The 55,031-nt window shown below is 34.5% G+C and overlaps 3 protein-coding genes across 3 annotated transcripts in view; 2 read left to right on the top strand and 1 right to left on the bottom strand.

Moving 5' to 3' along the window:
• Positions 1-1,101: 1,101 nt before the first annotated feature.
• LOC118262798 (gustatory receptor for sugar taste 64e-like) lies at positions 1,102-15,022 on the bottom strand. Its single transcript, XM_035574408.2, has 11 exons — positions 14,866-15,022; positions 12,529-12,685; positions 11,744-11,865; positions 9,931-10,110; positions 9,198-9,346; positions 8,760-8,882; positions 8,279-8,433; positions 7,856-7,909; positions 7,210-7,372; positions 5,920-6,009; positions 1,102-1,182 (listed from the first exon to the last, which is right to left on the bottom strand). The coding sequence occupies exons 1-11, from the start codon at positions 15,020-15,022 to the stop codon at positions 1,102-1,104; spliced, it is 1,431 nt and encodes a 476-aa protein (XP_035430301.2).
• Positions 15,023-24,276: 9,254 nt separating this feature from the next.
• Positions 24,277-29,702, top strand: LOC118262799 (gustatory receptor for sugar taste 64f-like). Its single transcript, XM_035574409.2, has 10 exons — positions 24,277-24,419; positions 25,160-25,278; positions 25,597-25,782; positions 26,519-26,679; positions 27,054-27,182; positions 27,537-27,685; positions 27,912-27,959; positions 28,449-28,611; positions 28,895-28,981; positions 29,464-29,702. The coding sequence occupies exons 1-10, from the start codon at positions 24,277-24,279 to the stop codon at positions 29,593-29,595; spliced, it is 1,317 nt and encodes a 438-aa protein (XP_035430302.2). The 3' UTR covers positions 29,596-29,702.
• Positions 29,703-45,072: 15,370 nt separating this feature from the next.
• LOC118262217 (gustatory receptor for sugar taste 64f-like) overlaps positions 45,073-55,031 on the top strand; it is a 19,293-nt gene continuing 9,334 nt past the window's right edge. The window contains exons 1-10 of the mRNA XM_050697357.1: positions 45,073-45,155; positions 45,655-45,773; positions 46,193-46,369; positions 47,177-47,334; positions 48,046-48,168; positions 48,814-48,971; positions 49,652-49,708; positions 50,302-50,557; positions 51,109-51,201; positions 55,030-55,031. The exon at positions 55,030-55,031 is cut by the window's right edge and continues 425 nt beyond it. Coding sequence (XP_050553314.1) covers positions 45,073-45,155; positions 45,655-45,773; positions 46,193-46,369; positions 47,177-47,334; positions 48,046-48,168; positions 48,814-48,971; positions 49,652-49,708; positions 50,302-50,557; positions 51,109-51,201; positions 55,030-55,031 — 1,226 coding nt within the window. The remainder of the gene's footprint in view (positions 45,156-45,654; positions 45,774-46,192; positions 46,370-47,176; positions 47,335-48,045; positions 48,169-48,813; positions 48,972-49,651; positions 49,709-50,301; positions 50,558-51,108; positions 51,202-55,029) is intronic.

Genomic DNA, 55,031 nt, shown 5'->3' with positions numbered 1-55,031 from the left:
AAGTGTATAAATAAATGAATAAAACCACTTTTATAAAGACTAAATCTTATAATATATATTTTATCTGCTACCAGTCATTTTAATGCAGTACTGAGGCTATTTCATTATATCTTAAGTCCCCAACAAGACTAAATAATAATAAGAAGCCAAAAATCAATCCTTTAGTTCAATCAATGGACTGCCCAACTATATTCATTTTGGATTATCCCATATCAGGGACCAATCCCAAATTAATATTTCTTTAATAAATCCGCTCTATTGTATTAGTATGTAAGTTAAAAAGTAAATCTTTGAAAAGAATTGATTCAATAATATAATTCGAATAAGTCCTCTACATTTTATAAAATATGGATTTATCAAGGCTTGAACCCAAGTGTTTATTTTTAGTTATAAGGCGCATCAACAATAATTGCTTACACTCAAACATAATATACAACAATCAATTATTTTAAGTTCGTCAATTATTTTTTATAATTATTATTTTGACTGTTATCAGTTCCATACAACATGTATCAGTTTCATCTCTATAGTATCATTTGCAGCCACATTTAATTTATTGCCTATTAGTAAATAGGTTATCGAGTATGGCTGTACACCTTTTGCTACAATATTTACTACGACACTTGCTACGAAACTGCTACGCTCTTGCTACAACTTTTGCTACGAAATTTGCTACGTCACTTACAACAGTAAGGTAGGTACCGTACTCTTATTTGCAACGCGGACCGTGTTTTTGTCACCAATTCCCTAGTTTTGCTAATTACATAACTATTGAAAGCAGTTTAAGGTCGTTATTTGAATGAATTCGTAGAGAGTGCATTGTTTCACACGCCTCACTTGTCAGCAACAGATAAACAAATACAAAATTATTTGGTTACGCAAATTTAGTACAGGAACTGTTTTGGTATAAGTTCGTTTTATTGTGATAATTACACATATATCAACTTCTATTATATAGAAATAAATCATAGTAGTACTTTTAATAAAAAAAGAACTACTTTTAAAAGAACATTTTCATGAAAGAATGAGAACAGCAGTAATTAATTTATTCAACACTTTAATAAATAATTTCAGCATGATTGAAGAAAGGCGCCATAAATATTAACCGGGATCCGGCGACGAAGGAGTAACTCCTGTAAACTGCATCAATACCAGCTCGTAGGTGACTATTGTGCCGGCAATCTGGAAACAAAAATATATTTTTTATCATCGTTATCACATCCACGACTTGATATAGACTTCTCCACCGGCACACTACTCATCTCAATCTACCACTAAGTGCCAACTGGAACCAGAGAAAACTGAAAAAATAGTCATATTAACATAAATAAACCTTTTTTTGAGGGGGCGGAATCATCCAATGACTTCTCCCGCCTAGGGTGAGGCGAGAGGGAGTGTCAGACTCTTACTGACTAAAAACCACCCCGTTCCTACTTCTGCTTTGAACCGGCGCCCCGAGCATAAATAAACTTACAGTATTATTTACAAACAGTACTTTTTAGAGCAGTCCTTTCCCTAATCGCACTAACTTCCTAATCAACAAACGAGCAGTCAATATGGCATCAAAATAATAATTAAGATTAAACATACGTATACAAGGAAGTTGATTTAATACATAATTTAATCTGAAGTTGGGATCCGTCGTAATTATTATATCCTCGGCCTTCCTGTCTTGCAAACAAAGGATTCTCTCATAATAGTGAAACCGCACTGTTATAAGTGAATTGTGTTCATAAAGTCGAGTTTGGATAGAATTTCCTTAACGATGGTTCGACGTTTTCGTCTTAAGGACGTTCAAATTAGCACTTTGAAAGATTTTGTATTGAGTATTACTATAAGGGACATTCGATTATTGTCTACACATAACGTTAGTCAAAAAAATACACTTAATTTGAAATTAACAAATAGATTGAGTGCGTGACGTCATTCGTTGAGCACACCGGTGAGTATCATCATCATAATGAGCTCTAATTCGGCTTGAAATTAGTTGAGCATTCTCGAACAGGTTGCCAAAGTAAGTCGTATAATTTTATTAACTTTTATGAGAGTAGGGAGGCCTTTGCTCTGCAGTGGGACAATCATGGCTGAAATCTAATCGAATTATGAGACAAGGTATTAATATTATATTATATTACATAATATATTAATATTGTTTAGCAATTTTTACTTTTTTTTAATTTTTTTAAATTTGCTAGTTTACATCTACTCTGTTTATATTTATTCGTATAAATCAGTACAGACGCTGGACCACAAACAGCTTCTCAACGAAGTCAAGGTTGGCTGGCAGTTGACGCAGCGAAGCATCGCAAATCCGATGTTATTATTTAATTACCAACTCCCGCTGAGAATTGAAGACGGTAAGTCTTAGTACGCGTCCAAGTTACAAGGAAAGCGGTTACTTGTGAAGATTTCTTGTTTGTTTAATAATAGCACCAAGTAGATATTACAACATACTATGATAGTATAATAAACATACCGGTAAACTATGGCAACTTTACCGGGCCCTTGGCAACTTTACCATACTATAGGTATTCGGTATAAACTCATTTATCTTAAAATCTACCCACTAGAATTCTGTTTTGTAATAGAAGTATTTTTTAGACATTAAAAGGAAATATTTACTATATTTTGCGTAGACGTAAGACTGCTATTATGCCAGTAATGGCCGTCACAATGTATGCGTGAAAATGAGCTAAAAGTTAGTTGTTCCTAAATTGTGCTTACAGAGCCTTAACTATTTGTCACAGGTGAGTGAAATTTTGATCTTGTATGTATATTATAGTTGGGATTACTGTTGTAATGTCAGCAATTGCTTTTTCTTTAATTTATTGATAAATAATCGCTTCGGTAATGTTGACACAGGTTAGGTAAAGTTGCCACGGCCTGCTTTGTGGCAACTTTACCTACAGTTAGGGTTGGCAATAAATGTTTTTTTCTTGTTTGTGTGTATGTAACCATTTTCGAATACCTAAATTTCACAGCATAATAGTGAATATCCTGGATGATAAGATATAATGTATTTAATAATACCTTTTGTTTTACAGCCAAAATGGCTCCCATGAAACAAAACCGCAGAAAACTCGGAGCTAGACACTATAAAAATTATACGGAAGTGATGTTATAATTAGCTATGGAGATAGTGAAGTCATAAAATTAAAAAGTCAAGGATTAAACATTATTTTGTAGCCTTTTTTACAATTTTAAACATAAATACTTAAAATTTTAGAACTTAATTTAGTTTAAAAGGGAATAATATTTATGTTAGAAATTTGTGCGTTTTTTTACTTTAGGTTTAAGATTTATTAATTTTTTTTTAAATATACATGTCATAAAAATGTTCCTCCTTTTTTGACAACCCCGAGCGTAACAAATTATTTGTATGTAAATTACGATGAAACCCGTGGCAACTTTCCCTAATGTCTGTGTAGCCGTTATCTTTATAGATTCCCTCATATTGTTTGCATTATAATACGAAGAGGTCCTAGATGAAGCCCTCTGTACCTCAACAACTCTTTAATATGCAATACACGATGAATACGGCGCGTAGGTAAAGTTGCCAAAAATTTGGTATCTTTACCCATGTTGTTTTTTCTTTACTACGGCTAAAATAAGTGTTTGTATTTAATGACGATTACGGTAAAGTGAGCCAGATAGACTACAATTCTAAATATATAGTTTTGGTTTCTATGCGTCTTATGGTTAAAAATATATTTCGTGTTTTGTTCTAAAATATGGTAAAGTTGCCATGTTTTACGGTACTTATAATTTTTTTTATAAGGCATGTCGATAATGATGAATAGATACATACATACATACATACATATTAAATAGACTGTTGCAAGTGCGACTGCTTGACGATGGGTCCCCGGTTCGATTTCCGGGTCGAGCAAAGTATTACTAGTTTTTTTTTCGTGTTTTGAAAATTTCTCAGTAGTAGCACGGAGTCTGGAATTGTACCCAGTATATGACAATAGGTTCACCCCCTATTACATGGGACTTGTACATATATTATTAATTCTATTCAATAGAAAAGGTAAAAAGTGTGTGTACATTGTATAGCGGTATTAAGCGTCGTTACCTTATGCGCACATCTGTCTACCCCTTCGGGGATAAAAGGCGTGATGTTGTTGTGTATGATTACGTAAACATGTGTAATTAGAATAATGAAATAACGTAACAATTAATTACAGTTTGGATAGATATCATCATCGTTTATCACACATATTATTATCCTTATTAGTACATGTGTATGTGTGTTTGTTTGTCTATCTTTCCCGTCATAACAGAGCGTTAACATGGAATGATTTTCGTGTCCCGTCATAACACTTAATATAATAAATGCGAAAGTTTGTGTGTCTACATGTTTTTGTGTATGTTTGTAACGCAATCACCTAATCATCTCAATAGGCTGAAGGGATCGGAATGAAAATTGGAACAGGGGCAGCTTATGGTGTTTTAGTCAGTAAGAGTCTGACAGTCTCTTTCGTCCTCCCCAGGCGAGAGGACTCCATGAGGATTTCCCACCTTGGGGTCAAAAAAAAGAGCGGCAAATAGTGATAGTGTATAACAACATTATAGACTACTTTCCCAATAGAAGCTAGTATCATAATAATGTTCATTGTTCATGCTCGCTATCATAGCTCACCGCACGTAGCTTGGCGTTTGGACGCCTCAAAGAGTAACTATGGAGCGCTGACTTGCCCCTACAATTTCAATAGATATTGTTCTCTAAGAAGTAACTTGTTGAATTTCCAATTGAAAACTGTTTTACGAATATAATAACTAAGATCGCGTTTTGTTAGTGATATCTCAATATAACATAAGATAATACTAGTTAGGTTATGGGTCTCATATGTATAAAGGGATGAACTTTATTTTTGATGATGGGGGAAACGTTTTGATGACGCCTAGCTTTTTGGGGATAAACCACCCCGGTGACAACCCTTAGCACCTGTAAGGAGCACCGAGTCCCCTTAGTAGTCATGCTCCGAAGCCCCCACAGGTTAAGAAGTAAGCCTACTGCCAAAAAACTTACACAATTCAGTACTTCATACTATTACAAAGATTTTCTACACACCTATATACGAAAAGGGGATTTCACAACCCACAACCGTTTTAAAGAAATAAAAGACATGACGTCATAATTACATAACTTGTAAAACACGGGCAAATAAACCCTCAGGATGACGATTTTGAAAAGTGACGTAATATCTGGAAATAAGTTAAGGCTTTCTTTGTCAACTTACGCACAGAAGTTGACCAACGTAAAACCGTTTTATCGTTCGTGATTATTATGTAAGACTTCTTAAAATGATTTTGCTTGGAAACAAACAAAAATATGGCACCTATTTTTAAATACATAATTAGGGTGTTTCTTTTTCCGTCGAACGATTACCAACGTATTTGTTTGTTTACCTCTTTGTTTTCACCTTTGTGTCGAATGTCGAATTAAGTACGGTATTAAGTCGGTTGTTTTTAACGCCATAAAATCTAGTAGAATGTTGGCAATAAATTGTAGGATACAATTGTTTCTTGCTATTTGTATATCAGTTACCCAGAGGTTTAAGACACATGCTTCTGATGCATTTGAAACCTACCAATGACAAGTACCAATATATGACTATTTCCGAGTTATACGTACTTTCTAAGAATATTTAGACACCACTAGATGGTTAAGGATAAAATCGTGAGGAAATCTGGACTTACAATTTCTAATTATGAATTTGAAATCGTAAACCCGCAAGCGCTTGAGCAAGCGTGGTGATTAATGGTCAAACTTTAGCAGTGTGAGAAGAGGCCTTTGATCATTAACAGCCGATAGACGCTTATCAACTGTAATTGAGGATAACTTAAGGTTAGTATTTATATGTATATAACTGCATATTTATGATCTTGGTTTTAAAACAAAGCATATCTCACCGTTAATATTAATCCCCGTTTCACGTGGAAGAACTGAAGACCACTCAAAGCCACCGTGTCTCCGTGTATCTGGTCCAGAAACCTTTCCACCTGCAATTAATATATTTTTTTAAATAATCTCTTTCATTCCAAGATCTCAAATGAGACTGCGAAGTTCAAAGACTAGGGTCTTTAGGTGCAATCCTTGAAAATTAATATTACTTCGTAAGACAATGGATTAAAAAGCTAACTGCCTCAATAACGTGGTTGCTGTTTTTACCTGGACCCCTTTACTGCATAATAAGTATCTTCTTAGTGCGCTACATAAATGCCATCACAAACTATAGATAATAAATAATATTTCTATGAAATATATCCACGAAATATATTCTAATTTATAAATATATCGCTCACCTAGTAATATATTGGCACATCTGCAAAAAATGCGAAATTGACTTTATATGGTTTACGTGTTTAAAAGTGTTAATTAATCTATTTATTTCCATATTCATCGAGAGAGGTTGTAAGTATCATAATAACATTATTGTAGGTTCCCCCCTCATGCACGTAAAACAACGGTTCATTGGTCAGTAAACTAAAAACTAAACAAGTCAGGAAAAATATGAAAACTGTAAATGTACCAATATATTACTAGGTGTGCGATATTTTGAGAATATAGTACGTACAGACGGAGCTCTAGGTATACTAAATGCTATGTATACTATAAAATAGCTCGATATATTAATATACATATAGTATAGCTATATCCAAGACGGCCTTAAACATTAACAAACACTAGTAATTTCGTCTAACATGTTACCTTGAACAATTTTCTAGTTCCCCGAAAGTTCAGTAAGTACATGTTTGTTTACGAAACTTCCCGTGGCGAGGTGGGGTCGGTAAAAATAATCCAGTTACAACAACTTACGAAATTTTCGGTTTGTTGTCCTTTATTTGTGTTTGGTATTTAGTTATATAAGTTACTCCTGTTTTGTCGTTGAGAAATCTTTCTTACTTCTTTTTTAAGTAGGTAAACGGTATTTTTGACGGTGAAAAGTTGTTTTGGTAGTGTTGAAAGTTCTCTATAATAGGTAGTAAGTCTGACGTAATTCAGAATGTATTTATAACTTTTACAAGTGGCTTTTCACAATAAGATTTTTAAACAAAAGGCCCCCGCCTTTTAGTTACTCAGTCACCGCATCAACGGTGCAATCAACACCCCATACTGTACCACTAACATCGAGCAAAGTTTTGTCAAAAATCCAATTGATCTACAAAACTTTTTTCAAACAATATAGCTCCTGTTCTCACCTCCACACAGTAATTAGCAGAAGACACATCATACAGCGCATGCGCCGGCTCTATGCTGGCAGCATGCACTTTAGAAGCAGTCAAAGACACTGCCAGCGATCTCACGACGAGAAACAGGAACGAATAGACGAAGTATATTGAATGCTCGTAGCCGCCGAAGAATCTGCAAATGTTAAGTTTTATAGCCAGATATTGATGAAAGGAAAGGATTTTGAAGAGCTGGCTAATTAGCTGCCAATTTTTGTTTAAAAAAAGAACGTTGCCCCACACTATAATGTCCTCCTGTATCGTAGGATCGTATTTACAAACATACAAATTTACATACAAATCAAACCCAAACCCGAAACAACAATTTCTGGATACTACACTTGTTGGATACGCGTGGCAGCTCATTGCTCAGCCGACTTATTTTTAGATTAAGATCGATTTTTACCATTGACATTAGTTCTATAGAGTTTCTGTCAAAAATGGAGATCGATCCAAAGATTTTAGATTAATCTAAAATCATCTCCTGATCTTAAGATCAGATATTGAAATTGGCTGTAGGTTGCAGTTATTTATAAAATTAAACTGTACATCTGTAGTTAGTATTGTGGTTTTCAAATAAATTGGAATGCAATAATATATAGGTAAATAATTTACATACCGCCGATCATCAGGCAAGTCCGGTCTGCATTTTGGTGATGCTTTTATACCGCCGCTGTGATGAAAACAAAATAATAAAATTAGGAAACATCCACCAACGTAAAATTAAGACCTTAGGAAACATGTTTAACTTCTACTCTTAAGAATAAAATTGCTGCCTGCTATCTATGGCATAATAAATATGTCTTAATAACCACAACGCTTACAAAGGGCTTAGTACGAGTTTATTTTACATACGTTTAAAGTGATTGAAACGAAAGCGCGTCCGGCGCTCTGATTTGCCGGCTCGAATAAACTAACCAATAAAAGTGCAATCGCGTTTCGATTAGTTTAAACGTAAAGCAAACTTGTACTAATTAAGGGTTCCAAATATATCTATAGTATAATCAACTAGTGTATGACATTTGTAATATAAAATACTCACGCAAGTGTATGCAGGAGCTGTGAGCAGACGAAGAACAGGTTGCTAGCGAATGATATGAACACTACCCCCCCAATCATCTTGTCAACTTGTCGCACCAAGTGTACTGTTCTGTTGTAGTCCTCGCGCATCGTACGCCAAAATGAAGACGGTAAGTTCTGGATAAAATATATTATTGTAAGTTTTTTTAATTGCTTTGTGACTGTCTTAGTGTTAATGAACCATTAATGAGCATGAAGTTGAGCAATTTTAATTCGAATAATAAATTAAACTATATGATTTTTTACAACATTAATGTTTAGTAACTATAGTTATACAAGTGTATATTATACTTATACAAGTCCTTAATTCCAATTCCACTCGTCTGACTTTAATAAATTTTAGTTCAGAGATGACCTTGAAAACGATGAAAAGATTTTTAAACAATAAAAAAAATCTATACAAATTAGCACAAACAAAAAACTGCGGTTGTAGTATGAAATACCTTGTCTTTAGCGGCTATAATCCTCTGATTGACTTGCTCGAGCCTAGCTGTCAAGTACGTACTCATACAAATGACGAACACATCCGTAAAGTTCCAGTTGAAAGTACTTTGTATGTTGAAAAACTGAAATGAATAATAATTTTCTGTACTTCCTAACAGATCGAAATTATTAATAGATAGAACTATAAATTCAAAATAAAGAGACCCTTGACATATATATTATGATATAATAGCATATTTATAAATCGAAATTCCTGTTTTTTTTTCCTAAGTCAGAAAAATACTATGCTGAAAACTACATCAAAATCGGTTCAACCAAACGCAAGATAAACTCGCACAAATATACATACATGCTTATAAGTCAAACAAAGAATCTTCTTTATTTTTGCAGTGGGTTAAAAATTGAGCGTTGAGAACTTTATTTCAGTTTATACTTACATGAGCAAGAAATCCTACAAAATCATTGTATGGGATGTATAAAAACAGCCAGGCGAAACTACCCCTCATGAACGTTTCATACAAAGGCTTTTCCGGGTGACAATCTAGTGCTATAGACATTCCATGCAATTCTGAAAACCCGTGTTCCACTGAAAAATAAGATTTTCAATCAATTAACTGAAAATAATCATACGTAAATAAACTGAGAAAAGTTTTACCAATTTCGAGTAATGATAGCAGCGAGTAAAATTCGTGTGTGTTATTAAATTAAAGCATTAACTGCCAAAAGAAAACTGTTGAAGGCAAATTTTCCGCTAAGTATCGGTCAGTGACCGATGTGGTGGTTAGCTTGTTAATCTACCAGACGGACATTAAAATAAAAATTGGTCATCTACCCTATTATCATACTTTCGAATGGGCCGACTCGACCGAAGTGATACCACGGCCTCACATAAAAACCGACGTGAAATAACGCTTGCGTTGTATTTCGTTGTGTGAGTGAGGTTAGAGTGGCGGAGGAAGAGGCCCAATTCCCCTCTTTCCAATCCCCGATTCCCGAACAAAAACCCTTAAATTCCTAACCCCCCAAAAAGCTGGCAACGCACTTGTAATGCCTCTGGTGTTTTAAGTGTCTATGGGCGGCGGTGATTACTTACCATCAGGTGATACGTCTGCTCGATAACGCCCGTGCTTCATAAAAAAAAACGATTTAAAATAATTAAGTAATACTTACCAAAAGCCAATGACAATATTACTGCACAAGCGATGTTAAACTTTCTACTTAGTTTGGCGTCTGTGTTAGGGTCAGCAGCTTCTCCCTTAGCTATAATCATTGACAACTGCGGCCATTTTATTGCAATCCGGAAAAATAATATTGTCGTTGTAAAACCGAATCCGTAGAATAATAGTGTGGCTGGAAACATATAATGAAGTAGATATAATAGTATAGTAATGCTGTACTTAGTTTGTTTGCTAAACACATTCGTTTTTAGACCCTCTTTTTTTTCGTCGTCTAACGGTTTTTCCGCCTTGGGCGAGGCGAGAGGAAGTGTTAGACTCTTACTAACTAAAAACCACCCCGTTCCTACCACTCTGCTCTTCAAGCCAGAGCCCTGATAACTCGCTAGGCAGTCCGCAGCTTTGGATCAGGCATCAGCCCTACTGAACCCCATCTGTGGCTCTTTGAGGCGACCATTTAAACGAACGTACACATTAAATTATCTGAGCTTAAGAATATTAAAACTAGCAAGAAAAAACAATAAAATAACGACTTGTATTTGAAAAATAAACAAAATGAAACAACAGATCTTTTTATTCCAAATATTAGATGCGTGTATTATATACAGAGATCCATCATTACATTAAAGCTCTGTAATGTAAAATAGTTTATTTAACAAAAGGAACATTATGGCATGCAAAACAAACTTGAAATAGCTCGTCTTGAACTATTTCTTCGAATTTTAATTGTATTCTGCCGCAATACGGCAGGTCAAGAGGAAATTAAAAGCCAGAAGCAAGTTCTGAGATAGTAGCTATTATTATCTTTAGTCGGAGACAGTATTGAGTTCCAAGATTTTCAGGAAGAGCATGACTATTAATTGAATCTGAATATAAGTAAAGTACTTTTACGTTGTGTCAATTACAATGGAAACCTAGTATACAATGTGATAGGCGTGGGACTTCTAACCCGTTAAGGCTGAGTACTACATCTAATTTTATCGACAAAAAAATAATATGGGGGGTTGAACCCCTAATTGAAAATATAGGAAAATAGTGATTTTTTCGGTAAGAATAATTCACAAATTATTTTTTTTCTCACTAAAACATTATCAAACATATGAAAAAAGTAATGAATTAGTTAGCCAAGGTTATTAGCTACCGTTTGTCGTCTTTTTTTTTTTGTTTCTACGACGCATACAACCTTTGATATAAAAAAAAGTAAAAAAAATATGAAAATGGCCATAATTTTTAGGGATTTCGACCCCTTCGACCCAGGACTTTTGTCGTTAAAATTAGATGTAGTATTCAGCCTTAACGGGTTAGAAGTCTCGCCCCTATCACATTGTATATATATATATATATATATATATATATATATATATATATATATATATGCCCCACTAGGATTTTCTCCAGTCTCGTGGGTGTGTTAACAAACATACAATTTCTCATGCTCACGACGCCCAGATCCGAAACCACAATTTGTGGATCACATAAAGAGTAGCCCCGTGCGGGAATCGAACCCGCTACACGTTGCACGACCACCGGGCCAACCGCGCAGTCATGTATGGTTTAACTAGACTTCTCACGTACGATAACATAATTCCTATATTACCTGATTTCTTGGAGGTTAAGAATATTACTATGCTGTTGTATTACTCCCCTACACTTTCTAACAAACATTAATTCCTATGCATCGTAAGCTTTTTATTATCGTTCAGTCAGTAAGTCACTTTAGTAAATATTGTTTTCTATATTTTTCTTCTCGAATAAACAATCCATAAATAATGTAGATTATCAAATGTACATAAGTGTTGTTTACTAACTTGCAGTGTCCACAGTAGAAGCTGCCTCTTTGAACAAGCTGAGGAATAGTACGAAGGCCATTGTAAACTGGCCCATCAGAGATATCGCTGTGAAGGCGCAGCGCCATGATAGAAGCCTAAATCTGGAAGGGAATGGATGATTTTGTACCTAACTACTCCGCACTCAGAGACATTTAATGATTGCCTTAACTATTCCTTTTGATTTTATATCGATTTTGTACAGAAATCAATTGCTAAGGACTGGGTTAAAGGACTAGGGTTTTCACCGGGACTCCATGGTGGCGCAACCGATCGCCGCTACCAACAAAATGTATACAGAGATTACTATAGATGGTTATTCACCTCATTAGGTCCACTTGCCAATAAGAGAGACAGAGCACCCTACTTGTACGACAGCACATAATGTTACTGATCGTACATTCACGCTGGTCGCGTCACCAACAACCACTATAGAGGTATGTGGTGTCTCACTCACTCAGTCACCAGTCCAGCCGTTAGTGCTATCTCTTCGAGGTCAATTTTGATACTGTCGCAGTGTGTATTCTGGCGATTCTGGTGAATGCATTGTGTCTAGTTTGGCGGCTTACATACGGAAACCACTGTGGCGTAACTGGTCGCATCGCCAAGGTGTCCCGTTGAAATATAGTCCTAAGAAACTCTGAAATTGCTACAGACTTAACTACAGGCTCTCTTATATATTGGAGATAATTTCTCATGTAGAGAAAACTTAATGTCCAGCAGTAGACTATAACGACTTTCTTTTAATGACAATGTCCCAAACATACCTTAACTTAGCAGGATCATTTCCACGTATGCCTTGTACAGGATTCAAACCGAAAAACTGTCCTATGGTCAGGGTTGCCTTCATAGCGGATTGGAAGGTGGAACATGGTTTCTCCTTCTCTTGTATCACGGGCTCTTGGTAACGGATGTTTACTGGATCTGTGCAGAATACGGGATTTTATGTAGAAGAATTTATGTATGTGATTTTATCACATTAGTTTTATGATTAACGTCTTTTTGGTCAACTAACTTATTATTACTTGTTTTGAACGCAGAGACAGACGTTTGTTCTTTTATGTAATATGAAGATAAAAATGTTATTCTTGTCTTAACATACATATAAACTTAATCCTTTTGTCCACGTTGGTAAACAACAGCTTTGGGGTGTAAAGCTGTGTAGTGTAAATAGGAAGGTGTTTCCACTAAACAGTGCAGAGCTGAGCTGTACAGCTAGGTGAAGTTTAGCCAAGCGGAGAGGAGTGGAGTCGAGCGAATCCAAGTGGAGCTGAGTGGAGTTGAGTGGAACCGAGTGGAACCAAGCGGGGCCGAGCATAGCCGAGCAGACCCGAACGGAGCAAACAAAAACCATATATGTATAATTTAATGTAAATCTTCTCAACTCCTCTAACTGTTTCCACTGAATCAGAACGGGGACGAATTATGTATTTTGAGCAATGCGACTGGTAGGTTTTTTTTATATGACTGCTCAGTCTACACAACTCAGCTTCTATGTGAACGTAGCCTTAGAACTTAAGCCAAACATCCACATTTAAGTTATTTTTTTATCTTCCTCTAGTTATAAGCACTTTAGATCATTTATACCATATTTCCTTTTACACCTTTTTCCTTAACTATCAACAAAAATTTTTCATAACCCATAAATCAAGAAATAGACACCACAGCGTAAAATCAACCACACAGAAACACAAGTGCTTTAAAAAGAACTATAAAATGTTTCATTATGTGCTTGCTCAGATGAATTTAATGCCTTATTTCGGCCTAACTGTTTGCTTTTAGGCTTCCCTTTTAGGACTTAGGCTCTCGGGGAAAATATATCTTTGTACTTCTTAGTCCTAGATAACACGTTACTAGATATGAAACAACTAAAACTTTGTTAATTGGTTCACTAACTTTTGTTAGTTGGACATAGAGTTGCTGTTTTGGAGGAAGTTTTGAAATGGGTTCAGAAGCAGTAAGTATTTGTTTTGTGAGTCTGTTTCTTAAGTTTCATTTGAATGCTATTTTTATTCTATCAATATTTATAAAATGTTTTTTTAAACGTACGCCCCGCTATAGTCTTTAGTATTTTCTCATATGTTGCGGGAGCGTTTACAAACATACGAGTTCACATACATAATATGACACCCAGACCCAAACAGAGTCAATGTACATAATTTCTTCAAAATGTTTAAAAGAACCAATGTTATTAAAAACCAACCATTCTAATGGATTGACAAAAATATAGCAAATTCACTTGCCCAACGATTTTAATTAAGTTTAAAGGTAATCTTAAATTCTGATCCATAACAAAAAATTCTTAGTTCAAAATCGAAGCGCCTAAACGTTTATGGTAAGGCGTCATTATATCGTTTAATACTCCTGTTGTGATCATGAACTAAAAAGTTTTTATTGAGAAAATAAAGAAGCCTGTTCATCTCATTCTTACGACTGGAATATAAAATCAAACAAAATGCGGAAACTTTTGACAACTGACCTCATTTCTGATAATTTTTATTTATTTCCAGTTGACTTTTAATTGAAAAATAAATGTCACATCACACATCAACTGCCACTATTGGCCAAAGCCTCTTCTCGCATGGAGAAGGTTTGAGCATTAATCACCACACTTGCTCAATGCGATTTACTCACATAACTGTTCGCACTGATGAGGAACTAGTTTCAAGCCATGCTAGGGGCTCATATTCACGCGTCATGTGTCGCAGAATACTGCTCTTTAATATGAACTTCTAGCATGGCTTGAAACTAGTCGAGTTCCTCGTCAAACAGTTACGCGAGTAGGCCGATAACATAAAAATTAATTTAGTATGTCGCGCGAAAATTATAATAATATTACACTCTATCTTGTATTTGTAGTGTATTTTTTTTTAATATAATCCCTCTATGTAGTTCACTGTTTCGTTATTACTTACAAAAACTATCTAAACAATTTCAAAATCGAAAAGTACGATATTAACACGTTCTTGTTTAAATACCCAATATCTTATCATCAAATATGCAAGATAATAAAAGCTACAAACAGAACTACAACAGCACACCATATCAAATCAAAACAAATCACACACACGACAACACATTAATGAAACAAAAATAAAACTTACAACTCCAATCCTTTTTATATTTTTTAAACTTTTCCAACGAATATAAGTCCATGGTATATGTCGGTGCGATTTTCCTCCATGATTTGAACAAGCTATTTACTGTGTTTACACTTCCAACACTGATGTTACCGATAGCAGTACTCCATGCATTCCGCATTAGGGTTCTGTAAAAGTAATATAATCCTGATTATTGCAATCGCACTTGAATTATTAATCCTTATTATTGCAATGTGTACGCCAATGTGGAGTGGAGTTAATCCTTTATATGTGTACAGGATGATGTGATGAAACGAATTTAAATTTGAAAAATGTTTGAACTAATGATTTTTTAAATTAAACTTTCAAGTAATTGATGTTTGTCATATATGCAGCTACAATAATAATTATGACTAATAACTGTTTTTTTCAGAACTGGCTATATTATTAAGATTGATAGGAAAACAACCTAGGTGGTTATTATTAATGTAGGTACTGTTGTTTGCTGCTAATGTTAGTACTAATGTACTAATAAAATCAAACGATAGACAGTATTGATAAAAGCCGATTGGTAAAACAACTACATAATTCTAGCTTGTTTTTTTATTGATAAATAAATGAGGATGAAGCTATATATAATATGATGTACTAGCTTCTGCCTGCGATTTCACCCGCGTCCTGTAGGTCAAAAAGTATTCTATCACACAAGTTAGATCATACCCTGTCTGTATACATAATTTCATCAAAATCTGTCCAGTAATTTCATCGTGATTGACGAAGAAACATCCAAACAAACTTAAAATTTATTATGATATTAAGTATGATTTCAAAAATTATATGGAAATAATATTACTTCCAATAAGGTAATGATAATAAATAAGGATGGTAAGCAATCGCCGCCGCTCATGGACACTCGAAACACCAGAAGCGTTACAAGTGCGTTGCCGGCGTTTTGGGGGTTAGGAATTTAAGGGTTGTTGGGGAATCGAAGATTAGGAAGATTGGGAAGGGGAAGTAACTGGGCCTCTAGTAACCTTACACACACAACGCAAGCGTTGTTTCATGGCCATTCGATACACGATGCCGTCAAAATATTAACTTAACTTCACATTTCTATTTGACCTTGAAACGTCAAGTATTCTAAATTGTTTTCGGGCTTCTTGCCCTAACTTTCGAATTAAGGTTAGTACATAAAAGGTTTTGAGGGAAGTGTACCGTGTTCAGTTTCGCTTCTCTAAAGCCGTAAGTAACAAAAATATCAGAATCTCTTCTTGCGAGAATCTTTAAACAAAATTGAACTCTATTAGTTCGACTACTAATACTAAAACGAATCAGTTTTAATCAATTTTCTTTGGTATATATAAAGTTCTTTACGTCATAGTTTTTTCACTTCACGTCATTAAGAGATTTATGGTATTTGAAATGTGAATGACTTTGCTTTGAGAGGAGTCTATATAATAATTAATAAATTGATCATTTTGTTTGTATTGTAAACGAAATTAGACACGAAATACTGAAATAATAACCACTACTTTAGTAAAAAAAAAGTACTTTATTGACAAATGTGTAAAATATATTGGACTTTTAGCTTTATATTGAACTTCTTAATATTATTTCCTTAATAATTGGAAGTTCAATATAAACAGTGAATTTCGATAAAGAGTTCAATAACAATTTCGATATTTGACGGCTAAAATTAAAACAATTTCAGTTAGTCAAGTTTCTAGTCGTATATTGAGTAATACTATTGAGTAATTACCCTCTTTACCCGTAGTGAATTATTTACCTATTCGTGTAAAATGAACAATAGTCTATTTTTTAAAAGTCACTAATTTGATTTTTTTTTCTTCTGTACTTATTTTGATCTCTAATGAAGTACACTCAAGTTTAGACTCGTCCTGTACATCAAAGAAAAACACTTGATTTTACAACTTCCCAGCAACTGTATTGTTCATGTATTGTTTTTCTGTACAGCTATTGAATAAAAAGATGAAAGTACTGCCGTATCGTGGACGGAACAATTTACTTTGAAATTGAGAAAAACAAAATAATAAAGGTAAGTCAAATATATAAAGTTTTTTTTTACTTTTCAATAATTTTACTTTAGACCTCATATACCTTATTATTTGAAATATAACATACTAGTTTCTACCAGTGGTTTGCCCGCATTCCAGTGGGATAAAAAGTAACCTATCACCTAAGTTAACTCATATACTGTCTGTATGCCAAATTTGATCAAAATCAGTTCATTACTTTCAGTGTCATTGACGGACAAACAAACAAACTTTCACGTTTATAATATTAAGTGTGATTGCATAACTGTTAACATATTTTTAAAGACTCATAATAATTATTTGGAAGTGGAGAAATTAAGCATTATATCTGAAATCTCAACATTGTTCAAAATTAAATAAAAAATCACCTTTCTTAATTTTTTACTTTTTTTAATTAAATTATTTAATCTCTAAACTTTTCCGTCCTGTATACAAATGTAAAAATAATACAAAATAAATTAAATGCAACAAAAAAAAACTAAATTGGTTTATTAGTCACTGATCTGATATGTAGATTAACACAGGAGCTATTAAATCGTATATTGCAGCAGTATTTTGTTTTCAACAGTGCATTATTATTTATTTAAAACTATCGAGCATTAATGGTTTTTAAATGTTCAGCAAACATGAATGGACTAATTATGCCATTTTGTTTTTATTTCTTTTTAAAAATTGACAGCATTAATTGGTAAGAATTGCTAACATGCCATTTACCCGGAGCTGTGGACTACCTGGCGGGTTTACCGGGGCTCCGGCTAGAAGAGCAGGAGTAGGAACGGGGTGGCTTTTAGTCAGCAAGAGTCTGACACTCCTTCACACCTCGGATGATAAAAAAAAGCTCGTTCATATGATGACTGGCCAGAAATGTATGTTACATTGTACATGAATGTGTCTACCTATCCCTTGGGAAATAAAAAAGTGAGATTATGTTACGTTCCTATTTGACAGAGTAGACAAATAAATTACCAGGTCCCAATTTGTTACTAATAAACTAACACATCAAAAACGACACATCCCTTACCTGGGAATTGAACCAATTTCTGAACATTCAGACTTTCTACTACATAGCTTATGTTAAATCTAAATGTTCTATAAATCTAGATTATTAAAATAGGGCATTATTTAAAAAACATTATTCAAACCAAATTGTACCATAAAAAATATTTTTGAAGGAGATAAGTTATGAAAATTGAATAATTATATTGCTATTTCATGATTAAACTTCTTAGGTACGAAATTGAGTCATAAAACCTGTAATATGGACAGCACTCAACTTTTTAATAAGTTCTGCTATGTCAAGTCTGGCCATAGATTAAAAATACTTGAAGCTAGTTATTGACGTGTAATATTTAATACAAGAAAAGCCTTTGATTTGCGTTTTAAGGTTTAATATTTGTTTAAAGTTAGCCTTCGTTTTTTGAGTAGTTAGATTTTTTCTTCTTTTAATAAATTTTATGTGAATTATAAGCTTCGTAGTGGTATGTAGAAGGTAGAATTGGACAGTCCAATGTAATAGTCCATTTGTACTTATTATACTCTATGAGTAAACTAAGTAAGTTTATCACGTTAAACGTCATGGCAAAAACACAAACCACCGGAGCTGCGGACTATCTAGCGGGTTTCCCGGGGCTGCAGCTCGAAAAGCAGGAGTAGGGACGGGGTGGGTTTTAGTCAATAAGAGTCTGAGACTCCCTCTCGCCTTGCTCAAGGCGGAACAGGATATAGGACGATTTTACTCCCAAAACAAGGTGGAAGGCGGAAAAAGTTATAGGACGATTTTACGCCCTCTAAAAGAAATACTCTGTACTCTCTGAGAAATGTTCAAAAACCTGAAAATAACCCCATCGTTCTAACTATTATTAAAATTAACCTACCTTTAACACTAGCAGGCGATCGCACTAAAAGGTACATAGAAACTGACCTACGATCAATACTAGATAACTGTTTAAATCGACACGTGGTAAGCTTTATAATTTGTTTGAAAACAACACTAGTCAAATAGATAAACTGTTTTATGTGAAAAGGTCGTAACCGACTTTTGTTTTTTGTTTATTTTCTATGAACTATTGGTCAACAAACGCTTAGTAGCGAAGTAGTGAAAAACAAGTTTTATTTATGTTTAGAAACCCAATAGACACGTAGGTTTTTTAAACGTAGGCATAAATAATAAATAAATGCAGTATAAAATTTAATATGATTATATAAAATATATCATTATTTTTTACTTAATGACGTCAAAACGGCTGAAGAAATCGGGATGAAATGTAAAACAGCGGATAGATTATGGTCTGGAATAGCAGGCTTTTTATTTCACGGGAACACGGGCCAGCCGCGGGAGAAGTAATAAAATAAACTTTCTTAAGGTCACTACTGATTATATTTCCCGTTTAAGTAAAAGTACCCGTGTAATATTCCCCATCATTACAATGATGAAATTGACTTGATTTTAGAAAGTCGGGTAAGTTTAAACTATTTTGTACTATTATATATCGTCACGCCTTTTATTCCCAAAGGTGTATGCAGATCTGCACATAATGGCCCGTAATGCCACTGTATAATGTGTACCCACTTTTAACAGTTTATGTTGTAAGTCCCATGTAATAGTGGGTGAGTCTGATACCATATACCGGGCACATTTCCAAACTCCATGCTACTACTGTGAAATTTTCTAACAACCGAAAAAATCCCAGCAATACTTGGTCGCACATGCGACCACCCGGCGAATAATTTTCGTACTACTAAAGTTAAAATATATCTTACTTATACATACAAAAACATTTGTTTATTTTTACTCCATTTGCTCTTTTTGCTAAATATTTATTTCGAAAAAGATATTACAGGTCGCTATTTGCCTGAGTCTAGACACGATTCAGTCTGACGAAATATTTGTATATCTTTCGTAAATAACACAACAAAAAATGTACGAAAGAACTAAATATATTTTCACCCGGAATTCAAACCAGACTTCTACTTAATACAATTTGAGAAAAGTTCTTAAAAGCAATTTAGTTTAGTGCCAAAACCAACTGTGAAATACTTTTGTTGTTTAAATGAATGATGGTACTGATAAATAGTTGCCCTCGGTTGGCGAGATGCCCGCGTTGATATAATGTATTATTTTAGTTTAATAAGGTTTTTAAATAACGTGGCACTTACTCTCGCGGTTAAGTTATTTCGAATTGAATGGAATGTGAAGTTGACAGATAATAATCAGTTTGCCTGAATTAAGCAAATGCTTAAAAGTGCTTTAATTCAGTGCAATATTTATCTTACTTTTTATTAACATTATAAATGCGAAAGTTTGTGAGTTTATATGATTGTGTGTATGTTTATTACTTAAAACGGCTGAAGAATTCGGGATGAAGGAGGAAGGATTAGACGGGTTGATTATGGTTTGGAATAACACCTAGGATACTTTTTATCTCACGGAAACACGGGCACAGCCGCTGGCAGAAGTATTTTTTTATTATAATGGAGCATATCTTTAAGATTAAATTTAAATACCTAATTTACAAGCATAATTCTACAGTACAATAGCCAACACAACGAATAACTTTTTCTATCCAACCAATAAGATTCAAGTTATGCCGAGACACGAACGATGCCTCTAACATATTTTATCACCATAGCAAATATGTGTTAACCCTTATTTACGACACAAACTAGCATCCAAGTAAAATATAAGAGTCACACTTGACCCCAATCGTAACGGTCTTAATATATTTCATCGAAACATTATGAACAACTGGCTAGAATAGAATGTTATTGCTTTTAGCTTGAAATAAGACTTTCCAAGTTATTTATTTCCATAGATAGATTATTTGGTGTCAATAGCCTTTAAGTGTCCACTGTTGAACAAAGGCCTTTTCTCACAAAGAGAAGGTTTCACCACGCTTGCTCAATGCGGGTTGACGATTCCAAACTTATAATAAAAAAATTGTAAGCCCAGGTTTCCTCACGATGTTTTCCTTCACCGTTTGTCAGTGGTGTCTTAATAATCTTTGAAAGTTCATTTAACTCGGAAAAAGTGACATTGATACTCACCGTTGGTGGGTTTCCAACCCGCACCCTCGTACATGAGAGGCGGGCCACCACGACATACAGGCAATAAATAGTCTATCGCTCCGTAAGAAATAATTTACATCACTCATTCTCTTATTTTTTAATACCACATCAAGGCATAATTGTGGTATAATCTAGAGTAAGTGTGGGAGAGCCATGCTTCGGCAGAAATGGGTCGGCTCGACCGGAGTGATACCACGGCCTCACAGAAAACTGACGTGAAACAACGCTTGCGTTGTGTTTCGTTGTGTGAGTGAGGTTACCGGAGGCCCAATTGCCTTCCCAATCTTACCAATCCCCGATTCCCTAACAACCCTTAAATTCCTAACCCCCAAAAGGCCGGCAACGCACTCATAACGCCTCTGGTGTTTCAAGTGCCATGGGCGACGGAGATTGCTTACCATCAGGTGATACGTCTGCTCGTTTACCGAAGAGTTCCTAAAAAAATGTACAGAGACTGGAGAGTGACATAGGCTACATTTTCTATACGAGCAAAACCAAAGACGCAAAACTAGTATTCCTATAGTACGTCATCGTGAAACCATTACATCAATACTGTCTCGTTGAGTGTCAAACTATGACAGCGCCCTGACCTAAGCAAATAGGCGTGTTCTCGAGTAAACATGTTTAAACGTGTTAGTTGTCTATGTAAATAAATATGTAGATGTATTATGTGTGTACAGGTCATACACTATGGATTCAATCGTTTATTGTTAGCTGAAGGTTAAGGTCTGAAAAGTGGGTGTTGGCTGGCCTTACTCTTGGGTACATTTAAGTAAGTTCTTTTGTATTAAGATTTGTTTTTTAAATCTACGTTATAATTTTAGATCTCACTTATTGATATCGTATTATAAATTAACTGTTTTGTTAATTCTAATTATCGGCGTGATAGTAATAAAATAAGAATACGTATTCTAGTCTTTATTCCCAAAAGCTAAGTTACTTTAGGTCGCCTCCTATAATTAATTCATCGAGTGTCTTATGCATCATCGTCGGCGCACAAATCCATAAATTTGCCAAGGTCAAATACGCGACGAGAAATAGTATAAACCTTTATTAATAGTTACTCTAATTAATAACTAGATATGTTGACTCTAATTAATAACTAGAATGATCTAATTAATAACTATATGTTAAAAATTCAATTTACGTAAAGTTCAGTCATTTCTATACAATTCGTTACTCTATACAGTAAAAAAATCGAATTGAGAACCTCCTCCTATTTCATCATCATCATCATCATCATCGGCCGAGAGACGTCCACTGCAGAACAAAGACCTCCCCTTAGTCCTCCACGTAGAACGAGGAGGACCTCACCTATTTAAAGTCGGTTAAAAAAGTAAACTTCAGGTCGATGAACTTTCCCCATTTTCCTCAAGGCGAAAGATCCCAAAATTATTACATTCCATTCCGAAATTTGTCAAGAATGTTTTGCGTAGACACTATCTCGAGAACTTACCTAATAGTCAAAGTGCTAATTTTTCATCTTTACCCGATTCCTGATATTGAGAATTATGGCGCGGGTCTGTAGTAAAGCTTACTACAAACGAATGGAAACTAGTCTCCTTGGGTGTTATTTATGTATTTGATCTTAAATATACAAAATACAATTGAATAGTGGTACATAAGGTAAATTTATATATGGCATTCTCTACCAGTCAACCTGTTATGTGGATATTATATCTTAAAATAGTGTTATTTTGAGATATAATATCTTGATAGTGCTTGCAGTGCTGAGTAAGGGCTCAATAAACACACCCCTTATTTCTTGATTTTTTAAACGTTGCCACACACTATGTTTTTCTCCTGTGTCGTGGGTGCGTTTACAAACATACAAGTTCACATACACATTACACCCAGACCCGAATAACAATTTGTGGATGCGTCACAAAGCGTTGCGGTTTCAGCTTGCAACCGTGCAGTGAATTGTAAACATATAAACTAGTGAAAAGTGGGTGTTACATTTAACACATACACTTGGATGTAACTTTTTGAGGAAATAAAAAGCGTTGTGCTTATACAACGTGTAACAAAATACCCATATACATCAAGAAGCCCTGATGAATACAGGTTGAATAGAACCTCTAAGCAAAGTTTCAGCTTAAAATAAGTAAAAAAAAAAATTGGTACCAAATACTTGGTATCGCATAGTTCTTGATTTCAAGTCATATAAACGTGTCACAACACTACAGGGATCACTCGCTAATATTACGAAACATTTCTTCTGTCAATCCGATCGCCTAGTACCTGTCTACCTAATTTTGATTCGCGCGGTGGCACGATCGGAAAAATTCATAACTTGGTACCACGAAATTATGAGTTTAAAAAACCCTTCCCGTATCGTTTGTTATGTTGTCTAGAAGCCGTGCACTTGATATGTATACCCCCTTTTTGTTACACGTTGTATATAAGCAACAATCGTCACAATAGAGACGATTGTACTTGGTAAAGTACAATTTTATAATATCAATTTTCAATACCAAGTTCATCAAATCACTAACCGTACCTACAACACGAACAAAAAACTTTTTGAGCTCAATATTTCATAAAACGTCCCCCTCTCGTTCGCAAAACCCCTAAAATGATTTTACAAGGAAACTCGATTCTATTAGATTATACATTTTTATCGGCAGACCCTTTACTCGTTACAAATCATTGGATATTATCGAAGTTATGCTTCGGTGAAGGCTTCCAAGGTTCGATAGATACTGCTAAGTGAGTTGCCTACTTTACTTCACTTCTGAGTGATTTTGACAATTTTTGTTGAGTTCAATTATCAAGGGGTAAGGTTTAGTGTTAGAGTTTTCTCGTTCACTTAAGTTTTTCTAAAAGATTGTTCGGTCCAATGGCTATAGGGAGATAGTTATAATTTTTTCTTTATCTCAACTTTTCATCTCGAAGTATATTTAATTATGTTTGACCTATGAATTTAAACTGTGCCTAGAAGCAGTTAAAAACATAATACAGTTAATACTATTATCTTTAAATTAAATGGTAAATACACGAAACACATTTTAATCTAATATAAAATCCTGCATTAGTATTTAGTGGTATTTAATAAGCCAATTTCAAAAAGAATTGAAATGGGTTAAAATATGTAACATAAGTAGGTGGTCATATAAGTCCAGTTTCAATATTAGGGGCTATAAATAGAAAACCATAAATACGAATAGGTAGGACGTCCATATAAATATGCAATGTGAGCAATGAGCTACTAGTTTAAAATACGTTGTACATTATTTCACCAACCCATATACGATTCGTTTAGCATTTAACTGAAAACAGTTCCATTTATTCCAATCTAATTTCCAGATCAACCATGAAAGTCTACAGTTTGAGCTCAAGAAGTCCAGAGCAGCCCTGCCATTTCCACGGGTGCTTGCGTCATGCGCTGCGGGTCGCCAGGTGGCTGGGCTTCTTCCCAGTACAAGGTCTTGGAGAGATCAGACCCGAGGGAATTAGGTAAGCTGAGATTGTATTCTTTCTATTTTCTTTCTTCTTGTATTTTTTTTTTATAGACTTTGATGTAACGACAGAATAAAACTAATATTAAATATTAGCTTCTGCCAGCGGCTTCAACCGCATTCTCGTGGCATAAAAAGTCTCTCAAAAGATCTTGAGAGACTTTCTCTCTTTTCTCTTCTCTCACCAAAGTCAGTTCACACCCTGTCTGAATACCAAACATCAAAATTTGTTCTGTAGTTTGATGATCGTGATTGACAGACAAACATTCAAACGAACAAATTATCACATTTATAATATTGCCGTGATTAGTGAAGAGTGATTTTCTTTTTCTCATTTGACATTAATTGACTGTTATTTAATCTTAATTAATTTTAAGGCTAGTACGATTTCCGTACAAGAAGCATCAGGTTTAATTCCTGGCTGAGCTGAATAAGCTATTTAAGCTATCTAGTTTCTAAAATGTTTAGCACGTATTCATTACCTTACCTTATTCCTTTGGTCAGTTAATAGCAGTGGTGCAATATAATAGACACTGGTGATTACATACATACATACTCTCGCGCCTAATTCCATGGGGTAGGCAGAGACAATGGAACGCCAATTGCTACCAATCTCACATACCTCTTTCGCTTCATCAACAGTCATCAGTCTTTTCATGCATGCTCGTCAGTTAAGGGTACTTTTATTTTGGCCCTTCTTATTTCACTGATGATTAATTATTGAAATATCTCTTTCAGGTTTAAAATTAAGTCTTTTTACAGTATTTATGCAGTAGCTACATTACTGGGACAAGTGATGATGTCTTATTTCGCTTTACTACTGTTCTTTCAGACTGAAGTCACTTTGAGTTCTATATGTAAGTAGTATTTTTAATATCGAGCAACAAATAACAAACGCCTTTGGAGTTTTGTTTCTGAACATGAATTGTATAAGAATACAATTCCTTAAAAAGTGCATAGATAAAATATCAAATAAGCATAATAGGGATGATGACGAGGTATAAAAATTAAAAGTACATAATTTTTAAAGCAAAACCATTTGTTATTCAAAATTTCTAATAGAACAACGATCTATTTTCGTAGACTGTGAAAAAAGACCTACAAAAAACTGTTTCCCAACTTGAAAAACGACCACGTAACCACTTTTAATTATATAACTCCACAATATTTTCCAGCCAATATTGTTTTTTACGTAACGAGTCTTATTACGAATATTTTGTTGCTAAAATTGGCTCAACAATGGCCGTATCTGATGACGAAAGCTGTGGAAACCGAACGCGGCCTTACTGAGCTGACTTTGGATCATAAAGTCGCCGGTCGAAGCAGTGTACTTGCTTATTTGGTCATGGCTTTGGCTATGGGTAAGTAAGATGGTTTGTTTTGTAATAAGTGAGTGATATTAGTTATTATTATTATGGAGCGATTGACTACTGCCTGATGTCATGATGACCCGGAGGTTTACGACGCCCGCTTCCCATGCACGAGTGTGCGGGTTAGAAACCATTCAACGGCAAAAACCAACGTGACTATTCCGAGTTCTATGTACTTTCTAAGATTATTTAGACACCACTGACAAACGGTGAAGGAAAACATAGTGAAGGAAGCTGGGCTTATAATTTCTTATTATAAGTTTGAAATCTCCAACTCGCATTGAGCAAGCGTGGTGATTAATGCTCAAACCTTCTCCGTGCGGGAAGAGGCTTTTGCTCAATAGTGGTCACTCATAGGCTGTTCATGTTGATGATATAAGATGCATGGGTTCGATTCCCAAGTAAGACAAAAGCGCGTAGGGAATTTAACATTATACAATCTCGAGTAATTTACTTACGGATTGTTAATAATTCAGATGACATACATAACCTCAAGCCCGTCTCCCATGGGGGTAGGCAGAGACAATGGAACGCCAATTGCTACGAATCTTACACACCTCTTTCACTTCATCAACAGTCATCAATATTTTCATGCATGCATGAAAATATTGATGACACATCATCTAGTTATTTAAGAGATTGACGTGTAAAAGTGTTATTTTATAACCTATTTGTAAAATAAATATCATTTATCATTTATCATGCTAAGCAAATTCTTCATTTCCAGTGGAACACATCCTATGCACAAGTTTCAATATAAAGTTCGTGATGTACTGCCTCCAGGAGGCTGGAGTCACCACCAACGTCATGGAGAACTATGTGGTACATAGAATGCCATATATCTTCAACTATATACCGTATAGCTTCTTCAGTGCTATATTTTTTGAGGTATTATCAACTTAGTTACTACTTATATTTTATATACTAGCCCTCATTTTTATAAATTGTCTTGTTATTCTATAGTAATTGAAAACTCTTTGCAAAAGAAAGGTTTTGGGTGCAACTTATTATTGCACGGTTGGTGCGGTGGCTGGGCAACCGCAACGTGTAAAGGGTTCGGTTCTCGCACGGAGTAACATTTTGTATGTTCTACAGAGTGTTGTTCCGGATCTGGGTGTCATGTGTATGTGAACTTGTATGTTTGTAAACGTACCTACGACACAGTTGAAAACCCAAGTGTGGGGCAACGTCTTTTTTTAATAGTTGATGTATTTTTCTCTACTCAACATACACGTCAATTAATTATTTTCTGCCATTTCCAGTACTTGTGCCTTCAATCAACATTTCTATGGAGTTTCAACGACGTGATTATCACATGCTTCAGTATCTACATTACAGCGTATTTCAAAACCTTAAACGCAGTTATTGCTACTAACGTTAAAAAGGATAAGGTGAATACATTATTTTTATATGACATATTACATTGTATTTACTTAATAAATTTTTGTATGACATATTACATTGTATTTACTAGTTCTATTTTTTGTATGACATAATATTACATTGTATTTACTTGTTCTATTTTTAAATTACGAGCCTCTATCGGGGTTAAGAAAATTGGGAATTAGGCCTCCGGTAACCTCACTTACACAACAAAACACAACGCACGCGTTGTAACACGTCGATTTTCTGTGAGGCTGTGGTATCAGTACCGTGGCCGTGTTACTCTGGTCGAGCCAGCCCATTCGAAGCATGGCTCTCACACACTTATTAAATATGAATAAATTATCTTCTTCTTCTTGCAGGATGGCATTCCCTGGTCAATACTTCGAGTGCATTACTCCAACTTAGTAAAGCTGGTCAAAGAGATAGATGACCACATTAGCTCATTGATTCTCCTGTCCTTCTTCACAGACTTGTTCTACATCTGTCTTCAACTCTTCAATTCTTTACAGTAAGTCAGACATTATTTCTGATCCTTTTAAAAATATTTATGGTAATAGCCACTATACCTGAAAGAAAGAACACAGGCGTTCCTAAACAAAACTTAAAAAAGGTAACCAATTTCAATTTTCTTTTCCTTCGGTTCCTTCCTTTAAGTAATTGTTTATCTAAATAAACTCTTTAATGTGCAATTTTTAGTATTTTCATAAGATAACGTCAATCACTTTCTGTTTCAGCCGGAACCACGTCAGTTTCAAATATTGTGATGAAACGCAAACCAACCAGTAAGTAGCTCTACCTTTAATAGATATACCGCCGTACTCAGAGACATTTAATTTTTACTTAACCCCTGTCCTTGGGTATTGTTTTCAGACTTTTTGTAAGGAAATGTTTAAGTAATTAAATCACTCTGAGTGCGGCAGATAATGCTTTATTTATTAATATATTTTTAATTATATTTCTTACAAAGCTATAAAGTCTGATAGGAAAATACGCCTCTGAAGTCGGGTGTATTTAAAATCGATCAAGGGACTACACTTGCCAATAATGATGATGCACTTCGAATCATACAAATATTATAAATGTGAAGGTCACACTATTATTATAAACGTCAATCACCCTGAAACTACTGAACGGAATTTAAAGAAAGTTGGTATACAGACAGGGTATGAGCTGACTTGGGTGATAGTATACTACTTATCTCACGAAAACGCGGGCGAAGCCACTGGCAGAAGCTAGTGATAAATAATTACATTTATACCATTTACTTTCAGAGCACTATCATCTCCATTCTACCTCCTTTACTACTTATACTCCTTCGTCTTCCTGGTACTGCGAGCCCTAATGCTGTCCCTGTTTGCATCCAACGTGCACTGCGCGGCGCTCGAGCCTGTATACTCCGTGTATGATGTCCCGTCTTCAGTGTATGATAATGAGGTGAGATTGTCACTTAGTAATTTTTAATGTTGATTTCTAAATGGTTAAGTACTAATATCTACTGGTTTTTTTACCTCTTAACATTGAACAAATTATACAAGTACGGTACACTTATGTTCCAAAGTATTTTGGACACATGATAAGCTGTAATGATCAGCTTTAATCGTCTGAAGCTTAATCAAAAATACCTATTGTACAGTGTAACTTCATTAGTACCTATCAGTTCTTACAACAAAAATTTTGAAATTAACATTTTGTACCTATGTCGTATTTACTCTTCTAGGTCCGTCGATTTCAGTTGCAACTACACTACACTGAAGTTGGACTAAGCGGAAAGTTTTTCTACGTGACACGGAACATGATACTAAAGGTTTGAGTTTAATTACGAGTAAGTCTTACTTACTTTCTTATCACATTTTTTGGACATTCATAAGTTCTTTTAGATTTCCAATTTGGTATAAATCAATTAATAACCTGTTTGATTCCAGCCACTATTCTTTAAAGATTACCAACTAAGGGGAGTTGGTAATTGAAGTATATAACTGTCCCGTATCTTATATCAAAAATAAATTATTTAGATTTTTTAATACAATAACATATTACTTATTATAAACATACTTTCAGTCTCTAATTTGGCTATATACCAGAATTATTGTAGCTAACTATTCAGAAATAAAAAATGTTATTTGATGCACACATATAATCACTTCATTATTTCATACAAAATTCATAGAAAACGTAGTTTCGTATTACCAAAGATTTAACAAAAAGTAGACTTCACCCATTCAAACCTTTAGATATTAGTTAAAATAGATTAAAGTATCTAATGATTATTTATTTATCTTCTTCCAGGTCGTGGGCACGATAATAACATACGAAATAGTTCTCCTGCAGTACTCTGTGACGCCAAACTCTTACTACAACGTTAGCACTACAATACCTAGTACTATTGATAATGCTACTCTTTTATATACAAACACATAAGTAGAAAAAAACAATTTCTTTGTATATGATCCCTTTTTGCTATGTGTATATTGATGTTTCTATATTGTAAACAATATTTTTAGAATATAATAAAACAATTAATTCAAGATTATTTGTTTTCTTTTTATCTTATTTAGGTTTGTTTTAATTATATTGTTATTATAACCTGACTTCTTCTTTTGACGGGGGATAATCGTCCAATGACTTCTTTCGCCTAGGGCGAGGCGAGAGGGAGTGTCAGACTCTTACTGACAAAAAACCACCCGGTTCCTACTCCTGCTTTTCCAACCAAAGCCCCGGTAACCGCTAGGCAGTACGCAACATAACCTCACTTCTAGCTGCCGAATATACTTAAAAAAAGTCAAACCACATTTAACACAGAATTTTATGACATTTCAAAATTAATCGTACCCCAAACAACACTCACAAACAAAACTTAAATAATACCTACGAATATAATAAAATGCAACACTGACATCGTGAAGTCAGTTCCAGCACTTAATTAGTGCCAGAACGTCATATGTGAGCTATAAACTAGGTGCCTGGTTGGAACAGGGACGACCAACTCTAGGTGCATCTTGATTAAAAACATACCGGTTTGGTACTATCGATGAAAATCACGGTACACCTACTGTGGTGGATTGATGGTTAAACTTGATATTGGATGTAATAAATGTGGGTAATATTTATATTGACTGTTTATCATACGATGGAAAAAAAATTGCTGATCCCGATTGGATTGATATATTATGTATTTAACTCACGTAAATTAATGGAGAAAAGCTCTACTAGTTTCGAGTCACAGAGGGCTTCTTCATCATGAGAAAATGAGCAGATTGCAGAACTGATTTTTAGTTAAATTTGTTTGTCTCACGATAGTTTTTATAAAAACATTTAGTTATGTAATTATTATCATTCGATATGTATTTACGTATTTAACACAATATCGCAAAAAATCGCTTAAATGTTGTAATCACAAATATAAAATGTTGTAATTGTACTAGCCAAATTAAGCTTACCAATGAATAAGAATTAGTTATACTAGTGCTTAGGTAGTCTAGTATCTGAAACTAGTATTTAGCAAACATTTCACTAAATAAATAATATTGGACAGAAGCTAAATCTCTTTACTAGTCGTTCTTCGCTAATAAAGTTTTCTTTTCTTGCAAGATCCTATTTTAATTAGTATTACATTAAGTTAACATGAATTCTGTAATTACTAATTAGTTTCTTTAGTAGTAAGAAAAGCCATTATTATTTACAGCTTTTACTAACATCCACTAATTTTTTTTCTCAGTGACACCGAAAATTTTGTACATAGTACTTACCGCAGCTGAAAGTCATATCACAACGTGTCGCAGTTTGAAGCAAGTAATTCTCATGTGGCTTACATTTGCTACACGAGGCTCTGGGGAATTAATTAATTCATTATAGCACGTTTATGAAGGTACATTCATTTTTGAGTGTTTTTATCGTTGACGAATTTTAATACAAAAAACTGAATTTTGATCTCAGTGGCATGCTGTTTGAAACTTTATACCCATTAAATACAGGCGGTAGAACACGCATAAGTAGGCAAAATCTCTCCTTAGACTTAAGTGCTCGATACCACTCGTAAGTAAAGGATCAAATACTTCACGATTGGTGCGGTGTCTTGGCAACTGACTGTCGTGCAATGTGCACAACATGTAGCGGGTACGATTTTCGCGCGGAGCAACTCTTTATATTATCCACAAATTGTTATTTCGGGTCTGGGTCATCAATATCATTTGTTTGCAAACGCACCCACGACACATGAGAAAATCCTAGTGCGGGTCAGCATTTTTTTCTAAATAAAGACAGTATTTATTGATTTATAAAGCAGACGGATCACTCAATCGGCGCCACCCATGCACTCCCGCAACACTAGGTTTTTAATGGAATGAATTTGTTTTGAGTAAAACATTTTTAAAATTAACAAATAAAAAAAACGAACTATCTAAAAAACCATTAAACATTTTACTATCTCTCCCTCTATCATTAAATACGTACATTAAACCCGATTTAGTTTATTTTCTATCTCTTTTTACATCAATTACTTAATAAAATACAATTTTTCATAGACCCCACGTCATTTTATAGTTACGAGCTGATGCCTCGACAAATACTTAAGTCAGTAAAGTTACAATGTTTCACTAAATTACAGTGGTTCTCAAGCTTCTGTGTTGTGCAGTATGTGACATGTTTTTAAAGGTCATTTTGTTTTATATTTGGTCTTAAAACTTTGAGCAAAATTGGTGTTTTGGCGTCGAGTTTAGTTATAATATATTGAGAACTACCTTAACTTATGTAACAGTTTTTTTAATGAGGGGCTAACGAGCAGACTGGTCTCCTGATGGTAAGCGATCAGCGCCGCCCATGGACCAACACCAGAGGAGACACAGGTGGGTTGCCGGTACTTAAAAAAGGAATACGCTCTTTTTATGAAGGATTGAAGGTCGTATCGGTTCAGAAATTTCGCCGACGACAGCTCATTCCACAGTTTTGCTGTGCGATGCAGAAGTATAGCTAAAACTCATTTTAAATACTAATTTTAAATTGTGGTCTATGTATGTATTCGTTATTCGAATTGTAAAATGTTTTTTAACTTATATGATGCCTATACGAAGTCTAATAAAACAATAAAGGAATGACTTGACTTTAAAAACACTAAAAAATGCTAACTTTAAAAATGAAAATTAATTTTAGTTGTTGAGCATCTTTGCCGGAGGAAGTCACGTAAAAATGTCGTTAAGACGCTCCTATTGTTATCTAGAACCTAATTCGTCTTCACGCTCATTTTATTTAACAGGGTGGGCAGTACTCTAAGTAAGATACAAAGTTGAATCTCGGGAAATATATGTTTTATAGAACAAGCTTTCAAGTTTTATAGCTTAATAAATGTATGATATATTGCTCGGAATGAGTTTAAGTTAAAATGTAATGCAATCACAGTCTTGTGAGATACATTTTATGTGTTTTGGTAACTTAGTAATATACTATATGTTATGTTATTATTTTAGTTTGATTACTTAGTCTATATTTGATCGACTATAACTGTTTTATAATTCAACTCCGACTAAGTTTGGCAGAGTCATACTTCGGCACGAATGGGCCGGCTCCACCGAAGTGATACCACGGCCTTACAGAAAACTGACGTGAAAAATAAAGTTTGCGTTATGGTTCGTTGTGTGAGAGAGGTTACCAGAGACCAAATTACCCCCCTTCCTAATCCTCGATTCCCCAATAACCCTTAAATTCCTAACCCCCAAGCAAAGTCTTTCTGTGATTTTTTCAGCTATTCAAAAATTGATCAATAGTAGCACGCACTCAGGAATTGTGCCCAGTACAGGGCAATAGGCATATATTTATTACATAAATGGTGAAAAGTGGGTGTACATTGTACAGTGGCATCATAATGTGCCCCTCTGCCTACCCCTTCAGTGACAAAAGGCGTGACGATACTGTTGATATTTATTATCTTTGTCCAACAGAGTCATTAATATCGAACTTGTAAACTACAGTGACAACTTAACTTCTATCCTTTATTAAAAACCCTTCTATCATACATTTTATTTCGACTTAAATCAATCACTTCAATTATCAAAACAACTCTTGTAATATAAACATGTCTTTTATATATTTTGTCAACATTTTAAACATAAAAATGGACATTCGAGTGGGCGTTATAAATACAAACACATTTTAGATTGTAAGATTACAATGTTAGGTTTTTTCCGACTATTCATTCGTTTATTTACAAAATGAGGTGTGTTCTGTTTGATATTTTTAACAATGTTGATCTTATGATTCAGCAAAATTGAATATTAACTTCCATTATACATGAATGTTACTTACGTAAGTAGGTAGTACAAGGTCAAATACGCTTTTAAAATCCTGATATGAAAGTTAAATAAAATGGGAAAACTGTAAAAGTTTTTTTGTGTAGTTAGCTGTAGGTACTCAAAGCTGCGAACTGCTAAGCGGGTTACCGGGGTACCGGTTCCAAAAGTAGGAGTAGGAACAGGGTTGTTTTTAAACAGTAAGAGTCTGATATTCTCTCTTGCCTAGCCCATGGCGGGAGAAGTCATTGAATGATCCCCTCCCCCCAAAGTTACAGTGTTCTGTAACGTCTAAAATCGTAGAACCTCTATAATTGGGTGATTTTAGAAAGTTAGATTGTAACCGATTTTTCGTATAGTAAAGGATACGAAATAGCATCAATCTTCACCGAGCTGCTAAAATGATAAAAACTTCTTGATAGGCAATTTAATTTAATTAAACAATATTAAATAATGGGACATAAACTACTCACTAGGTAAGCTATTTCATAAAATCCTTTTCTTTTCATAATGTTTAATAACCTAAATTACTTATCAACTAGTTTTTATCCATTAAACAAGTCGGTAAAGGTCAATGTTATATTAGATCTTAAGACCAGTGACACTTATAGAACTGTCAATTTCAAAACGATAACGTTAATTTACGTCAAACGTCAAGGACAAACCAATGACGGGAAAATAAGTAAATGTCAAATCCATTAATTATTTTTCTATTACACCGTTTATGAGCACTTTGAAAGTAAATAAATAATAATAAAAAATACAAATTACCAAATAGTGGAATGAAGTTCTGTATTTTTAATATCACAATGTTATTGGACTTTTTTATTCATAATAAAAAAACGGTTTTCTATTAAATTAGTCCAAAGTCAAAGCATTTATTTCAATTATATGTGAACTGGGAATATCATTAGGTATTTTTGAACGTCAAAATATTTTACAAAGATCTACAATCCTGGCATTACACTTAAGTTGTTTATGTTAAAGTTAATGGGACACAAATGGTATTTAAGGTTATTTATATTACACAAAATCTAGATGTGATAGACATGTATGTAGATACTTAATTTGACGAATAAGTTGTATTCAATATATTTATTGTTTTAACTAAGAAAAAATATTTTCAGAAGTGAATCAGTTTTTTAAGCACAAGAATCCAAATGACTGCACGGTTGGCGTGTTGGCTGAGCAACGTCTACCGCGCAACATGTAGCGCGTTCTATTCCCGCACAGAGCAACTCTTTGTGTGATTCACACATTGTTGTTTCGGGTCTAAATGTCATGTGTGTGAATTTGTTTGTAAACGCACCCACGACACAGAAGAAAACCCTTTTTTAAAGAAACGATTTTGCTTTAAAGCATTAAATTCAACGTTAAATGGTTTTCAAAGCTTTCTTTATTTACTATAGCTTTTGCCCGCGACTTCGTTCGCGTGGAATAGTGACTTCCGGCAAATTTTTGGTTTTAACCACATAGTTCCCGATCTCGCGGGATCTCTTCAAAAATGAGATGTGGAAGATATTCCAGGGAACTCTTCAAAAATCAACATATAGAGCTCTGCGTTTGAATTTAATAGATGTATACTCACTTAGGGCATTGAAAAAATAGTTTAAAAACGGACTTAAACTAACTTAAAACTAAAGAAAGCTACGAATTACGAATTTATAACAATTAAAAAAGAAACTATATTACAACCTATCCTCTATGCTATAATAACCAAGCTTAAACTAAATAATTTAAAAGAAACGACTTAAATCTAATCTAATTAATTTATAAATTAGACTTACAATTTTATTAAAAAAACTAACTACAGTAACTACTAATAATCGATATCAAACTAAACCTACGTTAAATAGTTTAACCAAAAAACCAGGAAAACCCAACAAATAAACTTATTAATTGACAAATACAACGAAACCAATTTAGAATATACGAAACAGCAGGACCACTACAGACAAATAATCATACGACTGATAATACCTTATCCTTATCTACATAAATGACCTATGTAATCTAGATATAGAAAACGGCAAAATAATTTCATACGCCGACGACACAGCGCTAATTTTTACTGCGAAAACTACTGATGAACTCTACAAGAGCGCACAAAAAGGTTTTAATGTTGTCACTAACTGGCTCAAAAGCAATCTACTAACCCTAAATGTTGATAAAACGAAATTTATACACTTTTCCATGCGCAAAAGTCAAAATAAAAATACTAACACCCATCTATACGCACATCAATGTAGTAATCCTTTAATCAACTCATGTCATTGTCCTAAAGTCCTTAAAACAAATAACATTAAATACCTAGGTATTATAATTGACGATAATCTTTCCTTTAAACAACACATCGAGAGCTTGGTGTCTAGAGTACGGAAATTAATGTTTGTATTTAAAAAACTACGCACAATCGCAGACCCTAAGCTAATAACGCAAATTTATCTGGCCCTCTGTCAGTCCATCCTTACATATTGTATTACTTCTTGGGGAGGAGCACCAAAAACTACAATGCTTCCCCTCGAACGAGCCCAGAGAGCAATTTTAAAAGTAGCCCACTTCCATCCTTTCCTCTTTCCCACAGATCAGTTATATAAATCCTGCAATGTTTTAACTGTAAGGCAATTATTTATCTTGCACGTAATACTAAAACAACACTCTCAGCTTTCCTACAATAATTCTAACATTACTAACAAAAGACGTAAAGATATAGTTTGCAGTTCAAACTCCACCTCTAAATATATGTATACGAATAGATTCTTTAGATTTTTAGGCCCATTTCTGTATAATAAACTAAATAGTGAACTAAGTATTTATAGCCTAAACTACTTTAAATGCAGAAAAAGTGTTTTTAGTTATCTGCAAAGTCTGTCTTATGACCGCACGGATAACCTACTTACAGTGTGCAAATAAAACTGCAGATGCAAACAATAATAAATAATGTAGGTATTCGGTATAAGCAAAAATATGTATTTTAATGGATGTTAGTTCTTTAATTATTAGTATATTAGATTGTTAATTTATATTGTCAAATTATCATATAAGCTCTTTTTCCGCCTGAGACACAGGTTCAACCTAGTTCAGGCAATTATAATGTCAGCACATATGTTTAGATTTTAAGAAATAATTTTGTATTTTAGTGTGCACTTTGTTAAATGAATAAATGATTATGATTATGATTATGATTAAAAAAAATACACTTTTTCTACGATAGTACCGAAGCGCTCGGCCGATACCCAACCAAATGAATGTAACGAAACCATAGCGCGATCTATTTCGATCCCAACGCCATCTATCGAGGATAAAGACAACTTGGATTATTTATTTATACTCCGTTCGGGCATTTTCTTTGTACTAAAAGTTTAATTATATTGATATTATTTTTTTCATACCTTTTTACTATTTATTTACTTTTTTTCGATGAATTAAAACAATAACATGAACCGAAGTCGTGTAACGATCGACATAGAATTATCTATACTCCATTAGAGCATTTTCTTTGTACTAAATGTTTTATTATATTGATATTATTTTTTTCATACCTTTTTACTATTTATTTACTTTCTTTTGATGAATTAAAACAATAACATGAACCGAAGTCGTGTAACGATCGACATAGAATTATTTATAAATAATTTATTTCTTATTTTTATTTTTTGATTTTTGAAATAAAAATATATCTATGTCCTTTCTAAGGTTCTAAACTATATCTGTACCAAATTTCAACCAAATCCGTCAAATAGTTGCGGAGATTAATGGTATAAGCATAGAATGTTCGACGTGATTCTTTAATTTGACATAACTTTTTTATTTATGAACCGATTGACATGAAACAAACACTAAATGTAAATTTAAGCATCCCACAATATATTCGTGAAAACCGCATCCAACTCGGATCAGCCGTTTCTGAGATTAGCGCGCACAGACGAACAGACAAACAGACAAACAGACAAAAAAAAAGTTAATTACATTTTTGGGTTCGACATCGACATAACAATAACCCCTGCTATTTTTTTTATTTTTATTTTCAATGTACAGACAGCACTTTTCTACGATTTTATTATATGTATAGATTTGATTCCTTTCAACCTGTTTAAATGAAGATGTTTTGACGAAATACTCCCGAAATAAATGAAGTCATTACAGCCAGTATTCCCGTTCGGGAGCCTTTTAAATTCGGTCGCAAATTATCGCGGAAATAACACTGGCTGCAATCTTCATACTAATCAAATAAAATCGTAATTCTGCTGACGTTTACTCGTTTTGAGTCTGTTTTGTACTTTTGAGTTAAAAGGTAGATGGTTATGCTTGCTTTTTGTTATGATCTGTGGTGTATCAAATAGACATTGTCAGTAATTGTGTTACGACAGATTTGAGTCAATTGAAACAAAATTTAAAATAATATGTAGTTGGAAAATATCTTAGTAATCAATTAATACTTCTCTACTACTACCCCCTTCCCAATCTTCTCAATCCCCGATTGCCGAACAACAACCCTTAAATTCCTAACCCCTAAAAAGCCGCGCTTGTAACGCCTCTGGTGTTTCAAGTGTCCATAGACGGCGGCGATTGCTTACCATCAGGTGAAGTCTGCTAGTTTACTGGCTTGTTTCTGTGAAAAAACCTATAGAGCTTCATAATTTTTAAACATAAACCATAAAAGTCGAGTAATATTTCTTTATATCAGGAATATAAATAATCCTCAATTATGATTGATAAAATCTATATTAACTCAAACAAATTCAAGGTTTTGTGCGTACAAAACCTACATGATATGAATTATGAGGAATCGCGAGGAAATGGAAGGAAGATCACACTGTGTGATATATTGGTGTGTTTGTGTCACCAAGCAAAACAAATCTAACTGACTGATCTCGTGACGGAGCGTGTTTTTCCGTTCTTGCATATTTGTTTATTTTTATTGAACATACATAAACATAATCTCGGGTCTAATATTCAATGGCGATATTAGAGTGAACCGAGTTCTCTTCACTTTTTTATTTAGTTGACGTTCTTCTGTGTCGTGGATACTGCATATACTTACAAGCAAAATCATCTAGGCACGCGTTTGGTGGCTCACGAGTCGATTTAGAAATAATTTATTTATTTATTACTAGAAAAAAACATGCATAATTTTACAGCTTAAGCCAATACATTATCCTCTAATAATTCTTCCATCTCGCTGCGAACAAATCACACTCTATTGCGGATATCATGAGAGCATTGATCACCGTCAATGCATGAATGAGCCTTATGTTATTATCGTCATAATTATGAATATTCTCATTAATAAAGATTATTGATGACCCATTTTTAGCTATGCGTATCTCACGGCTTCTTTTTCATAGTCACATTCTTGACAAACAACAATTAATTAACTCAAAAACCCTACATATAAAATGACTGTACTGTGTCAAAGTTTACGTCGTTTATTTTTTTAATAGTACCTTGACCCACTATTGTTATTTCTCCTATGCCATGGGTGCGTTTACAAACATACAAGTTCATATACACATTTCACCCAGATCTGAAACAACAATTTGTGGATCCACAGGGTTGCTTCGTGTAGGAATAGAATTTGCTACACATTAAGCCCAGCCGCCGCACCAACCGTGCAGTCAAAATTACATCAATGCTAGTCAAAAACCCTATACAATATATAAAATACTAATGTACTGTACTGTATGAAAGTGCACATCGATTACATCAATGCTGGCCAAAGGTTAGTCCATTTACATTTCAATATCAAACGGCACAGTTTATGCAAATTGTCGGCTGGGGAATATAATCGTGGACTCACAAGTTATCTAATGACACTTCTAGTTTGTATTAGGGAGCCAAAGCAACGGATGCCATATATTTTGCTTAGGAATTAGCATGACTTTGAAGTTTTGGCGAATTAAATTACGGTCGTACTTTAGATGTTGGGTATTTTAGAGGTGTATGTAGTGGTGCTCGGTGTAATATAAGGGTTATGTCTTTTTAGGGTTCCGTAGCCAAATGGCAAAAAACGGAACCCTTATAGATTCGTCATGTCTGTCTGTCTGTCCGTCTGTCCGTCCGTCCGTCCGTCCGTCCGTCCGTATGTCACAGCCATTTATTTCCAAAACTGTTGGGCCTACATAGTTGAAACTTTGTAGGTTGATGTATTTGGATAACCGCTATTCGAATTTTGTGTAAAAATTATTAAATTTAAAAATTAAAGGGGGGCACTCCATACATGGAACTGATTAAAAAAAAATTTTTTTTCAGCTAACATATCCGTGATGGATGTCTATGGATTGGTCTTTAAAAAAGACATTAAGGTTCCTAAAACAATTTTTAGTCAAAATCAATCGTTTGAAAGTTAGACGCCTCCAAAGTGAAAAAATGAGTGTCCCCCCCCCCCTCTAACTTTTAAAATAAGAGAGTGAGGAATCTAAAAAAAATATATGCTGTAGATTTCAATGGAAACTACCAACGAAAATTAGTTTGAACGAGATATCATTATTAGTTTTTAAGAAATAAAACATTTTCAAAAACCGCAAATATAACTTTGTCGTTCATACAAACACTATGCGAAACCAAGTTATTTTATAACTTTGATATTATGTCATCTACTTGCTGCTACGGAACCCTTCATGGGCGAGTCCGACTCGCACTTGGCCGGTTTTTTAAGTAAAGAGAGATGTTGCAGTATAGTTTATCGGAGATTCCGAGGAAGGCTACGCGACACCACGCAGCGTAACACGACGCCGACGCTTCGTGTGCACTAGTTTTTAAATTATTAATCATTAATATAAGAATTATGTATTTATAGTATTTTATGTTTTAGTATAGTATTATTGTATTAATATGGGCCTTCGTTGCCTGATGTAAATCAATAAATAAACAATAAATAAATAAAAAATAAATAGTTTAATTATTTAGTTTCCAGACAATATACAAGTTATTCAAATGGAGCAACTATTTAGATAATGTGTTGAATTATTCATAGTCAGTTTTTGGTGGCCAAACACAAACCTATTAAATAAAAAAGTCTAGCTTATGTGCTATGCCATGTTGCTATGGATGCGTTTGGCTTCCACGAATCATCTTTATTGGCACACATAGCTTAGCACTTGTGGAAAGAGACGGCTTACTTATGCTTACTTTGAACAGAATATCTATGCGAAAACCAAAATAAACGTGACAAGCATTTCGACACAATAAAATGTCTACAAAATTATAGTTGTAACCATAACAAAGTAATCGATCTTCCAACTGTTTCTATATCAAAGTCACAAACGCTCAAAAATCTTGACGTACTTCTTGGAATAAATGTTAGGAAACCCAGATTCTTAGCAACATGAAACAAAATAAGCTGACGACGCATTTTCTAAATAACCACACCCTTTATTGTGTAGTAAACCACAGCTTAACAAAATGTGATGCAAAATCTTGTCGTACTGTCAAGCGTTTCGATCGAGGTGAAGAAAATAATTTACTCTGTAATGCTTAGGTATATAGGGTTGTATAGAGAATATTTTATTCGTATTATTTTCTTTGTTTGAATAAACTTCGAAAGGTTTTGTTTCGTTTGTGTAAGTAAAGTTTATATTCGCTGAATAAGGGTTATTGGGTTTTAGCGTTAAACCTGCTTTGCTTGTAGTTTATAGTTTTTTGTTTAGGCTCTGGTCTGTGCTAGTATATACTGCAATACCAATAGATATGTCTGTAATTTGTAAACGTAGTTCTTTATTCGTCTTATATTTACGTCGTATTATAATTACATAATGTTCACCAATACATATCGTAGTTTTAATGAGAACATTTCAAAATTATATCCAAGGCTACTGCGACCTATAACAGTCAATTTTGTAAACAAATTAATTCATCAAACTACAAAAGCGAATTAACACACCAATCATTTTAAGAATCGAGTATTATCGCTATAATAAACGAGCTGCCGATTATTAATCGATAATCGTTCGTACCCGAACTACTATTCGATTAATCGTACCCCGCATCCGATTGTCGATCAATCGGTATTTTATGAACACTTTACGATGAAGCTCTTTGTTCTTCTGACATCCAATTTTTATAGTCCAGTGCGTCACTATAAGCGAATAATTTTATTATCGGAAAATATTTTCAATGGACATTTTTCTCGGTAATTGTACTCACATGTCATGTTTAAATTCAATTTATTCGACCCATTTTTAAACTTTAGTTCGTAGTAATTTACATTATACTTTTCTATTTCAAGAAGTGTGTTTCAAGTATGGGAGAGCTATGCTTCGGTACGAATGGGCCGGATCGACCGGAGTGATACCACGGCCTCACCAAAAACCGACGTGAAATAACGCTTGCGTTGTGTTTCATTGTGTGAATGAGGTTACCGGAGGCCCAATTCTCCCCTTCCCAATCTTCCCAATCCCCGATTCCCCAACAACCCTTAAATTCCTAACCCCCAAAAGGCCGGTAACGCACTAGTAACGCCTCTGGTGTTTCAAGTGTCCATGGGCGGTGACGGTTGCTTACCATCAGGTGATACGTCTGCCCGTTTGCCGGCGTGTTCTATAAAAAAAAGAAGGTGTAACACATGCTACAGATGTTTATAAGAGCTATTTTTTATTAGATCTAAACCTAAAACGGTCAGCAGTCACGTTCATCCCAACTTAGAACAATTACTACCCACGCAAGTAAAATGTTCTTAAGTCGGAATACTCAAACGCTATTCAATTTTCAGACGCTCTCAAAACTAGTTCTGTCCCTATCAATTATTTTTAAAATGACAGAGATAGCACGATATTTAAGTACAAGTTAAAATTGAGTAGCATTTCAGTATTCGGGCGTTATTGTTGTTTCTTAGTAACGTGACCGTTGAGTGTGAGGCGATTCCTAAGTCCAGTCAAATCTTGTTACAATTTTAGATAGAAGAACACTTTCAACTGTAGTAAAATCCTCCGTAGCATGACAATAAACTTTTAGTTAGTCAGAGTCTGACACTCCTTCTCCACTCGCCCCAAGCGGGAGAAGTGAATAGATAATTTTCCCCATTCACAAAAAAAAATCGTGTGTAATATCAATCGCTTTATGAAACACCCCTTAATAATAAACAGGATTAAAAATAAATTAAAATCTGTTCCACTAAAATCTATTAACAATCACACACCCTCTACATGGTAAATAAAACATCAAAATATTTAATCAATCAACACCCTTTACGTGACGTGTCAAGTTCCAAAACTATGTTCCAACAATGTTGAAAATTTGACGTGTCGTGATAAAATATTCACATTTTGACTGTAGGCATTAATCATTTGAATAAGGTGACATTAGTACAAGATAGTTTCAAATTGTAGGCTCGAAGGTAAGTTAAATATTGTAGTTACTTTGTTTGTGATTGTGTCTCGGGACATTGTAGAACAAACGTGTTTGAATATGAGCTCTGAATTCGGTAGGCAGCTTAATGGTTGGTAGTTTTTTCTTTATTAATTTTGATTTTAAATTCGTTTTTGTTGTTTTAGTTAACTTTTTGTGTCTCTTTCTGTCGTACTAAGTCATTTCGACACCAGCAATTTATACTACGCTAACTCGAAATTTGGAAAAAACTTTTTTTATGCCAAGTTGCTTAAAATGTGTGTTTACATACGTCATAAAAAAATTGAGAAGAAATATGCAAAAATAAGAAAGTTACAAATCTTATAAAACGCTAAGTAAAGGTACTTTTTGAAATCACTCGATTTATATTACGCCAACTATTATTAGCGGAGTGTGCGCGGGGATCACTTTGGTCAAAGTCCGTGCAACACTGCACTAACTCATAGTTAGCGTAGTTTAGTGCGTTCGTGTGTATACTTGTTTGTTTGTAAAATGAACGACTTAGCGACTTTGACATAGTAAATACTTATGTGTTAACGTATTAATTAGTTTATTAATGGTACGTTGACTATTCTTTTTGTAAGTAAGTACATGTTCTTTATAAAATATTGAAATATGCATCAGATGATTGATCATGCACTACGACGTCCCGTACTACACTACGCTAACATAAGTTAGACGTGTATAAGATGTAAATTTTTTTTGATGAATTACGCTTATATCCGGCTAACTTGAACTAATTCAAAAAATAGAAATAATTAAGAAAATATAAATATGAGATATTACAATGAATAAATTAAATATTAAGCATACCAAATTTCAAAAAAGTATCTTAATTAATGTAAAAGTTATCACATTTTTCCCTTTAAACGCCTCTACTGTAAAGTACGCTTTTTGAGTTAGCGCGGTATAAATTGCTGGTGTCGATTTAATGGGTACTTAACCCAGGTCTTTAGAAATTGTTTTCGGAACAAAATCGTTAGTCAGGAATACGTAGTTTAACTAATCACTAAATGTGTCTGAGTATGGCAGTTTGCGTATGTTGTCGTGATTTTGACTGAATATAATAATACAATAAACTATGGTATTTATTTAGTCAGTCAGTTGTTTATGCATTTACCAAAATATTGGCGACAAATCACTTTAAAGAAAATTTTAAGATAATTTCAGTAAGCTTTGCACAGAGAGGAGTGAAAAGTGGGTAGGGAGGCCTTTGCCCTGCAGTGGGACGATCACGGCTAAGAAGAAAATAACATTTACCTAATCAATTATAGAAAATAATTTAGTTAACTTAGAAAACTAGTTTAAAAATAAAAAAAAGCTCAAATCAACGAATCAAATGAAATTAGTTGGTACCTAATCAAAGGACAAATTTCGTCAAATAGAAATAGAATCAGGCACGAATGAATCGGAATACTTAAAAAAAAAACTAAAGAAGTATTTATTTACAGATGTTTCAAAGGAATTAGAGATTATTAATTTCAAAGTTTTACAAGAAAATCATCCGAACCAGTAAGTGTGTAATGAAGTGAAATATTTTTTATGTTTAGTGAAGAATTTTTAGTACATTTTTTGTTTCTTCTTTTACAGTGCTACTAAACAGGGCAGCGCCAAACACTGGATTTTGGACGATGGTAAGTAAAGTTTTGCTTAAGTTAACAATTATTTGACTGCTCATTTAGTTCAGTGGTTCTTTGGGTTGGTTTCCTTGAACCTTCGATCAACAATACCAACTGAACAAATATTGTTGTTTGATTGGCAAATATCAGTTACTCTCAATTTATGTTTGAAGTCGCATTCATGGAATATAATCAAGTTTTTATACCAGTGTGTCTCAACGTTCCTAGTCAAGGACAACTTTTGTAATTCTTGTTAAGTTAGGGAAACTTTTAATTTATCTTGATTTGTTGATGAGATTGTCTCCTTCACTCATATGAGTTGTGACATTCGCATTTTTGAAATTATGTAGTTTAACAGAGTGCAGTCTAGTGTACTTATTTATTTTCATTTTCCGGACCATATTTTGTCGTCTGCGGACCACAAGTGGTATACGGACTACCGGTTGGAAACCACTACCTTATAGTAACACATTTTTAGTAATAAAAAATAAACAGCCACATAATTCTTCAAGCTAATATTTATTAGAGCCATTATTATAATTTTAAGTAACAAAATTATTATAATTTTTAATTACAACTTATCTATTTCAGCCGCTCCAGATGATGGCCGCAAAAATAAACCCAAAAACCAATTCCTTACGTTTCAAAAAGCAATGAAGGTGCTTTTCATTGGTGGTACATGCATAGGACTGAATCCAGTCACGGGACTTACACAAAAGGACTTGTCTAAAATGAGGTACATTTCATCTTTGCCTAAGATATCCAACTGCTAAACAAAAATCTACTCTAAGTCCACGACTTAACTTTTTTTATTGTGTAATAAAGCCTAATGCGCTCAAACTATTCGCATATCAACTTTTTTACAATTATGGTAAGCGTCCACAGGCCCGCATCGTACGCATCGCAAGGATCGGACAGATCGTATCAAACGAATTAATTTTTCAGACTGCGTCCGCTGTATCGACAGCGTTCGGATTGCTGACGCCACTTTCACTGGGATTTTTGGCATCGGCATACCGTATAATGTACCAACATGTAGGCATTTTTGGCATCGGCATTCTGTATGACATCATCGGTACGCATCGCGTACCATCGTGTAGGCATTGCTGATGAGCAGTCCGTACGATGCGGGCCTGTGGACGTTTACCTTCATTGAACAACGTATTCTTTATTTTATTTAAATTTTAACTTTATTAAACTAGATCAATGTAATCAATTTTCGACTCTATTCCTAGGTTCACAAGGTGCTCCTGGAAGCTTTTGTTTGCTGTGGTAATGGCTATTTTCCAGTCCATAGGAACCTGCTTATGTTTCTACAGGCTGTTCAGGATGCCATCGTCTCTTTCTGCTTTAGGTATAAGAAATAATTAAGCATATATATTATTATCATTATAATTAAAAAGAATATTAATGAATAAAAAGTATAATTTGCTTGTTAAAGTTCTGGTCTGTTATCTACCAACTTTGACAATAACATATTATTATTACATAGTCCACCCACATAAGGTGTTCTAACAAAATATCTGAAACCACGGCTATTAATGAGATGTAAACCTAATTGAAATACCCCGTAACCTATTTAATTTCCTGCTCGTTAAAGAAACATTGACTCTACTCTGCATAAAGTGAAAAATACTAGTGCTCGACAGAGACAATGAAATATGATCTGGAATAACACATTGGCTAATTTCTATGTCATGAGACCGCAGGCGAAGACGCTGGCAGAAGCTAACTTGACTTTGTAAACTAACACAAATATAATTATTTTTGCAGCTTTCGTAATATTCTTTTCAACAGCCTCCCTCACCACATATTCGTTTATGTGGATCGCCTCAAAATGGCCGGCTCTGATGAAGGAGCTGATCAGCTCTAAGCTGGATGAGTACATTGACCCTAACGTTATACGGAAATGCAACATAGCGTGCTGTGGTTTCATGGGAATGGCCACCAGTGAGTATCTTGGGCGTCAGTTAGTACCTTAGCTCATTGAACGCCGTGCTGGTCACCGGTGACTGACGTTAGCGGAGAATTTGCCTTCAACAGTTTTCTATTGGCAGTCAAAAACTTAACTCAAAGAAAAGATTATCCATCCGCTCCTAAAATTTATTAGTTTTGCTATAAACTCCATGTAATAGAATTACCATACATTGCCGTTACCAGTGGGGTACTTTTTGGGGGTTAGGAATTTAAGGGTTTTTAAGGAAATTGGGAATGGGGGTAAATAGCCTCACTCACACAACAAAATACAATGCAAACGTTGTGTCACGTCGGTTTTCTGTGAGACCATAGTATCACTCCGGTCGAGCCGGACTATTCGTGCCGAAGCATGGCTCTCGCACACTTAAAGGTTCTTTTATTAACGCATTTCAATTTTTTCTGCCTCATTGCGAGCTGTCGCATGTGCGAGTGGTCGCATGTACGAGTGGTCGTATGTGCGACTGCCGGACAAGGGGTCTCGGGTTTGATTCCTGGGTCGGACAAAGTGTAACTGGGCGTTTTTCGGTGGTTTGAAAAATGTTCAGTAGTAGCACGGAGTCAGAAATTGTGTCCAGCATATAGCAATAGGCTCACCCCCTATTACGTGCGACTTATAACAATAACACAAATGATGAAAAGTGGGTGTACATTGTACAATGGCATTATGTGCCGTAATGTGCACCTCTGCCTACCCCGTCGGGGACAAAAAGGCGTGACGTTTCACACAAATACATTAATTTAAGAAAAATACGATTGGTTCCCATAAAATTTCTCTTCCAGTGGAACACGTGATGTCAATAATATCGAGGATCGGTAGGATACTGGAGTGCAACGGGGATACTGGAGTGGATGTGGGCGAGGTGTTCATCAAAGTGACGTCACCGTGGCTGTATGAACTAGATGTGCCTTACATTGTGGGTCTTGCAGTTGTTTTGCAGGTGGGTTAAGAACTCGTCATCATCATCATCATTATCAGCCGAGAGACGTCCACTGCTGAACAAAGGTCTCCCCCACCAAGAGTGGTAAGGGTAAAGAACTAAGACAAAGTAATTAGTTATTACCGAGTCTGGGACCTTAGGTTCGGTGCGTAGGATTAAGAATTATTGAAGTTATAGAAACTTTTCGGTAATAGTATGGTGCCTGAAATCTCAGTCTTACTAATATTATAAATGTTAAAGTTTGTGAGTTTGTGTGTATGTTTGTAACTCAATTGTACCAAAACGACTAAAGAAATTTTGATTAAATTTGGAACAAAGTTTTTGGTGTGAATTAACGCATGCTCTACTTATGCACGGGAATGCGGGGAATCCAGGTCCATGGGAATGCGGATGAAGCTATGGGCAGAAACTAGTTGGCATTGCATGGGAGTTGGGACTCGTAACAAAATAAGTAAAAAATGTCTACTACATTATTCAAATGTACCTTGTGTACCTTTGTTTAGCTCATCGAGAAGTAAAAAATGTTATGATATACATATTATACTTATGTTATGTTTTACTATGAACTGTTAATGATATGGATAAGCTCTGATTCAGTGAACAAAAAATTAAGATAACCTCTTAATTTTTTGTCCTCTGACACATCAAATTTAACTATTCTACCAATTTATTTTCAAACTTATATTTAATAGAATAAGGTTTTATTTTCAGTACTTTAATATAGTGGCGACAGCTACTTGGAACTATGCAGATATCTTCATTGTGAACATGAGTCTGTACCTCACTTCGATATTGCAACAGATTAACAAAAAGATTGCAGCCACTGCTAGTAAGGTAGGACATATACAAAAATAAATATGGCTAGTCAAGTGCAAGTCACAATATTTTAACTACAAAAACATTCTTTATTGAATTTGTATTAATTGCTTAACACAATATGTGGCTAAAACATACTTAAAAATGGTAGTCTAAAAGTATAAAATAATTAGCGTTTTGGTGTTATTATTAAGTTAAACTAAATTTGATTTTAAAAACTAATACAACTTAAATTGGAATTCTATAAAATTACTAGGCTTCCTAAAGGTAAGTGTCCACAGGCCCACATCGTACGCATCGCACGCAACGGATTTTAGTTTGACTTGTATAGAAACTCATACAACTGCGTCCACTGATCCGCATCGTACGGGCCGCATCATCAGCAATGCCTACATGCGATGCGTACCGATGACGTCATACAGAATGCGTACGATGCATGTTTTTTATTTATTTTTTTATTTTAGTTTTTATTTTTTGAGGGTGGAAAATCATCCAATGACTTCTCCCGCCTTGGGTGAGCCGGGAGGGAGTGTCAGACTCTTACTGACTAAAAACCACCCCGTTCCTACTCCTGCCTTTCGAACCAGAGCCACGATGCAGGCCTGTGGACTCTTTCCTTTAAACTTCATTAAAAAAAATATTTTTCTTATATTTTCCTTTTAGAACTATGTCCCCGCATCAAAATGGGGAGAGTTAAGGGAGGACTACACTCGAGCTATGAACCTGGTAAAACGGTTTGATGACGTGCTGAGCGGGATCGTGCTGATATCGTTCGCTAATGATCTCTTCTTCATATGTATGCAGCTTTATAATATACTAGCGTAAGTATATATATTATCTTGTATTTGCGAGAGTTTTTTTTGCAAAATGGCATATAGGAAATATAAAATACTTGAGGATTATCCAATGGTAGGTAGTGATTTTTAGTTTGAAACTAACGCTATTCATTTTTATTTCTGTTGCCATCAAGGTGTGTTTACCTCATTGTAATATCATGTTAAATTTACAATTTTAGAAAGGGAAACATTAACAGCTGTACTGAATATTAGTTTTTGTGAATTAGGAGTATTTCAAACTATATTATCTATGCCTCATAGTAAAGATGCTGTAAAAATGAATCAATTTGTCCGTAAGTTAAAGAGAACCTAATGTTTCCTTTCCTGCTCTGTTCTCCTTTTAGGGTACGATGAGGCTGGCATGATCATGTTTGATTAAAAGCCTCGAAATATAATCAGTAAAGATAAAAAAAAAATTACAATTTATTTATTGTGCCTTATATAAACAGATTGTTTTAATTTATTTACCCTTAGTTTTGTCTTGTAGATATAACAGCACACAGTGCCGTTAAAATCACAACTTTTTTAGAAAAAGGAAACAGAATAGCTAATAAGGGTCTACGTTATACACTACATTTGTACAGTTAATATTCCACAGACATTTTAACATAAAATCTTGTGAATAACTTTGACTATGACATTTTGTATACTTGATTTTGTTGTAGGAATAATATAAGAACTACGCAAGTTCTTACTAAAATGTGTCCAGCATACGAGAATAGGTGAGTGAGAACAACAATTATCGAGAACTGATCTTGAAAACCTACTTTAATTGATCTCTCACCCGTACTAATAAATTAACTTAATAAAATAAACTTGAATAAAATTCTGATAAATAACTTAAAACTAAAACGCAAACAATTATCCAATTAATAAAATAAATTTAATTTAATAATAACATAACTATTAAAATAAACATACGACACGTGTTGCACTTTTATTTAATTATTTTCAGTGAGAAACTACAACTACATTTTAAACAAATGATTTCATTAGTTTTTCTTTGGTTTAAAAACGATTCAACGCTTCATTAATCAAGAGGTTTCGAGGTTGCATGAACAAAGTATCATTTTTCTTTTCCCGTTCCAAACCTATAAATTATACCTAGATTAAGCCTAAAATGGTACTAGAAAATTATAAACCTGTTCCATGATCATGGCAATGCGTTTTGACAATGCGTTTATAATTATTTGTGAACACTTGTGAACGGCTACACGCGTTACCGTTAATAAAATGTATGTAGTAATTAGCGCGCATTATCAAATCGCGCGCTTAACTCTTGCCGTATAAACATGAGCTAAGACTAATTAATTAGTAAGTTCCATTCAATGTGCATTTCTACCGTCCTCTTCAAAAACTACAAAGTTTCTTTGTTACTAAAAACCAGGTTAAAATTTTCATTTTCCAGTTACACCCGATACTACATATACCCAGCTTACCTGACGTATTCGTCTGTGTATCTGTTCGTTCGATTCCTGGCCGTGGCACTGGTGGCGGCGCGCATACATTCAGCGTCATTGGTACCGGGGCCCATCCTGTTCGCTGTACCTGCCACCTCGTATTGCAAAGAGGTTCGTTGCTAGTCAAAATTCTTTTTGGTAGTTTTTGTACCTTTTTCGAATTTTGAAGTTATGTTTGAAATATTTACGGTATTTGGATGGTTTAGACTGTAATAACGATTTTTTTTTTGTATTTACATTCGTTCTCCACGGACTCGTATTTTTTTTTAATATATCTTTTCGCCTTGTGTATCGAATGGTCGCCGGTTCTTGGATTCGATTCCCGAGCAAAATGTATTAGCTTTTCAAAATATATTTTTTTTAAGATTTTTTTTGTGTAAGACAATAGACATATCCCCCTCTATTTCAAGTAGATACGTATTATCGTTACTGGTGAAAAGTTTACATTATATATCACAAACCTTTGATTTACTTGTATGCACAGTTGACAGTTTTATAAACATTTCTTTGAGTATAAAAAAATAAAACACTACATTTATGTTACCCGTGTGATTTCTTCTATTTTACGATCCAATTCGAATCGTGAGATTTGTGTGCTTTAGCGCAAAAAACGTGAACTCACTTCTATGTGCCTTGTTTTAAAATTCCTTTTACTTTGACAGGTTGAAAGGTTTCAGAACCAAGTGAACGATGGGGTCGTGGTCGCGTTCAGTGGACTACATTTCTTTTACATCACTCGAGATTTGGTACTTACCGTAAGTACCTATTATCGGTATCGTCGATGAGGTACCAATACCTCCTAACTGACAATTTAGTACAAAATTACTTTTTTATTACAATAGACATAAAACTCATATTCGCATCGATTGAATTCACTCTTATATATAAGGCTTCTTGAGCTGTGTCAAAATATCTACTAAGTGACGGAATTCATTCGTTTGTATGTAGTTGTTTTTTATTTTGTTGTAAAATTTGATTCTCAACACTTAGATGTTATTGGTTCTTCATCGACAATATACATTTCTATAAAAACTGCATGATTAGTAACTATAGTGCACAAATGACTTAGTGTCGATTCATATCCGGAGCTGCGGACAACATAAAAGGTTACCGGGGTTCCGGCTCAAAGCAGAAGAAGAAACGGGGTGGTATTTAGTCAGTAAGAGTCTCCCGCATCACCCAAGGCGGGAGAAGTCATTGGATGACTTTCAACCCCAAAAAAAAATCGAGTCGATTCATATCTGGCGAAACATGCGTCACCTATCATCGATTGCGTAACGTTAGAACAGACAAATGTATAGAAAAATAAAGAAAGAAAAATAAATAATGTATACAAAATGTCAAGTAGACCGTTCACACTTAAGCGATAATACGTTAGTGCGATCGATGATGTTCTCTCGGCGTATTTTACATCAGATATGAACCGATCCTTACTCAACTAGTACTACGACGCCACAGGTCACACGAAAATGTCAGCCACTCCTTTTAAAATACTGACATTCAACTGAATTTGAGTATTACTTGATACCGATTCCAATTGCGTAAAGGTCAAGCGAAAAAAGCCAAATATTTGAAGAAAAAATTAAATGTCAATGACTTCATTTAATTTTTTATTTCGGGAATTCCTTGTTCAAAAATAAATATAACGACTTCGTCTTGCCTTGTTAAGTATTGACATTTTTTTTGAGGTCAAAATAAAATTTGTTGCCTTTTTACTGGTAATTTATACAAATTATGTTAAACGAAATAAAGTAAGCCATCATTATGCTATTCATAATAATGATTAAAAATATTCCTTTTTGGAAGACTCACAATTAATTATAGATATTTACGAACATATTATTGTTATAACAGCGTAGAAAATTAATAAATCCTATACATCTTACTAATGTTATAAATGCTACAGTTTGTCAGTTTATATGTGTATATTTGTTACTCAATCATGTCAAAATGGCTGAAGGGATCGTAATGCAATTTGGACCAAAGGTAGATTATGGTCTGGTTTAATACATAGCATACTTTTAATCCCACGGGAAGGAGGGCGAAGCCGCTGGCAAAAGCTAGTGTTGAATATTTGAATATGAATGATTACAATCTGCACTTATTTAATCAATAATAATTATTCTCATAAAATAATAAAATTTCAATTTAAAAATATTAGTCTTATCACAAATATAATATTAAGACACTGCATCAATCATCAATTTTACTTTTACTGTTTAAAAAATATTCACGAACTTCAAATAAAAATAAAGTATTGTAAGTCTAATTTGAAACGTCAGCATAATTTAATTTAGTAATAATGGAAATGAAATTGATATGCAAGCTTAAAACAATAGAGTTTTTAGCTAGTAAACTTGTTTGAAAAATAAAATATAACAGAGATAACATCAATAATCCTCTTTAAATATTTAAAAGGAATGATTTTTTTCTCTTTTCAACCCATTTTTTATCTGCACATTAATATATATTTTTTTACCTTAGTTAGCAGTAATAGAATTGACAATGTGATGTGCACTGAAATTAAAAGATTCCTTTGGTCCTTGAAAACTAATAGATCATTTTTTTTTTATTTTAAGCCGGTAAACGAGCATACAGATCTGATAGTAAACAATCGCCGTCAACCCTGAACACCCGAAACACCAATGGCGTTACAAGTGCGTTGCCGGCCTCCGGTCGAGCCGGCCCATTCGTGCCGAAGCATAGCTCACTCACAGTTACTAAGCAGATTCATAGATTAGATATATTTAGATTTATATTTAGCGAAATATACATAGTAAGTAGAAGTATATTCATTTATTATCAAAATTCCAAAACATACATTTTATGACCAAGGCCACAATATCTTTTGATCTACTACTCTAGTGAACATAAGTTTCGGACTGCCCTTTACCAGCTCACTGAGCTGCAATAAATTGTACAGGACTATTGTTTAAATCTGTTATTTCTACTTCAGTTCATATTAGGACACGAATATGTATATGACTTGGCTTTTAAAACTTTCTGCTCTTTTATCTTTTACAATGTGATGGAAAATGCAACTACATAGCTTAAAACCTTGTACTAACTCCTAAATCAATGGATTGGTTTTGGTTGTATTATATTGTTGAGTAGACTAGTAAACTACTTAATTTTCTACAGAACTTTCCAAATCTCCTTACATAATTATTTAAATGTGGGAGAACCATGCTTCGGCACAAATGGGCCGGCTCGTCCGGAGTGTTACCACGGCCTCATAAAAAACTGACGTGTAACAACGGTTGCGTTATGTTTCGCTGAGTGAGTTTACCAGAGGCCCAATTACCTCCCTTGCCAATCTTCCCCATCCCCGGTTCCCCAACAACCGGCAACACACTTGTAACGCTGGCGGTGGTGATTGCTTACCATCAGCTGAACTTTCAGCTCGTTTACCAGTTTATAGTTTACGGGAACACGTCGTATCTTATACGATTGGCCAGCAACGCACCTTTAACTCTTCTGGAGGTGCGAGTGTCCTCTGATTGCTTACCATCTAGTAAATCCGGAGCTGCTGACTACCTAGTGGGTTTACCGGGGCTCCGGCTAGAAAAGCAGAAGTAAGAACGGGTTTTTTTTGTCAGTAAGAGTCTGACACTCCCTCTCGCCTCACCCAAGGCTGGAGAAGTCATTGGATGATTTGACCCCCTTTGAAAAAACATCTAGTAGATCGTTTATTCATTAGCTCCTTGAGAAAACATATTTCTAAATTCTAAATCGGAACACATGTAAAAGCAAAAGCAAGTACCTAAGACCATAACAATTATCCCAACAAAGCACCTAACATTTACCCAATGAACCTTCCACACAGACCATCTGCAAATCATTGTATGAATTCGCAAATCAATCAAGGCAACTGAATGGAAACGTCCACTAGGCTTGGATGACTCCCGTCATTTGGTTACTGTCACATCAAGCTAAACATAACCAGTTTATCTTGGTCTCGCTTTTAATGATCTCTCTGTGCGATCAAGGGTCAGTTTATACTGGTTATGTGTAGTTCTATGTGTTACCATCTGTACAATGGAGACTGACAATACAGGAATTCGTATCGTTGTACGGTGAACGATTTTCATCTCTAGCTTTTGTGTGATAGATATTGTGAACAATTGCGAGAGTTTAGAGTTTCTGGTTTTAGGAGTAATTGGGGATTTGTTTGTAAAAAGTATATTTTTATGAGTACTTCGTTGATCTAGTGATTAACGTGGCTGCCAAGCTAAAGGCCCCGAGATCGATTTCTGGGTCGTCTAAAGTATTGTGAGTACTTACGTTATTTCCAAATGTCATAGATATCCTCCAGAATTTGGAATGGCAATTCAATTTTTTTTTTTTAATTTTAAAATACGTCTAATCGCTTTTCCCGCCTTAGGCGAGGCGAGAGGAGAGTCGGACTCTTATTGACTAAAAGCCACCACGATCCTACTCCTGCATTTCGAGCCGGAGCCCCGGTAAACCCACAAGGTAATCCACAGCTCCGGATATCAATTCCATAGGTTACGTTTAAATACGGTATACAAACAATCATTCTGTCTTATTCTATTAACATTAAACCTACGTTTTTGTTACAGAT

Source organism: Spodoptera frugiperda, chromosome 12 (genome assembly GCF_023101765.2).
Source record: "Spodoptera frugiperda isolate SF20-4 chromosome 12, AGI-APGP_CSIRO_Sfru_2.0, whole genome shotgun sequence".
Taxonomy (NCBI): Eukaryota; Metazoa; Arthropoda; class Insecta; order Lepidoptera; family Noctuidae; genus Spodoptera; species Spodoptera frugiperda.
This window is presented reverse-complemented; position numbering and strand designations above follow the sequence as displayed.

Coding starts and splice junctions, on each gene's coding strand:
- LOC118262799 (XM_035574409.2), top strand. CDS start 24,277: ATGAAAGTCTACAGTTTGAGCTCAAGAAGTCCAGAGCAGCCCTGCCAT. Junction 25,279..25,596: donor AGTCACTTTGAGTTCTATAT/GTAAGTAGTATT, acceptor AATATTTTCCAG/CCAATATTGTTTTTTACGTA. Junction 27,183..27,536: donor CTAACGTTAAAAAGGATAAG/GTGAATACATTA, acceptor TTCTTCTTGCAG/GATGGCATTCCCTGGTCAAT.
- LOC118262798 (XM_035574408.2), bottom strand. CDS start 15,022: ATGCGGAATGCATGGAGTACTGCTATCGGTAACATCAGTGTTGGAAGT. Junction 9,347..9,930: donor AATATTGTCATTGGCTTTTG/GTAAGTATTACT, acceptor CTTATTTTTCAG/TGGAACACGGGTTTTCAGAA. Junction 8,434..8,759: donor TTATAGCCGCTAAAGACAAG/GTATTTCATACT, acceptor TATTTTATCCAG/AACTTACCGTCTTCATTTTG.